Source organism: Lissotriton vulgaris, chromosome 10 (assembly GCF_964263255.1).
Source record: "Lissotriton vulgaris chromosome 10, aLisVul1.2, whole genome shotgun sequence".
Taxonomy (NCBI): Eukaryota; Metazoa; Chordata; class Amphibia; order Caudata; family Salamandridae; genus Lissotriton; species Lissotriton vulgaris.
In genome coordinates, this window is record NC_141698.1 from 741,497,869 (window position 1) to 741,569,957 (window position 72,089).

The following is a 72,089-nucleotide window of genomic DNA, read 5'->3' on the forward strand; positions in this document are numbered from 1 at the left end:
AACTGGGTGTAAGTGAAGTGTTCGAATCGTCTTCTTCCTCCTCGTCATCATCAGATGAAAAATCAACGTTTTCATTGCGTGCAATTCGGGCTTCCTTGATCGAGTGTAGGTGCGCAAACCATTGGACATCGTGCGTTCTCCTAAGATGACCTCTCTGGCCTCCGGTACCATAGTTGGAACCCAACTTACCACGACTAACTCGAAGCTTACAAATGCTACAAATGGCTACGTTTTCCTTTTTTGGGCAAACACTAAAGAAGTCCCAAACTGGAGACTTGAAATGTCTTCGGGGGCCGGAGGAGGCGGCGATACTGGTGGTGGTGGTCCTGCTGCTAATGCCAGATGAAGTGGAGGATGTGGATTGCCGAACTTCAGTACGTTTTGCACTTTCACCACCACGAATTGAGGTCGAGGACGAGGTGGGTACCTTCTTGCGAGGAAGATATATGGAAGCGGTAGGTTTTGGTGTACTACTTAACTCCAAATCTAATGATTCCATTTCCATTGCCTCCTCGCCGACATCATCATCACGCTCAGCAGCTTCTCGAGATAGGGTCAAAATGTCTCTTTGCTGCATGCCCGGTGGGGCTGCAGTGACCTTTGTGATGACTGGCTCGTAGTCATCGTGAGAGGCTTCATCACCAGCAGTATCTGTCACTTCTTGTTGAGCCTCATCACACTCCATAGGTTTGAGTTTTTGGACGACCTTCCTTTTACGCTTAGGTACCGGCATCAGATCATGGTGTGCCTCACTGTCAGACCGCAGTTGTGGTTCCCAAGCTGGATCTGTATCATCAGAAGGAGGTGGGCTTGAAGAAGATGTAGACACCCCCCTTGATCTTTTACTTGCTAGGGATGTGGAAGACAATGAATGATCATCAGGAGGAGTGGCTTCCAATGATACCTCGGCTTCATTGTCGATTTCCTGATGTGCCCCTATTTCGGGAGGAACAACTATTGTGGGCACTTGTGAACCTCCATGCACCTTTGCTTGCGCATCTCCTTTTGCTGCCTCTCCTTCCACATGTACTTGGGCGTGTACTTGCACATGGTGTTGTTGTTGCGGCTGTGGTTGTTCAACACTTGTCAGATGAGTTACAACAACCTGTGTTGATTCAGGGACATTGCTGCTACTTTCTTGCGATGAGCCAACATCACTGGTCGATGGTGATTGGAGAAGTACACTGACTGCCTCTGAAGCACTCAAGGGCTTTGACTTAAGTTGGCGTGGTGGTGGAGGCACTGAACCCAATGGAGCAGGGGTGCTGCTCCCAGCTTGGTCCCCAGCAGATCCTGCTGCTGCAGGCGTACTTTTTTTTTTCTCCCAAAAAACGTGGCGGGTGGCACACCAGCCTCCTTGGTAACTTGCTTCTTCTGCTCCTTACTAGCAACTTTCTTGCTAGAGGAGCTACGGAGAACTTTCTTTGGGGCCATCTTCTTCAGAGCAGGTCAGACAGCAGGCCGCAGTTGCACGAATTGTAGAGTTGTCTGAGGCCAGACGTGACGTCGCGTGACGTTATGCTGCACACACACACCGCTGCAGGACTTCTTCCTGGCACTGGTGGTTCTCTTGAGTCTTGTGCACCTAAAAAAAATGGAAGACAGAGGAACATCAGTTCAGTTATAGAGCACAAAAAAATCGAAAAACACTGCAAAATCAGCACAATCCCAATCCATCCATGCCCTCCATAATGTTTAAATTCAAGACAACCCACAGAAAGACTAGGCCCATGCAAGACTCACTACCCCTGGGCATAAATAAAGGTTGAAAAGTAGGCAAAATGGTTGGAGGCCTAACAACAAAGCCTGCATTCAAAATGGCCACTTGCCTCCTAGCACATGGCCAGGGCCTGCCTGTACCAGCACTCAAAATGGCCCCACCCACATGGCCTGTCCCCATGAACACCCCCAAAAATCGAAAAACACTGCAAAATCAGCACAATCCCATTCCATCCATGCCCTCCATGATGTTTAAATTCAAGACACCCCACAGAAAGACTAGGCCCATGCACCACTCACTACCCCTGGTCAAGGCCCCAACAACAGGTCAAAAATCGAAAAACACTGCAAAATCAGCACAATCCCATTCCATCCATGCCCTCCATGATGTTTAAATTCAAGACACCCCACAGAAAGACTAGGCCCATGCACCACTCACTACCCCTGGTCAAGGCCCCAACAACAGGTCAAAAATCGAAAAACACAGAAAAATCAGCACAATCCCATTCCATCCATGCCCTCCATGATGTTTAAGTTCAAGACAGCCCACAGAAAGACTAGGCCCATGCTAGACTCAAATACCCCTGGTGAAAAGGCCACAAGTACAGGCCCAAAAAACGAAAATCACTGAAAAATCTGCACAATCCCATTCCATCCATGGCCTCCATGATGTTTAAATTCAAGACAACCCACAGAAAGACTAGGCCCATGCAAGACTCACTACCCCTGGGCATAAATAAAGGTTGAAAAGTAGGCAAAATTGTTGGAGGCCTAACAACAAAGCCTGCATTCAAAATGGCCACTTGCCTGCCAGCACATGGCCAGTGCCTGTAGCTGCACTCAAAATGGCCACCAGCCACATGGCATGTCCCTCCCCATGAACACCCCCAAAAATCGAAAAACACTGCAAAATCAGCACAATCCCATTCCATCCATGGCCTCCATGATGTTTAAATTCAAGACAACCCACAGAAAGACTAGGCCCATGCAAGACTCACTACCCCTGGGCATAAATAAAGGTTGAAAAGTAGGCAAAATGGTTGGAGGCCTAACAACAAAGCCTGCATTCAAAATGGCCACTTGCCTCCTAGCACATGGCCAGGGCCTGCCTGTACCAGCACTCAAAATGGCCCCCACCCACATGGCCTGTCCCCATGAACACCCCCAAAAATCGAAAAACACTGCAAAATCAGCACAATCCCATTCCATCCATGCCCTCAATGATGTTTAAATTCAAGACACCCCACAGAAAGACTAGGCCCATGCACCACTCACTACCCCTGGTCAAGGCCCCAACAACAGGTCAAAAATCGAAAAACACTGCAAAATCAGCACAATCCCATTCCATCCATGCCCTCCATGATGTTTAAATTCAAGACACCCCACAGAAAGACTAGGCCCATGCACCACTCACTACCCCTGGTCAAGGCCCCAACAACAGGTCAAAAATCGAAAAACACAGAAAAATCAGCACAATCCCATTCCATCCATGCCCTCCATGATGTTTAAGTTCAAGACAGCCCACAGAAAGACTAGGCCCATGCTAGACTCAAATACCCCTGGTGAAAAGGCCACAAGTACAGGCCCAAAAAACGAAAATCACTGAAAAATCTGCACAATCCCATTCCATCCATGGCCTCCATGATGTTTAAATTCAAGACAACCCACAGAAAGACTAGGCCCATGCAAGACTCACTACCCCTGGGCATAAATAAAGGTTGAAAAGTAGGCAAAATGGTTGGAGGCCTAACAACAAAGCCTGCATTCAAAATGGCCACTTGCCTGCCAGCACATGGCCAGTGCCTGTAGCTGCACTCAAAATGGCCACCAGCCACATGGCATGTCCCTCCCCATGAACACCCCCAAAAATCGAAAAACACTGCAAAATCAGCACAATCCCATTCCATCCATGGCCTCCATGATGTTTAAATTCAAGACAACCCACAGAAAGACTAGGCCCATGCAAGACTCACTACCCCTGGGCATAAATAAAGGTTGAAAAGTAGGCAAAATGGTTGGAGGCCTAACAACAAAGCCTGCATTCAAAATGGCCACTTGCCTCCTAGCACATGGCCAGGGCCTGCCTGTACCAGCACTCAAAATGGCCCCCACCCACATGGCCTGTCCCCATGAGCAATCCAAAAATTCGAAAAACACAGAAAAATCAGCACAATCCCCATGGCATCCATGCCCTCCATGATGTTTAAATTCAAGACACCCCACAGAAAGACTAGGCCCATGCACCACTCACTACCCCTGGTCAAGGCCCCAACAACAGGTCAAAAATCGAAAAACACAGAAAAATCAGCACAATCCCATTCCATCCATGCCCTCCATGATGTTTAAGTTCAAGACAGCCCACAGAAAGACTAGGCCCATGCACCACTCACTACCCCTGGTCAAGGCCCCAACAACAGGTCAAAAATCGAAAAACACAGAAAAATCAGCACAATCCCAATTCATCCATGGCCTCCATGATGTTTAAGTTCAAGACAACCCACAGAAAGACTCAGTCCACCCACCACTGAGTACCCCTGGGCAAAAGGCCCCAAAACAGCCCAAAAATCGAAAATTCCACAATTTTAATTGCAGCAACTGTAATGCCCCAAACAAACTTACTTGTAAAATTTCTAATCCAACAGTGATCCAAAGAAAGTCAAAAAGGCCTCAAATCCAAATATCCAGCAGCATCCACAAAAAGTAATCCTTCCAGCTCCAGACCCAAATGAAAAGTGACCAGGAGATGGACAAAGCACTGAGAGGAGCCTGCTGAACAGGAACAGGAAGTTGAAGACTGTGGGGCACTTCCTTCCTCCCACCCCCCTGCCCCCCTCCCCAAAATGGACTCCTCGCTAAAAAAGTGCAGGCAAATGTCAAACTAAGGAGTTATTCAGATAAAAATCATCATTTCTAGAAGGTTTATGCTGCTTGCTGGCGGATTTCTTGTGCAGAATTGCAAATTTATATTTTCGCTCGCCGCATCTCAAATCTCGCAATTGCGAAGTACCGCGAGACGTGATCTCGCCTTACTCGCGTTGACAAACTCTCGCTGTGCAAGTTGGCAAGCCGCGATGACGTAATCGCGCTCGCCAAATTCCCGCGGGATCACACAGCAAGATCCAAAATGGCGCAGCACTCGCAAAATATCGAGAAAAACAACTCGGCAAACGATGATAAATGCCGCGCGCCGCAAAAATTGTATCACCAACGCCGCGCGCCGGCCAAAAAATCCGCTGCGTGCGAATTTGCGGATTTTGCGGGAAATTCGCAAATCTCGCGGATTGCGAATTTCCCAAAAATCCGCAAAATCCGCGAGCGTAACGGATTTTCCGCCCATGCTTAGTGTGTGGCGCTTCAAATGTTTGAGCAACCCAGTGTTGAATGTCTAGTGGCCCGCTCTAGGTCACGAAGTGCCCGGCTACAGATTGTGCAGATCCGGGTGCTTGAAGGCAAGAGCACCGTGAGGAACGACGTCACCAATTCAGTGAGGCACGAGTAAAGGCAGCATAACCAGCGCTTCTGTGCACAGGCAACCCGAAGGTAATGGAAATTTGGAACATTGGGGAATAGCTGATACCACGAAGGCGCAACTTACCGCTAAAACTACACGAACCAAAATGCAACATGTGCACACGCCCACAGGGGCGGGACCATGAATTTAAATGCAGGTGAAAAACGAAAATCAGCTGTTCCTCTCCCCATAAGCCCGCCAGTGAACAAGGGAGGACTACTCCAGAAACGCGTATGGCTAACAGGCTTTGAAGGACTTTTGCTGTGCCAAATGTGTTTGGTTCTGCTGCTGCCGCCTGAATAAAGATGGTTAAAGAGAACGTCGTGTGTGGCACTTCAAATGTTTGAGCAACCCAGTGTTGAATGTCTAGTGGCCCGCTCTAGGTCACGAAGTGCCCCGCTACAGATTGTGCAGATCCGGGTGCTTGAAGGCAAGAGCACTGTGAGGAACGACGTCACCAATTCAGTGAGGCACGAGTAAAGGCAGCATAACCAGCGCTTCTGTGCACAGGCAACCCGAAGGTAATGGAAAGTTGGAACATTGGGGAATAGCTGATACCACGAAGGTGCAACTTACCGCTAAAACTACACAAACCAAAATGCAACATGTGCACACGCCCACAGGGGCGGGACCATGAATTTAAATGCAGGTGAAAAACGAAAATCAGCTGTTCCTCTCCCCATAAGCCCGCCAGTGAACAAGGGAGGACTACTCCAGAAACGCGTATGGCTAACAGGCTTTGAAGGACTTTTGCTGTGCCAAATGTGTTTGGTTCTGCTGCTGCCGCCTGAATAAAGATGGTTAAAGAGAACGTCGTGTGTGGCGCTTCAAATGTTTGAGCCACCCAGTGTTGAATATATATATGTATATATATATGTATATATATATATGTATATGTATATATATGTATATATATATATATATATATATATATATATATATATATATATATATATATACATACATACATATATTTATATATGTATATATATATATATATATATATTTTATATATATATATATATATATATATATATATATATATATATATATATATATATATATATATATATATATATATATATATATATATACATATATGTAGGGATTATTTCACATTATTTATTATGAGGTGTTAGCTTATTTCTCTGCCTCCACTGTTTTCCATGTGAGTATGTTATATGAATTTGTGAGTGGCCTTGCGTGCTTGACTTACTCCAAGGCTGGACTGGAGAACATTTGAGCCTGTTTTGTTACACCTTAAGGTCTGTATTTTCTTTAGAAGTGTAGTTTGTGAATAGCAATGGTCTTACTCTTTTGTGGATGCATATAAGTAATAATTATTTCTTATTTTCCAGCCACCCCCTTGGTACCTCCCACATTTACTATAATAATGTATACTTATGTGTGGAGATGTTTGCAATTGGGGCGGAGACTTCCACAAAGGAAAGATGGAAGGTATACACACAAATGTCTATGGCTGTAGGTTTCTGATTAGCATTTCTTTAGTATTCGATTAGTATTATTATAGCCCCACTTTATGTTCTACCTAATGCCGTCTATAAAAAAAGCCTTAAGGATCTACAAGGCTTTGGTCAGATTAATAAAACTATACTAAAGGTATTAGCAACTTAATTATTTATTCATCCTACTTTAACTCTGCCCCTACTTTGTTGGGTCTGCATGACACCTAAGAATCCTGCAACCGACTCAAATTAGAGCTGCCAAATGCTGTGCATTTTGATTAAGCAGACCCAAAGTTATTAGCAGATGAAAACCCCGACCTTTTAACTTTGCGCCCATCATAGATCTACATTAAACTTGACATCTACAGAAGAACAAACAAACTAAATCTTTGCCAAACATCATATGTTGGGGTAGTAGGGAATCATGATTTCTCATCCTATATCCAAAATTGTAGTGTTTTTAATCATATCCCTGGTACCCACAATAAGCGATAAGACTCTTAGGTATACCTCCAAGTCATTTTTATTTGCAATTGGACTCCTGCATCTATCCAATAATCATTTATTTAAGAACTCCCGGCAATGGTTGAGTCCGCGATGGTGGAATTTAGCTACCATGGCATGGAAAATTGGCACGAGAAGTTGTGAGTAAAGCGATTTCTCCAAAAATCTTTTGTGTATTCAGGTAGAACACTCCCCAGACCATTTTTAGTGATATGGCCATTATTAGTGTTTTTATGATCTCTTTTCTAGCCAGGCCATGATTTAAGATGAGATGCAGTACCCTGATACATGTGGCACATTTTGGTCTTTTCCTCAGGCCGAGGTCAGCGCTCTCAATACTGCATTATATGCTGGAAATTGCCCTCCCACATACAATGCAACTCTCTAATGTTATTGAACGAGCTTAGAAGCCCATTCTTAAAAACAACTGCTGAGGTCAGTACATCTGCCTTAGTCCATGCACGATTTCAATGCAGCTAAATCTGAAAGTGTGCACCATGGTGTGTCCTTGATCACGGGGCGCCCGGGACTTCTCTTGAACATATTTTTCCAACAGTGTTTTGCTACCCGTATGACCTTGTTCACCATCCCATGCCAAGGGTTCCTGCTCAATAACCAGTCCAAGGTTGTGTCCTCCCGTTATTTTGTCAGGACATCCTCCCTCTCCAGGTCAGGTGCAACATATCGCCATCTTTTTGGTACTGTAATTGGATGGCCACACAATACAATGTGTAGTTCAAGTCCCATACCAATTTCCATCAAGGGTCTAAATGCCCTCTCTAGAGTTATCATTCTCCTTCTAGTGCCCCATATCAACGATAACAGAATGCTTTGTAGTTCCCACAAAAATGCCTTATTTAATAACACTGATAGTGCTGTGAAAAAGTATATTAGTCTAGGCAAGAATGATATCTTAGGTATCACCACTAGACCCATGGCCAAAAAAGATAAAGTAATCCAGAATGCAAATGACTGATGTGTTATAGCGAATACTCTATCAAGGTTTCCCTTGTCAGTGTGATAGACATTCACCCCTAGATATTTTAAAGTATCGTATTCCCTCATCAACCTAGTTTCCGCCACCATCCTGCAATGGCTATCAGTGATACGCACTAAAGAAAATAAGTATGATTTAGCCCAACTTATTTTAAGCCTAAAAAGTGTTGCTTGAACATAAAATGCCTTGAAAAAGCAAGAGACAAGAGGGGTTTGGCAAAACAGGAACAGTTTGTTTAATTAAACAGTGCTGCCGGGAGAACAGTTATAGGCATAGGGTCCGAAGACTGTCTCAACTTACAATTGATCTGCACTGGGTTTTATACAATTCAGTGAATGCCATAAAACCTTTTTGGTAAGGAATGTGAACCTTTGTCTTTGGAGCCAAAAATGAATTAATTCAGTGAGGAATGCAGGTGGGCCTCGACCTTGCGTGCACACAATGTGGCCAGCTGGTAACGTGTCCAGATGTCTGGCATCAAGATTACTGCTTGTACTTTGTGTGCTGTGTCCAGGTTCCTAACTTTATGAGGCATCTGACTTTATGGTGTTTTGGGAATCCGCTTACCCCTCTGGCCATGTGTGCTTTATTGGGACAAATCTCCCTGGACCTTTGTGGTGTCACTGCGGACTTGGTCTGGGTATTCGTGTTCGTACATTTGTTTGCCGGCTACGTGTCACCCCAACTGTACCCTGTCAATCAGTAACCGCTGTGGCCTGGGTCTCAACGTCTGCCTGACTACATCTTTCTGAGTCCGGGTTGATATGGAGTTCACACTGGGTGAATAAAGATGAGTGAATAAAGATGCAATTTGTTTCTTTACATGAATGTATCTTTATTCACTCGCTAGTGACATTTCGGCTGATATGGAAGTAAAACCCTTACACAGATAGGTAATCACATAAACAATATTTTATTAAACAATGTGCCAGCTACCTCTGTCTTTTACTCTTCAGTCCGGTCCTCCCAGCCTGAGAAGACATGCCAATGGTTTCATTGCCATCTTCGGCCTCGTGCCTCTCCCTATATTCAATTGAACAGAAATGACCCAGCTCTTGCCTACCCTGGCTGTAGGATCAGTGTAGACTAGCTGTACTCATTTAAAAAAAGTGAACTCAGGCCAAACTTGTGAAGTACTATCATAATGTGTGGCCAACTTTGAGAGTCAAAGGCCTTTTTAATATCCAACAAGAGTACCATGTGTCTCAAGCCCTCCCAGTTACCCTGTTGATTACTCGATATAACCATCTTAGATTAAGCAAAGTGTCCCTTCCTTGCTACGAACCCATTCTAGGTGCATTATCATAACAGTAACTTCTGTTCTAAGTAAATATGGCTATACTCTAACTGAATATAGCCCCATCGCACAATCTTCGTGTAGGGATTTATAGTTGCATTCTGCCCCATGTCATTGTCGTTTAAAGGGGATCATGATCATACATTGTCCTCCCCAGGATTTCAGCATTGACTCTCTTCCTCCCAGACTTGACATTACACAAAAACATATCCAGACTATAGTATAGCTGGCGAACCACATAATAAAGGAAGTACTCCCTTCCTTTCAGGTGCTTCAGCCTCCACATGCCCTGCAGTTTCCTGTCCCCTAACCACTGATTGAAATGCAGTGCCACTTTGAGGCACTTCTCTCCTGGTACGGATGGAGCTGACCAATGGAAATAGAGACTGCTCATGCTGTTAAATCTCTCCCAAAGAATACATGGTGCTTGCATACTACATATTGGGGTCAGTGTAAATGCATACATGAATGAAGTTAGAATGACATTTATAATGTACAGAACCACTAATGACAATGATTCCCCATCAGGTGCACCCTCCATTGCATCATACCAATTCTCTGGCTGTACGACACAACTGGAGCAATCCATTTAAGCACCTCCCTGGCAAATGCAGAATAGTCTGTGCCCACTATTTGTCCCCTCTATTTCTTGGCCACTTTAGTTAGTTAAAGGGTGATCAAATGTGCCTCCTGCATGAACATTATGTGTGTGTCTGTAATTTATGTATGTATGAATTCTGTATCTTTTCATGGTTGTGGCCATACACCATTTGTTCCATCTCAATACGTTGTATTTAGCAGTGGTACCTCTATGCATATTATTCATATGGCCAAGGTGTTTAATTTACCCATGTGTGTATTTGATCAATCCTAGCACCGCCTTCTAACATGCTTTGTTGCTCAATATTTGTGAAATCGCGGCTTGGACCTTCAACCAATACAATCTCAACACGCTTCCCCAAGCTGGACTAACAACATTTGCCTTGCCAATAAAAGACAAGAACTAACCTATAAATAGTAAACGCTCTTTTGGATACTAGAGGTCATGTATGAGAACAGAGCACATAACGTTGTATGGTGGTTGGGTCCACCCCTTGCCCTTTCAGGTCCTACCCCATCCCAGACACCCATCCTATTGCTGGATCTACACTAAATCCGCACCTGCACCACAATCTACACACCGATCCAGTAACATGCCTGTGTGGCACGTGTGAGTCAGTGTAGTGCCAAATCTGACAGCAGAACCAGAGTCCCTAGATCCAGTGTTCGAAAATATGTCAAACATGTTGTTCCATCGTTGGTGTGCCTTCCCTGTAGTGATTCTGTAGAAGAACTATATCATACTTTCAGAATTGTAAAGGGCATGGCAAACCGCAGGCATCCCAGCACACATGTATACACAGACCTGAAAAAAGGTTATACAAATTATTAACGAATCCTCGAAATCCTGTCACTTTGATATTGACCTAATGTTATTCATTCTCTAGAATAAAGGAGATACTGAAAAGAAATAGATCTAAAAACCAAAGAGAATCTGAAAGTGATGATAAGGAGGACCATGCAATATCATCATTGAGTCCTAGCGTAGACTCCTTAGTCTAAAAACCAAATGGTGTTCTCTCTGAAATAGAAGGTGCTCTAGACTACCCATATGTGATGTATAAAGGCATTTGTCGATGACTGTCCACCTAATGTCTTCGTCACTATGCCATAGCTGGAGACAGGGTGGGTCAATTTGGTACTAGACTGTTTACATCTAATCGATCTTCGATGTTCTACTATCCTTGCCCTCACTTTACGGGCAGTCATTCCTACATACTTTAGGTTGCATGGGCAGTGGAGCAAATAAATCACTCCACTCGTATAACAATCAGTGTGGTTGTTTACGAACCAAAGTGATTTCAGTTCCAAATCAATCTTGATTTGTTGCTGCCTTAGGTGACAAACTGTACATGAGCCGCAAGGGAAATTACCTTTGATGCAAGGCAAGGCAGGGCCTTACTGTCTCCGGGCTGTGCGCGAGATCTCGTATGTATCACCATATCTCCCAAGCTCTTACTCCATTTAAACACAAACATTATTTTTTCTAAATTCATCTCACCTGCTTCGAGGATGTGCCAGTTCTTAGTGACAACTTTCTTGAAGGTGTTAGTTAGGTGGCTGAAGGTGCTAACACATACCGATCTACTTGAGGGCAGTTTAGATTGTTTTTCAAGAGTGCATCCCGATGGTTATTCCTAGCTCTCCTAGCTTTCCTGCAAACTAGGGGTGCGTTGCGTAATATCTCTGTATTAGAGAATTAGGCAATTTATTTGCATTTTTTAAATGTTCAATTTCAGAGCAGTTCGTGCGTATTCTCAAACTAAAAAGACAATGAGTAAGCTAGATATGCTTATTTGCTGCAAGTTCATCAGCAGCTCTATAGTTACAGGTTAATCAAAAAAGCACGTTTTCAACTGACGAGATATACCTACAGTTTATCCCTTTGAAGCCCACTTGACACCTTTTGCAAATTCTAATATCCACAAAGACTACTGAATGGATTTACGCTAAAACAAGCAAAGGTACTCCAATGAGTAAAGTTCTAGTTTCATGCGAAATTTAGTGTAATGCTGATTAGAGGTCTTCTTCTGTAGGAGAGAGCTAACTATTGCAGTTAGAAAAAGGCTGCTTTTGAGCCCCCCCCCCCCCCTTCATTCCTCCAGATCTGTACAAAACCTGCCATGCCAAATCTAAACTGGAGATAATTTTAGGGAAAGTTTGGTGCACACTCATTTACCAGCTCAAAAGTTTTTAGCAAAACAAAAAAGTGCTTTTGAAAATAAACTCCTTAACCAAATATGCAGAATCGCTATTGCTGACTGTAAAAACTGTATGTGTTTTCACCTTATGTCATTGTTTTATTGGTATTTGTACAGCACTTACATCTACTGGTCTGGCATTGCGGTGCTTTGTCAATGGATGTGATTCTGCTAGGAAAGCTCCCTAGACCACCAGAGACATTTTACCAAGTTAGTGGACATCCAGCTGCTGGGGAGTCATCTTAGGCCATGCATGTCAGAAACACCAAACTATAGTTTCATTCTACCAAGACATGACCTACCATGCAGGGAACTTCATACTCAGTGCTTTAAGTGGGAATATAGAAAGTGAAGGCCCTCACTGTTTAGAGTACCTGTTTGTTCCTGATAAATACAGACTCTCTCTCACTAAATATATTGCGGCACTGCTGAGAGGCGCAGGTAATCTCCCTGTCAAATTAAAGAAGTCCATGTACTCAGTACCAGTCAGTACCTGCCCATTCAAGCTATATGCATACTAATATGCAAATGCTTCCATGGCCTTCTAGACATGGCATGTTTCTACCCTGACACAAGTGTACATTGCCCATGCATTGCACCCTGCCATCTAACGTCATACGTTATTGAGGATGTACTCTTAGATACTCGCAGTACATACAGCTGCCACAAGTCCTCATAGTCAGAGGTGCCTCGTACTTTTCTAGGTATGCATCAGGCGTGATCTGAAACGTGCCCGCTGTTGATTTATGTAAGAAACTTGAAAATATTCCTTTGTCCATCTAAATGTCAAAATGCCCTTGTGGTTTGAGAGTGTGTGCACATATGCAGAGGTGGTGCTGCCGGCTTGTTGTGTCACACTGTGAGTGCACCACGCAATGGCCACACCTATTAGCTTTACCAATGCTTGTTAATTGTGACCTCAGGCTAGCACTCCAGCTGCCTGTTAAAAAAAGCACAAGTCAGCTTCGTTATTTTCATGAACAAAGGTGCCTGGATATAGCTTGGCATTCGTCCAATGCTACAAGCCACATAAAGTGCATTGTTAATTGCGCATGTCATCGTTATCAGAGATGAGCTCTCACATATCTTCATGTTTATGACTCTTCAAAAAGTCATTGCGCTTCCAAAGAAAACTAAAAGCCGCACAGTTAGTTACAGTAAGTCCTAAGGTCGGTGGATTATGTCACAAACAGGAAGATCTTTCCAGAGTAAGCTGCTTCTGTTTTGTTACTCTGGAAGCCATGTTGAAGATAAAGTCAAACGTGTTCCTATGTTGGCATTCGGCACAGAGGCATTTCCAGGAAGATTCGGTGCCTTCTTGAACAAAGCACAGAGCTTATCTATAGGTCCTTGATGGAGCTCAAACTGAATGACTAACACCCCCTCCAGAAAGCTAGCCTCTTGAAGTATATGCATTAAATCTGGTGGAAAGTAATGTCTCCAAACAGCCCACAGACCCATAACCCTTGGTCAAATGCTCTCACCGAAGCCCTGGAACTGAAAGGCACTCCCACTCTGCCTCACCAGCTGTTTAAAGCAGTTCTAAACAAAGAGGTCCACAGAGCCTCTTTCATGGCGGATCGCCAGAATTTCACGAGAAGAAAGCATGCTCACCTTGTTATCAACAGCTATGCTGAAAGAGGGATTCAAAAGTACATCACTGAACCATGTTTTGCCTATCACAAAACAAGGTGTTGCCAGCAACGCATGGATGTTTTTCATCAGTAGATCTCCTGCCACCCTGGGCGCCTCAACCATCTACCAACATGTGTAATTTATGTGGCATGACACAAAACATGATGCTGTCACACCTTCTTTGCACCTATCCTTACTTAACTAATAGAGAAGGTTTCTTAGTCCTCCCTTGATTAATCAAGGAGTAAGGTCCGTTCAGAAGGCCGTTAATATCCTCCTGAACGAAGCCCATGGCAAGTAATAGCCAGCCTCATAAAATATCTGAACCGAGTGGGCAAAGCATTAAGGAACTCAGCCTCATTGATCACTCTCCCGGGTACCTCGCCTTCCTCAGTGTGGGTGTTACTTCCAGAACAAAGGACCACGCATGAACAAAGTGGTCAGACTGCTAGTGGAAGAGGGGTATGTCCATTCTGACTTTATTTGAAATCATCATCAGGCGATTACTTTCATGTGACAACCTTACCTATCCAGTCGCCATCAAGGATACAATGACCAGTAACTGTTTACTGTTATATGCTTAGTTTGCCAGATTTAGACTAGAGTGGCAGAGTTCCGTGGTCCTGTGCTTGCTTGTTTGCACCGTCAGCTCTCAAGGCTCAGGTGTGCTTGTAGAATTTTTTAAAGAGCAAATTATATAAAACTACTCTGAATATAGCGGCCAGTTTGCTATTGGAAGATTTCCACATCTATTATTTATTTATTGTTGTGTGGCTCTACCATCCCACAGTCACAGTGAATACACTAATTCACATCTGTTAATTGTAGTGCATTTAATGTATATATTTATCTATTGAGTATGTTTGTTTAAGAGTAGCAGGATTCTAGGGCCCTAGTGTTAGTTTTGACATTTCACAGCCTCCCTAGCTTTGTTGTGATTGCAGAATATTTTTAAGTGTAAATCACTTAACAATTGGCTAAAGGCATACTCTTTATTGTCAGGTCTGTATCAGATTCAGCACTTTATTCCTTTAGAGCACAGCACTTTATACATTATTATGTTGGTTTAAATTCTAGGTCTCGACTGCTCTGGTTTTTCCGCACTGGAGACGCTTCAAAATGCGACCAAATATTTCTCTATGCAGCCTCAGAAATCTAGGCCTTAAACAGTTGAACTGTTTTTAGAAAAAAATATCTTATGTTGACGATTGACTCACAATATTTATGACCATGGCAATAGTCACTTGCATTTTATCTTGGTATGCACATTAAGGCTCTTTTGCTTGGTGAAATATACGTTTTTTATTACAAGCTCCGCATCAGATTCAACACTTTATTCTCTCAGAGTACAGCACTTTATATTCGACTGCACAAGTTTAAAATCTGGAGATACTGCTAAATGTATTTAAATGCTTCTCTTTAGCCCCAGAAACCTCGGGCCAATAAGGTTGAACTGGTAAAAAAAAAAAATCTTATGCTGACTAGCTAACAAAGCTACGCTCTCGCAACTACATGTGTGGTAACAAAACAGGGTACAATGACCAAAATTGAAAAAGAAGCGCAGAAGCAGGTTCTTTGGTGTATATCTCCTTGTCACAGCAAGATGTTGATTTTATTTTCTCCAGACTTGAGAAATGTTACATTCGCCGACACGTGTTTCGTCGTGTACGGTTGAGTCAACACGACTCTTCAGGGCTTAAACTCCAGTTCCAAATGTAAGGTTTGGAGTAAGTCTGGGTCTTGTAATCTATGTTCACTATATACTTAGTATGACTAAGAAATAGTCGATACAATTGAAAGATTAAACCAGTAGGGACATAAGGGTGGTGAGTCTCTCGTCTATTTGTGATCACTTCCCACTGGTTGGTGATGGATCTCGAGTTAGGCGCTGGGTACGCTTGAGTATCAAGCGGAAAGCCGGGAGGGGATTCTTCAATTATGCCCACGACGGAAACGGGTGCGTCTCCTCTACGGCGGTATGCCGATGAAGGCAATCCCTCCTCTGTTAGTTCCCGGCGGTCGTCTCTCGTGTACGCATAATTGAAGAATCCCCTCCCGGCTTTCCGCTTGATACTCAAGCGTACCCAGCGCCTAACTCGAGATCCATCACCAACCAGTGGGAAGTGATCACAAATAGACGGGAGACTCACCACCCTTATGTCCCTACTGGTTTAATCTTTCAATTGTATCGACTATTTTTTAGTCATACTAAGTATATAGTGAACATAGATTACAAGACCCAGACTTACTCCAAACCTTACATTTGGAACTGGAGTTTAAGCCCTGAAGAGTCGTGTTGACTCAACCGTACACGACGAAACACGTGTCGGCGAATGTAACATTTCTCAAGTCTGGAGAAAATAAAATCAACATCTTGCTGTGACAAGGAGATATACACCAAAGAACCTGCTTCTGCGCTTCTTTTTCAATTTTGGTCATTGTACCCTGTTTTGTTACCACACATGTAGTTGCGAGAGCGTAGCTTTGTTAATTTGCTTTGTCTTTTGACTTGTTGGACGGTTAAGGGTGTTTGCCGTCTGCTCTATACGCACTACACAACGATATTCCGTGTATCTTTCACACACTGTAACGTTCTAACCTAGGCAGTGCGCCCCCGGGGTCCGAATATTCTAAAAACCCCTTTGTATAGTACACTTATGCTGACTAGCGTTTCACGACATTTATGATCATACCAATAGTTTATTTGTTCTTTAAATTGGTATGTATATTGAGCCTCATCTGTTTTTTAACTCTTTTTTAACGATGAAATGATTAGGAATGTTCAAAGAGACACAAGGGCATATTTACAAGGAGTTAACGTAGCCATAGAATACATTTTTTGACCGGGCTGAAGACGGCTGGAATGCCAGAAACCGGTCCTCAGAAGCTTGTTTCCGGTCCAGGGAAGGCATGGCTTGGCAGTTCGGGCTGGACTGTTCCCATGAGGCACAGGGTCAGACTGATTTGCATATGGCCATGTCTGAACTGGGGTGGTGTGGAGTGCAAAAAAACGATGGATTTAGGCCCAGATCTTTGTACTGGGGTGAATGTATGACATTGTTCTGCATTCTGTCCATCAACTGTGGTTTTTGCACTTTTCACCCCGAGTGGGATGGGTATGCTCAGACGTGAGTCTCATGCTCTCCACACCACTGGATTTAAGCAAGCCGGGCTGAAGACAGCTGGAATGCCAGAAACCGGTCCTCTGAAGCTTGTTTCCGGTCCAGGGATGGCATGGCATGGCTTGGCAGTTCGGGCTGGACTGTTCCCATGAGGCACAGGGTCAGACTGATTTGCATATGGCCATGTCTGAACTGGGGTGGTGTGGAGTGCAAAAAAACCGATGGATTTAGGCCCAGATCTCTGTACTGGGGTGAATGTATGAAATTATTCTGCATTCTGTCCATCTACTGTGGTTTTTGCATTTGTCACCCCGAGTGGGATGGGTATGCTAAGACGTGCCGGGCTGAAGACGGCTGGAATGCCATGGGTATGCTCAGACATGCCGGGCTGGAATGCCATGGGTATGCTCAGACATGCCGGGCTGAAGACGGCTGGAATGCCAGAAACCGGTCCTCAGAAGCTTGTTTCCGGTCCAGGGAAGGCATTTGGCAGTTCGGGCTGGACTGTTCCCATGAGGCACAGGGTCAGACTGATTTGCATATGGTCATGTCTGAACTGGGGTGGTGTGGAGTGCAAAAAAACGATGGATTTAGGTCCAGATCTCTGTACTGGGGTGAATGTATAACATTGTTCTGCATTCTGTCCATCAACTGTGGTTTTTACATTTTTTGACCATACTGACGTTTTTTATCGCCAAATTTACAAGTTGCTACAAACTCCAGTAAGTGGCATCTTTTCAGCGTTAACGTGAATTTTTCCCAGCGCTAATTCGTTTAGCGTGACTTACCAAAAATTAGATGCATGGTAGGCATTCCCCCCAAAAAACTCCTCCAAAACAAACAACAGGATATTTACAAGTATTTCCTTGTATGTTGCTAAAAAAGAAAAACTGCTGCTAATCACATTTGCCGCAGTTTCTTACCGCTCCAAATTATCTGGTCTTAAAAATTATGCTAACACACTTGTATAAGGTTTTGGTACAGGGCAGCGCTGCAAGGAATCTTGCTGCTCTGCCCTTAGTCAAAAGAAAAAGAAAAGGGCAGAAACGCACCGTATCTATAAGATACAGTGCACTCCTGCCCTTTTCCCCAGTGCTGCCACTTTATGGTCTGCCATGCGTCAACGCAGACACCCTTGTACTGAAGGTGCCTTCATTGCAGGGCTGATTGATTTTGTGCAGAAATCAATTAAAGAATCATAGATTTATATAGTGTGGCTACTCACCCCTGAGGGTCTGAAGGCGCAGGGGTGGTTTTAGTCGAAGAGCCAGGTCTTAAGGTAGTTCCTGAATTGGATCGAAGACAAGAATTGCCTGAGATGGATGGGCATGGTGTTCCAGGTCTTGGCAGTGAGGTGGGAGAAGGATCTTCCTTCGGTTCTGATCTTGTGGATCTGTGGGACAGAGGCCAGGGTGAGTTGGGTGGAGCAGAGTTGTCTTGCGGGTGTGTCTAAGGACAGCGGGTCTATAGAAAGAATGAGGTTGCATGCTTGGTCCATAGGGGTGGGAGGGGTTCCAATTGCGGCAGGCCACCAGGAGTCATCCAGGAAAGAGTTGATCAAGTCGACAGATGCCGACATCGTGGTGTCTCATGATTAGGGAGCGGTAGGAGAAGGTGCCGGAGGTGGCAAAGAGGTCCAGTAGGATGAGGGCTTTGGTTTCACCCTAGTCGAGGAGAGAACAGATGTCGTCAGTGGCAGGCAAGGAGTGCGGTCTTGGTGCTGTGGTAGCTTTGGAAGTCTGATTGGGATGTGTCCAGGACGTTGTTCTCTTCAATTAACTTGGAGAGTTGGGTGCTGATTGCCTTCTCAATGATTTTGGCTGGGAAGGAAAGGAGGGAGATGGGTCTGACGTTCTTGAGGTCTGTTGGGTCAGTTGGATGGTTTCTTCAGCACGGCGTTGATCTCATCATGCTTACAGTTGTTGGGGATGGTGGCGGTTTTAATGGAGCAGTTAAAGGTGCGGCGAGACTTTGGGGCAATGGAGGTGGCTGCTCTATGGTGGTTGGGCAGAGATACAATGGGGCTCCTAAGTAGATGCTCTTCATAGTCTTGAGTGTGTCCTCTGTGGTGAACGGAGTCCAGTTGAGCACTATCTGTTGGAGTGCGGAGTGGTTGCTTGTGGTGGGCGTAGTGGCAGGGTATTTTGTGTCAAAGCTGTTGCAGACCTGCCTGATCTTGTGGTGGAAGAAGGTGCTGAGTTTGTGGCAGAGATCTTGGAAGGGTGGGACGTCTGTGGTCTCACTGTTGGGCCTGGGGAGCTCCTTGATGATGGTGAAGAGTTCTTTGATGTTGTGTGTGGGGGTGTTGTTTCTGCCTTGGAAGGCTTGTTGTTTTGAAGAGAAGGTGCTGTGCATGGACAGCGGATTTGAAATTTGCATGAGTTTCCGGAGTTATGTTGTTCCTCCGTCACCAGCTGGCTTTTTTGGAGTGTTGCTTGCCTGGTGTCTTCTTGAGAGGCTCAGTTGGAGATCCATTGGTGAAGGTTGTGCTGCGGTGTTGGCGTCTTTTTGTGTTGGTGGAGTGATTGATGAGACATTCTTTGGTGGCCTAGTTCCAGCTCCAACAGGAAGGGGAGGTTGGTGGGGTGCGGTGGGCATGGCAAAGGTGAGATGTACTCAGTGGTGGTCGGTCCAGAGGAGTTCGGTGGTATGACTGTAGGTGAAGTTCCCACTGGCAGAGAAAACAGAGTCAAATGTGTGTCCGGCAGTGTTGGTCAGTGTGGTGACTATCTGCTTGAGTCTGATGTTGTTGAGGTTCTCCAGTACGGGTTGTGATGTTCTGATTACTGGGGTTGCCCAGGTAAAATTTGAAGTCTCTGAGTAGGATGTAATTGGTGGTTGTGAGAGCCTGTGGTGCGATAAGGTCTAAAATGGTGTTGGTGAAGGGTGAGCAGTGGCAGGGTGGCCTGTAGATGAGGAAGGGACACCTTCCTACACATAAACAATCATTCCCCACAACACAAGCACCCTTGCACTATGGTGCAAGGGTACCTGCGTTGGCGATAGGCGGATGAAATTAGCGAAGCGCTTGGGGAATCGCAGGGCTACACCGTAATATTATAAGTACGGCGCTTCGATGGGGTTGCAAGGATGGCACAATGAAAAGTGACACATCGCTGTTTTTCCCTAGCGATGTGCCAATTTTCATAAATGAGGCCCTAAATCTGCATTTCTTCTTCCCCTGGGAACGTGTCTTGTCATTCTGGTTGTTGGGGGGAGGGGGGTTGGAGGTGTTGTTGATCTGTGCTGAACTTTGTCCAGGCTGCTCTGCTCTGCATTCCAGTGTTTGTTTTGTTTTTCCCTTAGAGGTGTATTTGTAAACTCTTTTTTGCCGTTGCATACTGAAAAGTGAAGTTGGGCTGAATAGTGTGAACATTTTTATCGTTATTTGGCAGACTGTCACTTTTTTCACGCTAACGTGAATTTCTTTATCGCCTCTAAGTTAGAGTTAGTGTTATTTTTTGCAGCAGCTAACTGATCCTAGCCCCACAGAGCGACATATTGTTAATACATTGCAAACATAGGGTTTGGCGATCTGAAGTGATAATAAAAATGCTGCTAAACAGCGTGAAAAGTGCTTAGTGACAATTCTTGGAAATATACCCCACTGTTTCTCTGTGTAGCAAACTTTAATGTCTCATATCTGTGCATTCTTTTTAATTATTTTTTTCAGCATCAATGGACTTGATTGCCTAAATAAAGTATTTTCATATCATCACCCTGGACAGTGCACATTTAAAAAAAATTGTGGTTTCACCATTGAGGCATAACCACACCCAATATGATTCACTACAGTTCTAAACAACAATCCAGTCCTCTGCTACATTTTAGGGCAGGCTGCTAATACTCTGTTCAGTGGCAACAACATCTCATCCGAGTGATTACTTACCCATTATAATCTGAGGGGGAACAAGGCAGTGGGCCAACTGCATGAATGTCCAAGTAAGCACTCCTATATTATGTAGGCGATTCCGTCCCGAGCTCCCTATTTCGTGGGCAACCTCTTGGTAGTTCTGCCACCTTAAGAGGGCCTCCAATACCATCCACTAATTCCATTCTGACTTTATCGATTAAAATGGGAAACAACCTTTACAACACAACCATTACATCGCACTACACTTACAACGCAGGCATTACATCGCAACATCCTTTAAAACGCATGACACTACAACGCAGGCATTACAACGCATACTATTACAACGCATGACACTACATCACATGTCACTACAAAGCAGGCATTACAACGCATACCATTACAACGCATACCATTGGAGTTAGAATAGTAATTTTTACCCCTATACTCTCCAATACGTACTCTACTGTTGCAACCCCTGGAGTTAAAATCGTAATTTTTACCCCTATACTATCAAATACTTACCTTAAAAGCAATGTAATGGTATGCGTTGTAATGGTATGCGTTATAAATGTAGTATGCGATGTAATAGAATGCGTTGGAAAAGTAGTTTCTTAAAATGCGATGTAGTGTCTTGCGATGTAATGGAATGAGTTGTAGTGGATGTTGCGATGTTAAAACTGTGTTGTAAGTGCATGTTTTGTAAATGTATGCGTTGTATTGTCATACATTCATTAAAAGCAGAGTCTCTGCTGATATCCCAGACTTGTAATCATTGGATGCTTTTCGTCATCCTAATCTTCATCCAAGATACTTGTTGGGCCTCTGCAGATTCACCCCTGTCTTTGGGGTGAGGGACGGCCAATCCCTGTCCTGGGCCCGACCTCATTACTCAGCGAAGCATGCGAAGGCTGACCCCATGCACGCACACCTCAACCCCAAGCATCACAGTCAGGCTACAGCGCCTCCGCCTGCTGGTGCTGACATCTGCAAACATCCACATCTCCTGCAGCACTGGCTAATGCTCCCAGGCCCCTCCCCACCATCCACTATCTTGGGTCACCATGCAGTTCAATTTGCTGGGAGCGCCATCTTGTTTCTGTCTCCTGGTTCTATGTGAGGGCCTGCAAACCTCCACCTTTTAACACCTGCAGACTGGGAGAGTGTCCCAGCTCACGCTCAGCCCGTGACGGCAGAAATGTATTATTGTGTTGACAGGATGCTTATGAATGGGGCGTTTGTCTAACCTATGCAGTAGCCATATTGGACATGCCCACCCGGTCTAACGATAGTACAGTTATTAATAAATGAATACTTTATGACCGCCCTTAAAAAAGTGCTCACCCATGACGGCATATATATATAACATGTTCCATTTGTAAGCTAAATATACTAGGAGTCTAACAGATTCGATGCAAGTTCATGAACTGCGCTACAGTAGCAGGCTAATAAAAAAACACATTTGAACTGTCGAGATATACTAACAATGTAACCCTTTCAAGACCATCTGACACATTTTTTAAATTCTAATATGCACAAAAACTACTGAATGGATTACAGTAAAACAAGCAAAGGCACTCCAATGAATAAAGGTCTGATTTCATGAGAAATGTGGTGTAATGCCGTTTATCAGATTTGCTTTTGGCAGGACAGAGCAAAGTTTTGCAGCTAGAATTAAACAGGCTGCTCTTTAGTCACCCCCTCCCTTATCAATCAATCAATCAGGAGTTTGTTAAAGCGCAACTACTCACCCGTAAGGGTCTCAAGGCGCTAGGGGTGGGGGGGGTGCAGCTTCCATTCCATCAAGGAGGGGGTCTGTCGAAGAGCCAGGTTTTGAGATTTCTTGCGAAGATGGGGAGCGATGTTGTCTGTCTGAGGTGGAGCGGAAGAGCGTTCCATGCTTTGGCTGCGAGGAAGGAGAAGGAGCGGCCTCCCGATCTGTTTTTTCTGGTGCGGGGGACTTCGGCGTAGGAGAGCTGGGCTGATTGTAGGGTCCTTTGGGGTGCGTGGAATTTGAGTCGGCTGTTCAGGTATGCTGGTCCGGTGCCGTGGAGGGCCTTGTGTGCGTGGGTGAGCATCTTAAAGGTGATTCTCGCCTCGACGGGGAGCCAGTGGAGTGTGCGCAGGTGCTGGGAGATGTGGCAGTGTTTTGGCAGGTTGAGGACCAGTCTTGCGGCGGCGTTCTGGATGTTCTGTAGCTTGCGGATGAGGTTTTTGTTTATTCCGGCGTAGAGTGCGTTGCCGTAGTCGAGTCTGCTGGTGACCAGGGCGTGAGTGACTGTCTTTCGTGTTCGAGGGGGATCCATTTGAAGGTCTTACGAAGGAGGGTGTGGAAGCAGGAAGATGAGACAGAGTTGATCTGGCGGTCCATTTTGAGCTCGGAGTCCAGGATGATTCCCAGTCTTCCCCCCCTGGACAGATCTGCACAAAACGTGTCATGCCAACACTAAACATGAAGTCATTTTGTTGGAACGTTTTGTGAAGACTCCTTCAATAGTGCCAACGTTTTTATCAAAGCAAAAAAGGGCTTTTAAAAATAAACTCCTTAACCATAACTTCAGAATCGCTATTGCTGACTGTAAAAACTGTATGTGTTTTCACCTTATGTCATTGCTTTATTGGTCTTTGTACAGCACTTACATCTATTGCTCTGGTGTTGTTGTGCTTTGTCAATGGATGTGATTCTGCTAGGAAAGCTCCCTAGACCACCAGAGACATTTTACCAAGTTAGTGGACATCCAGCTGCTGGGGAGTCATTTTAGCCCATGCATGTCAGAACCACCAAACTATAGTTTCATTCTACCAAGACATGACCTACCATGCCAGGAACTTCATACTTAGTGCTTTACAAGGAAATATGGAAGTGTAGGTACTCACTGTTTAAAGTACTTGTATGTTATAGAAAAATGCCGAAATTCTCTCATTAAATATATTGCGGCACTGCTGAGAGGTGCAGGTAATCTCCCTGTCAAAGTAAAGCAGACCATGTACTCAGTACCAGTCAGTACCTGCCCATTCAAGCAATGTTCATACTGATATGCAAATGCTTCCATAGCCTTCTGGACAAGGCTTGTTTCTACCCGGACACAAGTGTACATTGACGCATGCATTGCACCTTGCCATCTAACGTCACACGTTATTGAGGATGTACTCTTAGATACTCGCAGTACATACAGCTGTCACAGCTCCTCATAGTAAGAGGTGTCTCCTCCTTTTCTAGATATGCATCAGGTGTGCTCTGAAACGTGCCCGCTGTTGATTCGTGTAGTTATGGTATGAAACGTGTAACAATTCCTCTGTGCATCTAAATATCAAAATGGCCTTGTGGTTAGTGTGCACATACGCACGGGTGCAGCTGTGGTCTTGTTGTGTCGCTCTGTGAGTACACCACGCAAGGGCCAGACCTATTAGCTTTGACAATGCTTGTTATTTGTGGTATAAAGCGGATACTTCAGCTGCCTGTTAAAGAAAACGTAAATGAGCTTCTTTTTTATGAACAAATGTGACCTTACTGAACCTGTCATGTGCACTGTGCTATACAATTGGGGAAATCGATGTTTAATTACCCACGTCATCCTTATCATTGCTTCATGTCAATGGCTCTCTAAAAATAACAATCAGCTTCCAAAGAAAACTGGGCGCCGCCCACTTCACCACAGCAGGTCTTAAGGTCGCTGCGTGTGTTTACTTTATGTCGCCACCGGGAAGACCTGCTGCTTTATTAACTTCCACTTTCCACAATGAGCGGCTTCTGTTCTGTTACTCTGCCTAGTCCATATCACCCTGACTAGCGGCCACTGAAGCGAGATTTTCAGATCTAATTTTTGCATCCGAGTCCCGCTGTTTTGTCTGTTTTCCTATTTTTTCATACATATATATATTTTTTAATTTGTGTTCTTATTTATTTGGCGTGCTGTCTCGGCTGTCTGCATCATTCTGGTGCTCGGTGCTGAGGGTCACCGCCTGGGTGTTCAACCCTTCACCCCGCCATGCCCACCTGTCACACGGACTGCCTGGAGCGGCCCCTCTCCCGGGCCTTCGGCCGGCTGGGCGCCCTGATCGCCAGGCATCCCTGGTGGTTCCTGCTGGTGCCCGTGGTGCTGGCTGCAGGGCTGGGAGCCGGGTTCTACTTCTTGCCCCAGAGGCTGTCCAATGACATCGAGGAGCAGTTCACCCCCGTCGGGGGGGCCGCCAAGAGCGAGAGGGCTATCATCATAGAGCACTTCCCCACCAACGACTCCGGGCTCTTCTCGGCACAGAGGTTGTACACCGAGGGCACTTACGCCTCCCTCATTGCGGTGACCAGAGACAACAATAACATCCTGACCCCTGCCGCCTTCCAGGAGCTGCTGACGCTGGACCAGATGGTGAGAGCTCTGCGTGCGTCCAGCATGAACCTGACCTTCGAGCAGCTCTGCGCCCGCAGCGGGGGCTCCTGCGTGCCCCCCAACCCGCTGCTGCACGAGGTGCAGGGCAACCCCGCTGCCATCCAGAGCCTCAACATCACCTTCCCCATGTTCCAAGGTGCATCAAGTCCCGTGCCGCAGTTCCTGGGCGCGGCGCTAGGCGGCGTGGAGCTGAAGCCCGAGTCTGACCTGGTGGAGCGGGCCAAGGCCGTCCGGCTGGTGTACAGCCTGCGGGAGGACGCGCCCGGGGACCGGGAGCAGAGCCGCGAGTGGCTGCAGAGCTTTCTCCGCGCCGTCCCGGGCGAGCTGAAGGCCTTCCAGTTCAAACACATCGAGGTGAGGAGCGTACATTTAATCCTGTATCCCAAACGCGTGCTTGTTATTCATAGAGTGCAGAATAATGATGCTTTTTTGTCGCCGCTTATCTGATTGTACAAGTATCGATCCCATTGTCTGATTCATGAATGTTTGCAAGTCAATTATGAGTTGTAGGCCTGTCGCAAAGTCTATGAAGTAAAATAACAAACTTCTTGAAAAGCACACACGGTTTAAAAGACTGTTCGAGTCAAGTTGGGTGATGTTCAAATCACCTGTCATTCACCCATGCTCACTCGAGTGAGGAAGGGACGAGATATCTGTAAGTTAAGCGGCGACAGTCCAGTAAGAGCGCTCACTTTACAGTACACATTGCTGCATATAACTAACACCATTACTCCTTAACGGCTAACCAACTTTACTACAAAGTGTGTCACAACACAAGCACTCGCAGGTACGATATTTCATATTCTCATACTGTTACAGTACAGTATTAAATCAGATTTCCTAAATCCTGGCTGAGTTGTTAAGGAGACGTTTGTTCACATCACTGTCGCTCAGAACGACAATGAGAAAGGCTGTTTTCGTGCAGCGCTTCAAACCACACATCTGCAATTTCAAGGCGTTGTAAATCACAGGCGACACAATTAACTAATCTAACAGTACTGCGCCCAAATGGAAGATTGGCCTAGATGTCTGTGAAGAAAGCATCGCATTTCTGAACGCAACTGAAAACGATGATCTTAAAATGGGTCACTATACATTTACTATAATAAAAGCTTTAAATCTCGAGTGCCTTATTTTCTTTTTCGAACCACAGTTAAGAACACCGATCCGCAAATCATTGTGGAGTGGTGAAGTGTTCTGTTGGATAATATATAGCGCTTCTTTCGCGCTATACATAAAAAAAATGTCAGGGCAGTTTTATATAGCGCGAACTCTACCCGAAGGTATTGGAGCGCTTTACATGAGCACCAGTTTTTTTTACACAAGGACGCCTTCATTTTTTTAGGCACAGGGAGGCCAGAATCACAGGATGTTGAGCCTTAGGCCGAGACTCGAACATGGGTCCCCAGCTCCACAGTCGGCAACTCTAGCCGTTAGGCCAGACACTCCCAACCGAACCGTCCTATAAACCTTCACTTCCTTAATAGACCTGCATCTCGAGAATAGAGCCCATTGTACCAAAGATCCTGCAAATAGTTCATTTATTTATGTTAGAAATTGAACTGCGAAATAGGGGCTCTGCAGACTGCACATTTGGGAAGAATCCATCGTGCGGTCTATATGATTCTAAGACTTGCACTTGTTATATGAGCTACTCACCAAGGTCATTTACAATCTCTTCGGATAAAAATCAAATATCACCAAAACTTCAAAAATGCCTTGCACTATATGCTTGTTTATCTTTCCATTTTCATAGAACAAAGGGCCTGATATATCAACCGGGTTCATCAGGTTTGTGTCTAAGGGAAATACGTAGAAACAGAAGGGCCAAAATATTCGGCATGGATTTAGATGTTTTTTAAAGTCTCCGCGCATGAGTTAAATGTTGCAGATTGAAAGACACCTGCGTACCAATACTATAGGTGTGTCACAGCGTTACTTAACGTCACGTTCCAGTATTGACGAGAAGGCCTCATTGGACCAACAGTAACCCGATCGTAAATGTACAGCAAGCAGGGGCACATATCACATTTAATTTCAAACTCCTTTACTTTTGTCTGCAGTGCACATTGCAAGCAACCCTTTCTTAAGGGTCTTACCAACACGTCATCTGAAGGTTTGCCACTTCAATCACTAACTCATCAGACATATTTTGGAACGATTACTGGCTAGCCACTAGCCTTCACCGACCTGGCCAGTATTTATTAATATTTTAGCCTCTTCCCATTTTTTCCATGTGTATAATGTGCTCATGAGCATGACATAAGTATTTTATATGTTTAAACCTTTCTTCATCCCCGTTTTTCCATTTCCTGCATAACATAAAATCATAAAAAATCGAGGTGCATTGGCAGAGCAGCAGTGGGGCTTACAGACCCAGGTCTCAAGCAATGCTCCACCTATGTGGCTAGATCCTCGCTTATATAAATATCTTAAATTAATTGAAAAAAATAATGAATAAATATCCCTTGAAACAGTAGCGTTTTTTGTGGTACTTTGTCAATTCGTCAACACTCACAGTTAAAAACTCATCGATTTGAATTAGTAGACAGGTATATTTGAACTGAGTAGCATCTTAATAACACATAGCTCATCAACGTGCACCAAAAAAAAATTAGATATTACATTGAGCTTAAAGCTGTATTTAATGCAATGAAAATTCCTATTCATGTTATGAATCATTTAAACATATACAAAAAACTGGGAACATTTTACTCAAGTTTCACAACCCTTGTACAACATTTTTTAAACATTCGGACGATTTAATACATTTATATTTTTTGTCTACCTGGTAAGGGGATTTAGAGTGTTAACCACTCCCTGCTAACATCTGCCCGTGAGGCTTGGGTTAAATGTATGAATTCTGACGTGACAATCTGAAAAGTTCATCTTCGAAGGTTTGTAAACTGAGTAGTATTAAATAAGGCAAAAGTAACATTTGTTCGGTATAGTTCATAGAAATGTAAAAAAAAAATCAGCTAATAAGTGCTATATTAAAACAAACAATGATCATGTTTGTATTGATCCATCATACGGACAATGCAGGGTGTACACCCCCATTTTGTTAATATGTCAACAAAAAAGGGAACTCTGCTTGCACCCAATGAAATTATTTTAAGAACGTGTTGAACTGTAACATAGTATCATAAAAAGAAACCAGCAGAAAACATGTATTTAAATGTATGTCGGGAACAGTAAAGATCCCTTATTGCTTAATTGATAACAACCATTGGAATGTAATGCTCGATAAAACACATACATGTAGGGAGGAGTTTTTATAATTATAAATTCCGAACGTCAAAATGTTTTCCAATTTTATTTTCAAAGTAATACACTAAAATAATTGAAAATGTAGTTCCAATTCATTTTACTCTGACCTTTATTCAATGAAAATGGAATTCTCATGTTAGATGTTCCAGTTGATAAATTAGCAATTGATCACATTGACCCCATGGGTTGTAACTCAATGACTTATAGTCCAAGCAAAAACACAGACCAGTTTATTTGTTAAATGTATTTCTAACCAACAGTGGCATACGAATTCTACGAGTTCAGTTCAGTTTAAATCTTTATCCGACTATGTTTATGTTTATTTATTTCTTTGATTAATTAAAATCTTACAAAATGGATATAAAATGTTTTTTTACAATACTTAAATATTGATGCATCGCTTATATTCAAATACTCATAAAACAATAAAAAGTACTCTGACCCATTAAAACTATTCCATTAATCATCTTGAGAGTAGTTACACAAAATTCAAACACAAGCGTCCAACTTATTCTTGGCCAATATAAGAAATTTCACAAATGCTGAATTAATTGCTAGGTCTTCGGGATCTTAGCTTGCCATGAGAGCCTGTCTACAGGTCCTTATACCACGTTCATTAAATAGTTTCTTAAGTACAGCTTTTCTTTCGACTTCCAGGTTCGGGCAAAGGCACATTAGGTGTATGATGTTTTCTTGATCCGATTTACAAAGCGTACACGCCCCGAATTCTTGAGGTCTTTTCCATGGTGCCAAATGACATGAGCCTGGAAAGATACCAACTTTATCCGACTATCAAAAGAGGTAGCTATAAAAGTACAATCATATTAGATTTAAAAAACAGGTTTAAAAAATGCAGGTACAATCACAAATATTACAATCATTTCCTTTTTAAAACTATATCAAGACACATTCTCATGTTAATAGGCTTCATAAATAGGCATGAAATTATTATTGCTTAAAGGAAAATCAACGACGGAATTAATACAATCAATTTAATTGTTTTATTCTATAGTCGGATAATTTTTCGCGCATTAATTGATTTCAAAATGAACAGGGCAATGTTGTAACATATCAGGGGGTCACCAAGTGTCACCAGAAATTTCATTGCTACTTTATGTGACCTAATGTTATGGGTGACAAACAATGGTTTGAGATAAAAACGCCTAAAATTCTGATAAAAGTTACAAAACAACAAAAAGTTCAATGTGCTCTGTTTACTTTTGTTATCACACGGAGATGGTACCTCATCAGATGGATGGGTCCTCATTTTTGGAAATACAACAAGGGAATGAATAATCCCACATCTCAATCTTAGTAGCACACAACTGTGCCAGGCATAGGTCACATATGCCAACTATTTATTGACTATGAGTTAAAACCTGAAATACATTTGCTAGCTGGACAACTTTTAGGCATTTCGTTTAATAGTTTTTCAGATTTCGCATAAACTTGCGAGTGCCAACTCTCCCCATTCCGAAGTGCAATTCCTTCTTTTGGACCAAAACTCTATTTATTCAAGAGTTTTAATTTTTCCACCGCCTTTACCCTAAAATTGACCTGGCAAGAATAGAAGACATAACAAGCATGAAAAAACACCTTATGTTTAGCACCATATCTCCTGTTTTGAATGTTTCGCATTATAAGCTGGTCGGTGAGAACACTAATTGGTTCTGTAGGGTATATGATTCCAATCAGTTTAGTTCCTTATTTAATTCAGGCTTGCCTCCTCTTTGGCTAGTTTTTTACAAATATCAATTTATACAAATTGATGTATATAACAAATCATTGACACCCGAGACGGTTAGAGAATCAGGAGGTATATTAACATTTATATACCATCAGTGCTTACACCAGCCCGAAGAGCCATTGGTTTCATATATACAATGAGTGAACAAGCAACAATGAGTACAAAAAACAGAATAGGTGCAGAGTGTCACAAATATAAAATTTCAATAAAAATTCAATGGTGGTGTCCGGAAGTTTGTTCAAAGAGATTCAGGCCTATGTCCTTATTGCTAGGATGTGGGGAATGCTTGATCACAATACAGAAGTGGCAGGACATCCAGGAAATCTCTTAGCGCTCCTCACATCCTCCTGCCACTGGTACTTTTCTAGATTGTGTTGTGGACAGTGTTTCAACAAGGAACAAGGAGTCGGAATAAGCTGTTGAGGGTCACCTGGTAAGATACAACCACCACCACTAAAGCACGCTCCAGCCACTGAGGATAGGAATCTTTCCCATCCCCACCTGTTTCCAACATTTTGAACTGGAACTGGACGCGCTTGGAGATCCTACCATCCGCACTCCACCAGTACTTTGTCGATCTTCTCTTCACGGTGGCACAAAGCAGTGCGTTGTGCACACTTACCATGCAAAGCTCACCAAGTGCATTGCACTTGGGCCTTTTTGATGGATTTCCCTGACCACTCTTCCTACTCAAAGTAGCACTTGCACCAGAACTGTGTGCCTTTTTTCCTCAAAGTAACCAGAGATAACCAGTGCTCCAGCAATCCTTGTCCCACTTTATGCACTCCGTGGCCTGTAAGTCACCTGTATGTCTGGTGCATTTTCATGCCTGCCAACTCAGACCGTGCCACCCTGTGACCCACGATATCGCCTCTCATAACACGGGTCTCCTGATGAGGAGCCGATATCACACAGTGGCAGCGAACACCAGCTGAAAACCATTGTAAATAGTGTTTTTCCAGCTCGTTTTCTGAGGCTTTGAACTGCCGACATCCATTAAGAGGTGGGGCAGCACCCAAGGGCATGGGCACCAGCCTCAACACGCTTTTTTCTCTTTTTTGGTTGGGATGAGGGGTTTTGGGGCAGTGAGAGGCTCAAAAGTGCCTCGCAGGTACTTCTCAGCATGAGGCTCTGCCCCCTTCAAGGCCCACCCCCTTCCTCACTAAGTGAGATTGTTCTTCAAGTTAGCAGGTATGCATTTTAGTGTTCTTAAAACTATTCCCTGTGAGATTGGTGCCTGGGGAATGTGCATGTGTGATCCTTGACACTATGTTCTAAGCAAAGGCTACCCTTCTGCACCCAGAGTACAGTGTTATGTAAAATAGTTCTGGAGCATGGTGGGTGTAAGAAGCTCTCGACAAAGTTTTCAAGCTCTCCATTTTGCTCAACTTCTAACTGCCATTCTGAAAGGAATTAGTCTAGTTTCTCAATATGTCAGCAGTGATGTTGAAGTGCGGATACCCAGGTATTGAGTACCTGCACTTCTTAAACTGGAAAGGGGGAGTACCAGAACTTCTCAAAACTAGTACAAAGCATTTAGCAGGAGAGTGCCGGCACTCCTCAGTCACAAAAAGGTACTCTGGACACTGACGGGCATATATACAACGAGTTAACGCCGCGTCAGCGTCACTTTTCTGCTGCTAATGCGGCAACATTTTTATCACCCTATTAACAAGCTGTCGCTAACAGCAGTTAGCGACACCTTTCTGGCGATACCTGCCGCTTTTAGCATTGCCACCCATGTTAGCGATAACTATCGCTAATGACATGCAAGGTAGGCGTTCCCTTGCAAAAACACACGCTAACCCCACTTTGCGATATTTACAATGTTTTCCCTGCCCCGCGATATGTTAAAAAAACAGCCGCTAAAGGCCGTTAGCGGCTGGGACTTAAGACCAGAAAAAAGCTGGTCTTAAAAATGGAGATATCCCTTGGGGTTTCATTTCAGCAGGTTTTGTTGCTTGACTGTGCTGCAAGCTATGTTGCTGCGCTGCCCTGCGACAAAACTACAGGGCAAAACTACAGGGCAGGACAGCGCACCATCAATAAGTGCGCATTCCTGGGCCTCACTCATGAAAAGTGTGCAGCGCTGCGACAAGACTGCGTTGCAACACTTTTCACTACCCCCTTCTTGCAACACCATGGATGAGCTGTATTTACTGGACAGCGCTCCCTGACGCAAGTAATGACAGATACATCTGGAATCCTGACGTATCTGTCTGCGCTAAAGTCACCCATTGCTGCAGTCGCGTCACAGCCATGATGCAACTCCAGCAGTGCATGGGGCCAGCCTATCCCTATGGCACTGTGTCAGCCTTACTCGTGCCATCATGCAGGCATAAGGTACACATGCCTGTGTGTTGGCGCAGTTGGAGATCCATCGGTGGCGTTTGCTTGCTGCGGTGTCATCGTCTGTAAGCGTTGGCGGAGTGGTGGTGCCTAGGGAGTTGAAGAGACATACTTTGGTGGCCTTGATCCAGCTGGGAGGGGGGCGATGTTGGCGGTTGTGTACGGTGGGCATGGTGAAGCCCTGTTGTATGCAATAATGGTCGGTCCAGGAGAGTCCGGTGGTGTGGCTGTCGTTGAAGGTCCCGATGGTGGAGGAGACATGCTTGACAATGTGTCCTGATTTGTGGCTTGCTGCGGTGACGACTAGCTGCTTGAGTCTGATGTTGGGGAGCAACCCCATGAGGGGGTAGTGTTCTGGTCACTGGGGTTGTCTAGGTGGAACTTTGTTGCACCGAGTAGGATGTCGTCGGTGGATGGGAGAGCCTGCCTGGTGTACAATGAGGTCTGCAATGGATTCGGGGAATAGGTGTCCATAGCCCGGGGGGCAGCAGATGAGGGTGCTGCAGAGGATGGGGTTGGCCCGGATCAGTAAGTCGAGGTGTTCCATGGTCACCGTTGGGTCATTAAAGTGCGTGGTAAGTCAGATTGTCCTTCTGTAGGTGATGGCAATTCCTCCTCCTGGACGGTCGGGTTGGTCCTTGTGGGTGATTTAGTAGCCGTCAGTGATGGCGATGTCCGGTCTGGAGCAGATGTTGGTCCTGGCAGGTGATGTGGCTTTCAGGGTTGATGGCGAGGTGGGTGCTGGCACCGTAGGGGTGGAGTGTCCGAGAGGAATGGTCCTTGGTGCTGAGCGCGGTCCAGGGGCAGACGGACACAGATGGGCTTGCCTATGGCTTGCCTTTGGAATGGGAGATGTCCATTACAATGCAGGCATTACATCGTAATGCCTTTACAACGCAAATCCTACAATGCAGGTGACTTTACAGTGCATTCCATTACAACGCATTATGAGGTCAGTAATGGGGTATTTTTATTGCGTGGTCAGTCGGAGTGTAATAGAATGCGAGGGTACAGCAGTCACCCCCAAGTCCGCTGGTGATCCTCCCGATGCAGTTGATGCAACAGGGCCCCTTTAGGTGTGATCTTGCAGCACTCCTGCTGCACAAGTTTGGCGCAGCTCAGGGGCCTCACCCTCCACAGCGTCCAGCCAGCGCAACCTCATCCGGCCTGTGATGCAGAGAGGTGCCGCACACCATTGGCAATCCTCTCTGTGCACCCCGGTGTAATGGTGGACCAGAGTATGTGATGCAGACCTACCTACGTTGGTGTGCAGGAGCTCCTCTACCATTCACAACTCCGAGGAGTGCAAGGCGGTCTTCTCACACAGGTCAGCAACGTGTCTCCATGTGACCGGCCAGACTTCACCGCCAGGTACAGGCGATTGCCCCACCTCAATGTCTACCACCACAGCTCGTTGTCTCCACAGCTCCTACGATACCCACTCCAGGCTCCAGACGCAGGTCCAGCGAGGCATCCAAGCTCCAGACGCAGGTCCAGCGAGGCATCCAGGCTCCAGATGCAGGTCCAGTGAGTCATTCCAGCTCCAGACACAGGTCCAGCAATGCGTCAAGGCTCCAGACGCAGGTCCAGCGAGGCATTCAGGCTGCAGATGCAGCTCCAGTGAGTTATTCCAGCTCCAGACACAGGTCCAGCAATGCGTCAAGGCTCCAGACGCAGGTCCAGCGAGGCATTCAGGCTGCAGATGCAGCTCCAGTGAGTTATTCACGCTACAGATGCAGGTCCAGCAAGGAATCCAGGCTTCAGATACAGGTCCAGCAATGCATCCAGGCTCCAGATGCAGGTCCAGCGACGCATCCAGGCTCCAGACGCAGGTCCAGCGACGCATCCAGGCTCCAGACGCAGATCCAGCTACGCATCCAGGCCTCAGGCGCAGGTGCAGCGAGGCATCCAGGCTCTCATCCTGGGCATCCTGGATGTTGTATGGCTTGAGGGGGTTGTTGATGTGTGCTGCACTTGGCCCTGGCTGCTCCATACTGCATTTCATTGTTTTTTTTGCCTATTTTCTATTGGAGGTCGATTGATAGACTATTTTCTCCATTAGAGGCAAAAAAACCTCACTTTAGGCTGACTAATGTGCGTTTTTTTGTTGCTAATGGGCCTTTCATTGGTTTTCGCCCACTATCGCCGGAATTCCTATTGCCATCACGCTAATGTTAGCAGCAGTTTTTACAGCTGATCCCTGAAGCTATCGCCATGTAGTGACATCTTGTACATACGTCACTAACAAGGCGATAGTTTCCAGCGGCCCACAGCGGTAAGAAAACTGCCGCTAACTAGCGTTAGCTGTAGTTTTCACCAGTCCTTATACATATGCCCCTGAGAATCTGTACTTCTGTATTTTCATTTACAGCACAGTGGGCCAGATTTATCAACGGTTGGTGCAACGCACCAAGACAACTTTTTTCTCTGCATCAAATGGAGAGAGCAGGAATGCACCATAATTACTAACATATGGCGCATTCCTGTTTTCTCTCTCTATGCTGGCACATTTGTGGCTTCCAAGCTCCAACGCAGGCAACCTTGCGCCATGTTGCAAGAGCGCTTGCTTTACAGGCAGGATTGTTTTTGTGCAGGAACAAGTGTCAGAGAAAGAGGGAGTAACAAAGAGAAATAAATATAATTCTCCTTGTTATGTCTTTGTTGGAAAGTTGTACCATTTTAATGCATTTATAGGTTTACTATTTTAGTAAATCTGGGAATGCAGCAAAAACTATGAGTTGATAGGTGGGAACTCCCATCCTCCATCCATGAATCTCCTTACCAATGTAGAGAAATGCAAGGCAGCGACTTGCCCTACATTGCGTTACTACAGATTTACTATGCCATGCCGAGCCATGTAAAGTGACTCGGCGTGGCATAGTAAATCTGACTTAAGGGCTTGTGTTGTCTTGAGTTGCCTTGAGTGATGCAATGGCGAAGCAAGCCCTTGATAAAACTGGGCCTGTGTATCAGGACCACAGGAGTATTTAAACAAGTGGTGCTCACATCGGCGCAGTTGGCACACCACTGGCGCACTTGAGGCACACCTAAGAGAAGGAGCACCTAAGGGAAGCACATCTGCACCTGGATGGGCCCAAAGGTCAGCCACCCTCCATGACAAAATCATCACCTTTTCGTCCCAACAGCATAAGACCTTTAGACAAGTAAATCATCCTATATGTAGGCCAGCTGAAAATAAAGTAGTACAACATGGTGTTAAATACTCAAAACAATTTGACTGGATATTGCTTAAGCACTACCCAGGGAGCAGAACTCATGAGAAGAGGCTTGGCATAGTAGTTTTTAATGCCCAATCTTTAGTGAAACATGCATTTGAAAATTTTAACTGCTTAATAATGGAAATTTAGAAGTGCTCCATTTGACCAAAACCTGGTGAATGGATTGCTCTGTGCCTGATTTGCTGAAAGTGATTCTGCAGTGATACAAAATTATTATTTGTTATAGAGCAGCAGCAAAAAGCGGCGGAGTGGGACTTCCTATGTCCTTATTTTGTGTAGATCCCATGAAAGATATTGACGTCCAGACTGGAGCCTCGTAATAGCTCCAGAACCATTCTCCTGGCTTACCAGCTCCTCAAATGTATGCTGGAATTTCATAGGCAATTTATGAGCTGACCTGGTACCTGTTGGTAAACCATTGCTAATTAGTTATAATTGGAGATTCCAACTACTGGACAGAAGAACGTGAGTTTGGGATTAAGAATATAGAATGTTTGGGCTTGATGACTTTGCTCTGTGATTGACTATTCCACACAAGATCTCGCAAACTCTGAGAATTAGCACTTTAGGCGATCCTCGTCCTAGCAAGTGATGTTGGGTCGATAGGTGACAAGAGCAATACCCCAAGAAACCTACAGGGCTGAACGCTGAGTGATAGGTACTCTTGTGTGCTCTGTGAGTATGACCCTTTGGATTGAGGGCCCTCAGGGCCCCTTGTGTGCCTGGAACCTAGACATCTCCATCCATAATGGCAGTTTGCCCTTTCACACACAACATATTGCACTAAGAAACTGCTACCTATGTGAGCAACATTTATGCTGTAAATAGTGATTACACACCCAGCAATTCGTATTTTCCTAGTTATATATCTGCAGTTTCACAGAACACTTATCACAAGCATTTCCAATAACTCTCAACTAAGGGTGTAGCTCTCACAAGCTTACCCTATGCTTCCTCTAATAACCGTAGTTTTTTACCTATACCTCTCTTGGTCACACTTCACCACACCACTATTAAACACCAACCTCCACACACCCCTGCTAACCCTCAACAAACACTATAACAGGTTTTCTTCCAACAATTTGCATCACAGCACATACCTTTTCTACCATGCTACCTTTGAAACTCTCAATCCATACACAATACAGTGATTTACACAACAGATTTGACTCCTATTTCCCTACTCTTCGTTTTATTGCTATCACCAAAACATTGATTTCCCAGAAAGGGGCTGTTTTCCTAATTTCTCTTTATGTCTATCTTGGGCAACCTCCCATTCCATGCCTGTAAATGGTTAAATACAAGTCTGTCCTAACAATCTCCCATTCTTTTTCGCCCACCTCGGGCAAAAGATAACTAGATCCTCCAATCAGCTCCGCTCTTGCCTTCTATTCAGTGCTCTGTACCTTCAATCATGACGCAAAACACCCTTTTATTCCATTCTCTTCAATCAACATCTGTCTGACCAATCCCTTTGTAAGATGCACATGCTGTCACTAGAGAGCAAAGCAATGGACTTTATTCTTGTCTCCACTTCATTCACACAATCAAGCCATTTACCACTGACTACTCGTTCCGATCAAGATGCTTTCCTTAATTTCTCAACTCTAAAGGTAGGAGTTGTGACCCAGGGACTAGAGATTCTGACCTTGGAATAAGTGGAAAAGGATCAAATCCCAGCCCAGTCTCAGCTCAACATCTTGTGATTCTGGACTGGTCTCCTAATCTCCATGTGCAGAAAATAAAGGGAAAATGGGTAACATAGTCTGAGTCAGTTATAATGCTCTGTAATGCCCATGGGCCAGGTTTGTACTATAAAAACTGCCTAAAAGATGACAATTTACAGGCAGAAACATTCCCTAAACAATTCCTGAATATTTGAAACACATACAGAAAGACCCGACTGACTTTCGGAAAGCCTCTCTTTTGACATGTTCAATAACACCCTCCTGGCAACACATACCTTATATTATCTATGCCATGTACTGGGCACCTCTTTCCACTGCTCCCTATGATGAACCCCGCCAACCACCCAGGGCCTCAGGACATACATTTGCATTGATTTGCAGAGACAGATGGAATCTCTTTCCCGACAGTGCACACAAAGAGCATGCAGCACTCTAACCAAATCAAAATACTAAATGGGACGCATCTACTCTCTGAGCCTCATCCAAGAAACCTTCTCACACTATAAAAAGTTTCCTTACCACAACCCTTCATTACATTTAGTCTACCCTCACTACTATTGAATTTGAACCCTATATTTCTTCTATGATCTTCCTCAAAACAACACACTCAATACTCCTCTCCCGCACTCCCATCAACCTTTATAGACTCAGGGGCATATTACCAAGGGGGACGATAGGTAATTATCGCCGGTTTAGCAGCCGTTTTCGGCCGCTAAGCGGCGATAATTCTATGGCTATATTAGCAAGCTGTCGGTAACTGATGTTAGCGACAGCTTTTAGGCAATAGCGAGCGGTTTGGGGCCCGCTTTGCATGTTAGCGATATTTATCACTAATGACATGCAAAGTGGGCATACCCAACCTGTTAGCGACCGAAAGCAGTCGCTAACGTCGCTGTCGCCTATTGGCAAGGTGGGCGTAGCGATGGAAATATTCCCGCTATCGCCAAAAACTAACGCCTGCTCAGACCAGTTCTTAGCCATGTTATCCAATGGGAGGTGGATAACATGGCTAAGAGCATTTCATCGCTAATGCGAGAATATCGCTGTATTCTCAGCGATATTCACGCTATCGCTGGAAAAATTATTGCTTTGGAGATAAACGTTGCTAATAGCACGTTATCTCAGCGATAATTTCCGGCAATGCTTAGCGATAAAAAAATCATTGCTAAGCCTAGTTAGCGATAAATATCGCTACTCCTTGGTAATATGCCCCTATGTTCCTTCCTGTCAAATGGTTTACCCAACCTAAAATGTCGGCTTCAACCTCTGCTGAAGCTCTAATACCAGTTTCTCAGTTGCTCCCCATCTGATCCCTTAAAACAGAGATGGTAAAACTTAGATTTAGCCTTTGGATTTTTTTCTTGCCTCTCCTTTAACAACCCCCTCAACTTACACTCAGACTCTGATTGCTTTCAAATTGTGGCTGTCCTGTTTTTGCTAATAGTTAGAACCTATAGCCAATGAATCCTATCCAAATAAGTACAGTGTGTCAATTTCCCTTTTATTCAAAAGCCCTTGAGAGCCTAGGGTTTCATTGGCTGACACACTAGCTTTTCCTTTTTTTCTAACTAATTTAACCCTCTATGATCAGGCTTTCTCATTAACTGTATTCTGTGGCAACGGCCATCCCACAACATTTACAGCTCTGCCGGTCACTTTTCATCCACTCTCATATTACTTGACAGCTCAGTAATATTCGACATAGAGGGTAATCTTGCTGTTCTTACTACTCTTTGCTCCTTGGGGAGCCTGGAAGGATTTAAAAGTATTCTCTGCCTACCTCTCAAACTGGTTCTCTGAATATTTATTTATTTATTTTATTCGATTTATATAGCGCGTTATAACCCAGGGGTCTCTAAGCGCTTGTCCGGTATTGTTCATGCCACCTTTCCCATGACAGTCAGTGTACCTAAGTATTCAGTACTAGGATCTCTTCACTTTTCCCTAACCAAAACCTTTTTTGGAAAAATAATTTTCTGTTTTGATTTCTCATATCTCATGTGTGTTGGTGACACTCAGATATGTTTCTCCTTTCCCACCCTCACTTCTCTCTTCCCATCAAGAATTTCTAACGGACGCACTGTCAAAAGATACTGGATGGCTCTGCATTCCTTGAAGTTGGCCTGAATTAATTTACAGTCATTGAAAAAATTGGTGCATACAGTTTAACATAGCCTCCTATTATATTCCTGGATTAGAACCATATAGCGAAGCAGCTTATTTCTTTCGTTGTACTCACAATAACTTTTCAGCTGTGGACTTTTGCACAAATTTGCATGCATGGCAATGTTGGATTAGTTTCTCCTAAACTACTTTGTTTACAAATCTAGCTTCGCACAACATTATCACGATGCCTCGAACATCATGTACTAGACCCCTTTACACACTATGTACAAATGTCATCCTATTGTCATCCACGGGGCGACAGGGCTATCTACATATCCATAACTTCACAAATCTACACGAACATCACAAGGCTGCCTTCTATTATAAATAATGAGCATCCCGAAGGATTAGTTGAGGAGGTACTTCAGCTGACACTGAGGGTCCCTGCATGCTGAGACTTCACCACGCAGCGGTCTGACATCTTCATGAGAGGGTGTCCACTTTGTGACCAAGACGGGCTCCTACATTCTCTCACACCCATCTTAAATACACTCTAGGTAAAATCAGAGTAGAGTTCTGCATAGTAGGGGTATGCCAGTTAACTGCCTTGATATATGCCTGCATATATACACTGTTTCAGCACCATGATAGAACACTAACTATTATTTACACTGTTGGTGAATGTGATCACGTTCATCTGTTTCTGTCTATGATATTGCAGCACATGTATTCTATACAAGAATAACATTGGTTCAATGAGTATACTGAAAACGTCCCACTGTGTATTCTGTATATTTCTCTGAGAACCAATGATCATGAGTGGCTGAGCAAAAGGCTCTGATCTGTTTCCACGATCTCTTAGGCGTCAGGGTTGTCATGTTCAGTGGTTGCCAGAAACCATTTGATACCCAATAAGGTTAGGGGGATTTACTGTGGCACTATGAGTTAGCTGGTCTATAGGCCAACATATCCTGCGGGGGTGTCCAAAATCATTCTAGGCACCAAGCCGCTAATTTATGTAGAACAACAAACGTGTAGATCCTATGGATTAGTAGGAACTACACAACACCATCTCTTAAACATGTGTAAAGCATTTGCCTTTATTTCTGCTAATTTATTATTTAATTCTTACACCCAGCTGCCTCCAATTAGAATATCATTTATGTAGATTATCAACCGCAGTATATAAGTGATAATCTACTTGGAGTGGAGCAGAATGTACAACAGTACTAATAACATGCCCAATATAATATGATTTATCATTCACACATCATCTTTAAATATATTTTGCATTTATTTTCAAATTCAATTTTTTATTTCTGGAAAGTGAACAAATATTTCTTCAGTTTTATTTATTTCATTTTGTTTCATTGCACTTTTTATTGTATTTTATAAATTTATTTAGTTGCAAGAACAGTTTTAAATGAAGTATAATACCTAATAACAATGGCAATAAACAGGTGAATGTAGGGTGATTGACATATTTATCCCTTTTAGCACAATGAATGTTATGCTCCCATCTTCTGCCCTACCTTTACAGCTAAGAGGATGTGAACATCACATCCTCTCACTAAAAGGAATAAATCCTTCAGTTGCTCGCACAAGAGGGCCTTCCTTTTGGAGCGGTTCATCTCCTTTTATTTTCACTGTGTTCAGTGTTCCGCTGAACAGTTCTGCCTCTGAGCACTGATCACAACAAGATAGTTATTATTGGATAGGGGATAGTATTCCCTTTCCACTGATACCTCTCCGTAGTCACACAGGGTTCTCCAACGAGTAGCTCAAGAGCTACTGGTAGCTCACCAGCCACATGTAAGTAGCTCTTCTATGTGCAGCCCAGCATACTAAATTAGAAGCTTTGGCTTTGTTGAATTAATATATGTATTAAAAAATTGAAAAGTGTTTATTAGAGATAACAATGTGTGCATTTTCAGAACTTATAAGCTGAAGTTTGGAGCACAATGCTTGAATTTACAAAATACATTTAAAGCTAGAATTTGGATGACATGAAATGAATAAAAAATCATCAGGTCTTGGGCAGACCTATAACTAATTGTGTTAACTTGGTGGCAGGAGCATTGTCAATATGGCTGTTATGTGTTACCCTTGTAGTGGCATCCCACAATGACAACGTATTTTTTACATTACTGCTGGAAACCGCCCCTGATGTACTGACGTGAACACTGCTGGTAATTGTGCATACAGTGGCCACTATTGTAATGTTGGCTGATGTTGTCACTATTACAACTCTCATAATATTTGTAGCTCAGGGTGATTTTCAGTGAACATAAGTAGCTCTCATTCCAGAAAAGGTTGGAGACCCTAGTGCATCCCATCTCAGGGATCATTGTAGGGCAGCAGGCCACCCAGGTAGTGCCCCGGGAACACACCAGGCATTTGCACTCATTCATTGTCCCTTCAGGCATTTTTTTTTTATTTTAGACGGGACCAGAGATGTAATATGTGAGGGCATAAGCAGTGCATGACTCAGGTTCACATTATAGTTACCTCTGATAACTATAGCTGGCAAATTTCTGTGTTTTATTTTTAGGTCAAAATGTTATGTTGGCACTGACATATTCACCTAATTATAACGTCACTTTAAACGTTGTTCTTTTCCGTGTATTTCTAAAATTTTTCATTTAACACTTTCAGATCTATTTATCACACCTAACTACAATGTCGCATCAAACTTTATTTTTTTCAGTTAATTTTTAGGGTTTAAAAAAAAAAATATATATATATATATATTTTTACCATACATAAAGCCAAGACAGTGTGAAGTGAAAATTGGTTACACACATGGTCTGCTGTCAGATCCTGCAGCCAATCCCTCACAGTCAAGCAATCTAATGCCGCACACAGCTTTGGGGTAAGCTGCACTGGGTAGTCACCAAAACTCTTATGATCAAGGGCTACGACCACTACAAGCTCCACAATGTAGCTCCCAATGAACATTTTCTTTCTTTTAATTTCTCACACCAATGTTTTCTCTACTGAGCCATCAGTATATGGCCCAAAATAAACTCACTTTATAATGTGCTAATAGCTTGTGATCCACTTCCCACACTTCCTTCTCTAGGCAATGAGGACCTGAAACAGGGTTACAGATGACGATTGAATTAAAGCAGAGAATATATAGGTTACTCTACACGTATCCTGCCTAGCCCATAATTAGGCAGCTATTAAGTTAAAAGCAAGTTCTTAACGACGGAAGCCGAAAATCATAGCCATTTGAAACACTAAGGGGCAGATTTACAATAAGTGGCGCATCCCTGCATATCAGCAGGGATGTGCCACTTATTGTGCGCCATGACTCCGCCACCATTGATGCGCCGCATTTACAATGCAAAAACAACGGTTTACAATGCGGCGCACCAATGGGCAAAAATGACACAGATACGTGACGCATCTATGCCGTTAAGGCGGCGCATTGTTATAGTTGCGTCGCAAGCACGACGCAGCTCCAGCAAGGCTCTGGGGGGGCCCTATCTTGTTAATGCTACGTCAATACTTACGCCTGCTTCAAGCAGGCGCAGGGTTTTGACGCAGCATGGGCCCCAAAGTGACTGAGTGAAATCTTGTAGATTTCACTCAGGCACTTTTAGGAGACGTTCCTGCGCCGGAACGCCGCCCCCCCTGCGCACGAACACCTCCTTCTGGCGCAAGGCTTTACAATGTGATGCATCTCCCAGAAGCGTCACGTTGTAAGTACCCCGCACCATGTCGCATCTTCTGGGGTGCAAGGGGCTTGTAAATCTGCCCCTTAGTCAAGAAATACTCTTGAGAGGCAGCACTTTTCGCCCAGCTAACTGCAGGATCTCTTTATCCAGATCTTATCACACCCATCCTCACTCCTCAAATATGAGAGGGCATTTTCCAAATTGTGGAAAGGCATTTAAGAATCTTCTGGACGATTTCAGACTTTAGAAACACTTAGGGATATTTTTAAGGTGTGTGTAAATAAAAAAAATACATTTTAAATGTCCCAGGTATGTCCCAGGATTCATCCTTACTGCAAGCAAATTACTGTAAAGATGATGGAATTAAAGAAGGTACTTGAGATTTAGTGCTAAAAGTAAGCAGTATCCTGCATGTGACCACTGTGTCTTGGATGGGCCTCATGGGTAGGAAGAATGCTCTTCAGAAGATCTTCCACAGGTAGGAAAGGCTTTCTGACATACGGACCCTCTAGTCCTGTCCTTGACCTCTAAATGATCTTGTGGATTTGGTTTAGCGGCCTCGAAGCCCATCTGTTTGTGGCTGGTGTTCTACTCCGCTAAACTGTAAAGTATCTCCATGGCCTTTCCTTCGGTCTTTTCCTCTCATTTCTCTCTGTATCAGCACCACTCTGGCTGCCACTTTCTTTATCTCCTTTACTCCTCCTATCTGTTTGTTCCTTCCTAAATGAAGATACAGCTTATCCACCCTCTCACCCCTTAACATGACTCTTGCCTAAAGAGAATCTCCAGGCTTTACACCACAAAATATATTCACCAGATGAATACATGGCCAGACCTATTGGTGTTGTCAATGACATCTCTAACTGTTGTAATATAAATGTGCCCAGAAAAAAGGATCCTCGCTGTCACCAATAAACAACGAAAAGAACAAGGAAAAAAACAGCAGTATAAAAAAGTCTTTTCTGTTTTATATTTCCTGGAAGAAGCGAGTTCCAATCCAACTATTTCTTCTCCTCATTACAGGTGACCTATTTTACATCAATATCCCGACAAGTAGAGTTCGAAGGAAATACGAAGACTGTGATCCCCTTATTTTCCATTACATATTTTCTAACCATAGCATTTTCCATTGTATCATGCCTAAGGTAAGCTTTCTCTTCTGTGAACGAAAGAGTTTATAATTCGCATGGGGCCGAGTTTTGTGAGAGGATGTAACGTGAGCTGTTAGACCTGCTCAATGGCAAACAACATATTTTATGTCAGAGCAGAAAAATGCATGTTTGTAGATAAACTGTAAATACGATCTAAAGCTAGCTGGCAAGTAAAACATTTTCATCAAAATAGTTCTTCAAGCGCACAAATATGGTGTTATGTTATGTTGCACTGCTAACGGTGAGAGGTTTTATCCATCACGCCACTCAAATACATTTGGCATGGTTAGTCGATCGGAAATAATAACTATTTAACAAAACAAATATTTGTATTGATACATTTTCTGAGAATACAAAACTTTGCATCATAAACAAGCACTGGCGTTGCCAATAGGTCTCGCAGTAGGAAAGTTTGAGCTATTGGTTTTCTAAATTACATTTTATTTTTTTGTTTTGTGATTTACAATGCCCATACTTTTAACTTTTCGTATTAGGAAAGTTTGAGCGATTGGTATTGTAAATGACACTTTTTTAATTTATGTGTTGGTTTTGAAAATAGCACATCTACTGTTACTTACTGTGACCATGATGTCAAATGCTGATTTCTAGAATGGATCTTTTAGTCAACAGAGCAACCAGACATGACTTATTTCACTGTGTTGCCCTCCGGTCACATTGTGCTTTTCCCATAAAGCATATTTGTTATCTGGCATGGTTTCAACATCAAAATTAACTCGAGATGCCTGAAGAAGTGTGAGCCACAGTTAGGACTGCCCTAGTTCCTGACAGGGTGTGGAGAAATCCAGGCCTAAATTGGCCCCTGAGCACACCAGATCTTGAGTTATAGACTGCGCTCTTTGCCTGTTTCCACTCAGGGTCAACCCAGTGACTCGAAATCAGTATCCATATCCGTCCTGATCACCAACGATTAGCTCCAAACCCTTTCTTGTAAACAATAACCCTGCATGCAAGACCTCATGCAGGGCTCCAAGCTCTGTATTGTAAACGATACCCCTTGCAAGCCATGGTTCATGAAGCACATGTGCTGTCACAGGTGAGGCCTAAAAAATTACCATTCTTATAAATACATTTTAAAAAACATGGATTAAAACAGACATGAAAGCAGCCGTGGCACTGATGTGGACTACTTTTTGGCAGTCGTGCACTAGTGCACAAGCAAAATGCTGTCACTCGTCATGCAAGAAAGTAAGTGACTGAAGTTGGGTGACTGGTTGCTTTATGCTATATGTGGTAATGAGGGAAGCAAAATGTGCGTGACACTTGAGCAGACCAGTGGATGAAGAGGGCTGATCGAAAGCCCTGTTATGTATATATAGATGCATGTATTTTTATTAGGAATATGTTGGAAAACATGAGCGTAGTGAGATTGTCCAGGCCACACCCAAAAATGTCAGGGTGGGACAGCTGGTACCATCAGCCCCTGAGTTTCACCACTGCCCTCCCATTTGCTTGACCTGGATTGAGGTGGGGTACAAACCTGTGATTTGCACCTGACAGATAAAACTGAAGAGAGATACCCATCCTGTGGATCTTCCAAAAGCACCGGCAGCAGAGAAAAAAATGTAAAAGACAAACAGCTCTTTCTAGAGTAGTGGAAAACTGTGAGAGAAGAAGCACTATTGGCCATAGCCAAGAAAGGTAATGTTTTTGGATATTGGTAAGTGTGATCAATTTGTTTGAGCAGCGTGTGTAACGTCACATCACACCTGAGGAGGAAAGGCTTTATTTGCTGAGTTGGAATTTTCACCTGTTAACTGAATCTTGTATGTGCACAGCCAGGCTTGCACCTCCACGGGTCTGTCTTACTATGGCTCAGCTCTGCTAAAAACCATGCCTCATTCACGTTTGTAGAGCTTCTTGGTTTTCTATTTGAAGACTGTGCGGAAGTTAAGAGAGGCCGCGCAGATGAACCTCCCGATCCAGCACCACTCGTGATGTGCTCAAGGACATCGTGCCCTGCGCTCGCCTATCTGGAATACCTACCTCTGTGTGACTCAGCAGACATCCCCCTGCACGCAGCACAGGCTTTCATCTCTCTAGCGATCAAACAGCTGTCGGCAGAGAGTTGATTAAAAACCGGCGTGATCAGCACGGCCCGGCAGCATGGAGCCCTGCATGGCTCGCAACGAGGTGCTGCGTAACTCAGCTATGTGCCGCGTGTCACGGCTTCCTCCCAGGGCTGCTTTGCTAGTGTGAACCCTGGGTCGCCTTGATTGCTGGAAGCCCCTTAAATTTGTAAACCACGACTGAGGCAGACGAATCCTAGTCGTACTCATTGACAAAGCACACGGAAAACGAGCTATGCTGATGTCAGCTATTTCATGTGAGGTCGCGTTGTTGCAATCCCCGACAACTTGACAAGTGCCTGATGAAGCCTCGTGGTGGACTTCTAAAAGAGACGTGGTGTGCGCTGGCCATGTCATCGCTTGTTTGTTACTTTAATCCATGCTGTATAGCATGGCTAAAAACTTGACAAATCCAGTATTTGGCTTTGGCAGTGCTTGCTAAGTTGTTGTAACAGTTTCACCACTGGCCTCATTACCCCGGGTACAAAAGTACTTTAGTTGAGCACAAGATGGAGGGACTGTGGCTGGGAGTGGTCAAAGCCAAGACTGGCAGTGGGAGGGGGATGAGGCAGGGATAAATGGATGGAAACGTATGCATTCCAATGAAGTGCTTACACAACAAGCGATGCGCGCTCTGTGCTGGGGGAGGGGGAGGGCCATTAGCCTGTAAGAACTCGCAGCAAGATCAAAGGAAGGGTGGGAGGGACATTGGCGAGCTGGGGAACAGATGGCCGTGAAAGTTTATGGCCCAAAAGCGCGTGCCTGTGGCCACGTGAATTCGAAGAAAACCGCACGAAAAAACCTGTGGTTTCATGAGTATTTTGAGCACTTGAATTCTCGCCATTTCCCATTTCCTTCGGAATGGAAAAGGCGAGACCTAAAAAAGAACATCCTGGTACAACAGGTACATAGAATTAGATCATAAATCGGGAAGAGCTAGAGTAGTCAAAGCTGGGAAACCGGGTTCGAGTCTGGGCAATGACGCTCAACATCCTGTGATTCTGGGAAAATAATTTAATCTCCCCGCGCCTAACAAAAACAAGTATTGGCATATAGCCAATAGGGCTCGCCTTTTGGACCTTATACATTTTTAGCTATTCGGCAACCTTTCCTGGGACAAATACAAAACAACGTAAATGATGTAATAAAAAAATATATAAATGCACGCATCTAAGTTCCTTCATGCCACCTGTATGAAGTACAATCCATCGGATTCCCAGTTCCATCCTCGTCATTAATATTAGCAATCCAAAATGCCCTTCGGTGTGCCTCCGTACCAACCATTATCCGCGTAGCTCTCCACCATAGCCTTGCCTTCTTCTCAGCACTGCGACATCACTGTTCCCCCACTCCACGAAGATCGGAGCTACCTGGGGGAGTGGCACTTTTATGCCCCGTGTCCTTCCCGCCTAGCTGGCAGACTCCCCCATTGGAGGGTTTGTACCCCGCTCGCCTCCCCATTGGCAGACGGGGGTTTGGCACCTTCCTGGCGGCTGACGCAGGGGGCACGCGCTCCTCCCCCGCTTCAGGGCTCCTTGGTGCACCAAAAACCGGTTCTTCCTGGGCTGCACGGCGTTTGGTTGTGGCGCCGGCCCTCTAGCCCTCGTTGGGGGCGGCCCCTGATATTCAGACGTGTGCTTTGACTCGACGACCTCCGTGACAGCATATGATTAGATTAGGGAACTTGGTGAAGGCCTGCAGCAGAGGCACTGTGGTGACATGAAAACAGCTTTTCACACGGCCTCAGGTTTAGGAAGACTATTAAAAAAAATATATCAGACGGGAGGGAGAGAAGAAAGGCCATCACACGCCGTACAGTGTGATGGCCAAATAGAACGATTGTTTAGTGAAATCACCATCGAGGGAGCAAAGCCCACAACAGAAGTGGCCCGTGGTGGGAGTGCTGCCGGGCGCTGACAAGGTGCAGGGGAGGGACAGGGTGAGGGGGGGGTAGTAAATCTCGGGATGCAGTCGCACAGAGGTAAGTACACAAACAAATAAATAAAACGAATTTGTTATGCGCTGCATCGCATTTTGCAATGCAGCACTTGCAATGAAATGTGTTTTATTTATTTGTTTACTTACCTTTGTTCGGCCATATTCCGTAGTTTACTACCCCCACCCTGCTCCTCCCCTTCCACACCGCTCCGCAGCACTCCCTCCACGGGCCGCTACTGGCCCACAAGTGAGGGACATTTAAGCAAATGCACCAATAACAAGTCTGCATTTGTAAATGACCCAGAAAACAGCCAATGGCAATTGGTGTCTGTGCCAAACCCCACAGTAGAGATATAACAGGTCGATCAGCTCGACCTAATGATTGTGTCTGTCTGTAATGAAACTGATGCTTATTTAAAGCGCTCTGATACCTGTATGTTTGGGTTAAGTGTGCGCTATATAAAACTAAAACAAAAAAAGTAATACAGTTACAAATTGGTGCTGGCATTATCCACATCAGACAGCTTTACTAGTTTAGTGGAAATCTCCACTTTATATCCCAACACATGGTGGCTCACCTTCCCTCTCTCTTGATCTGCAGTTAGAGGTTGTGATTCGCTAGATCGGAAGTAATTATGGCCCTCTGTTCAGTGATCTTATTCCCAGTGCCCAGGTAATCTCAATGATGCTGGTAAATGGAGTCAGCGGGTCTATCTGGTTTACGAGATCTGTGGAAATAGGCGGATAGGGAGCATTTCGCCCATAGATCAGCTGAAATGTCTAGGCGAAATGTTGTCCGAAACATGGACGAATCTATGTGGGAGCACAGATTGCAGCATGTTATTCCCTGTGCTTGAAATGGGCAGGTACTGTCTGGTACTGAGTACCTCACTTTTATTTGAAGGTGAGAGTACATGCACTTCTCAACAAAACCCTGTTTCAATTCATGTAATAGGAGAGTACTGCCACTTCTCAGGTTCTGTAAATAGTGATAACCTGACCTATATTTTTATTTGAAGCAATGGTTATTCCCCAGTATGCTGTAGCTATGAGTATTTATGCTCACGAGCCCTGCCAGCCTCCCCCATACTGTGACCCCGGCCCAGCCAGACACAAGAGTGAGTTACCGGACAAACACTTAGCAAATTAAGCAAAAGTGCAAGGAGACTTTTACAAATTAATCTCCTAATACAAAGGAAGGTTAGCTGATGTTAACACTCCGTGTAAATTAACCAATGCACTTTACTTCCTGCATGTTCATTGATGTACCAGGAGACAGAGATGCAGAGGGAGTGGAGGGAAAACTGCATAACATGTAGATATGATTGTGTGTTGTCCCTCACTCTGACCATGAGGAATGCCTGTCAATGGGGCTGCACACCCATCAGGCCTTGACTCTTGGTTGATATGTACAAGTGTGTCTCACTACTTCCCACCACAAGGCTTTCATTGTAGACGTTGTGCTCTATACAATAAACCCATAACTTAGCTCACACCCTTTGCATGTTCTCCAAAGCCACCCATCATTAGCACACTGTGGACGTCCTCCTCTAGACTTACACCAGCCACACAAGCCATGTGTCTGACAGCACTATGCAAGCTATGCACCTGTACCACAATTTTGGTTTTACACATGGCTTAGCCTATTTCTGTAGATTGTCATGGCTATCTCCTGCCTTCAATACCCATGTTGACATTAGTGGCAGGCTCTACCCTGACAGCCCTCTCAGCCTTGTACTTCCAGCTAAACCTTTGCAGTTTCATCTCACTACTCTTCCTATCATTATCATATCTAGTTTGTAGGAGGGCCACAATGAAATGACATGAAATCTCCCTGGTCTACATCCTCACCTATGCCATTTAAATGATCATGTACGACTACTAATTCACTGATGCCTCGACTCATACTTTCCCCATATGAAGACATAGTTAGTATGTCACACTATTAGTCTATGCTACGGTGGTGTAACGGGGGCATGAGTTTTTTGGGGTGGCAGACCACCCTGCAGTTACATGCAGCCGCAGCGGACGGCAAACGCAAGGATTGCCAGCACCCCCCCCCCCCGCTCTTACCTGCAAACACAGGGACCACCACAGTCAGAAAAAGGTTTAGCAATGTCACTGTTATTCTAGTATTTCCACCACCCTTCCCCAGAAGAAATGGCAGAATCTTCAGCATTACTTGCAGGTGTTTTCAGGGTGTTTGCTGGGTGAAGTAGTGTGGCACACTGGTTAGAGGCGGCAGACCCGAGAGCAGAGGACGGCCCGGGACCAGGGTTCGATTCCCAGCGCGGCAGGTTTCTGGACCAGGGTCAGCGGACTCGATAATTCTCTCGCCTCGGTGCCCACTCTGATCAGCGGTCACACTCGGCAACTCTGGGCATTAGCTTGCCTCATCTTCACTAACGGCCCCCCAGACTGCCGGGGATGCCTGGTCGCACCCTGGAGATACCCATTAAGGGACCATCTCTCAGGGAAGCCAGGAAGGGTTTCGCAGCGGTCGAAGCGCCAGGACGCCTACGGGTAGCAGTGCGCTATATAAATGCCAACACACATTTACACATTTTCTCTGCTTTGAAATGGCTGACAATGTCACTTGGTGCCACTGTTTTGAAAGATATATGGACATTGTTACCTAGTGACTTCACACAGTGACATTGAGGAGTTGGGACCTAGGCACTTTTAGGATGTGGATACATTTTCATTTAATTCCAAAATTGTGTAAGGCACGTATAACTCCTGTGGTGAAACATTGTGAGCGGTTTAATGGAACAGTCTCACTGGAATTACTCCGGGTCCCATTGTCCTCGTCCCATTCATTCGTCCCTCCACCACACCCGGCGGCCGGCCTTCCTGTTTGGGCTTGGTTGTGCAGGCAGGATGCTGGGTAAGTACTGCTTATGTACTCCCGGTGGGAGGGGCAGTATTAGGGGACCAGCATTCCTCTTGTCTTTTTTTCTATCGAGAGATGGTTATCTCCACTTTGTTATGAATGGGAGGAGGACATTAGGGACCTGGGGTAATGCCCTTGTTCTTGCAATGCTCCTCTGAAAACTGACTGCTGTAAAACAATGTATCCGAGAACCCTCTCCAACATGATTGCCAAACTCCAGATGATTTCAAGTTTTACAGGTCACTTCATTCTGCACCTGAAACACATGAATAACTTCTCCCTTGATTTGTTCTATTAAACTCCTCGTTAAAAAAGGGTCAAATATAACATTCTTTGCCTTGTGTACAAGCTTGGAACACGAGGTGCTCATGGCAAAGCTTTCTGTCCAAAGTGTTTAATTCAGCTTGCCTGTTTAGTGATTATGTTAGGTACTTACCTCTTACGTCATAATAATTGGGTAGCAAACTTTGCAAAAATTGGCAAGAAATTACTTATTATATGTACTCTTTTTGTATTTGGTCCGGATTCCCGGCAAGCATATTAGTGAAGCTTATTTCTGTTTTTTAGCACAGCCATTGTCAAGTTAACATGAACAAGAATATGGATTAGCATTTTTAATAATTGTCAATATGTTAATGTAAAACAGAAAGTTATATACTTTACAGGTTGGACTGCGTGAGGAACAAAATTTGGGTCGCATCATTTGGAGTGATCTCAGCTGGAATGGCTGTACTGGCTAGTTTTGGACTGCTACTGATGTGTGGAGTTCCATTTGTCATAACCGTAGCAAACTCCCCATTCCTAATTTTAGGTAAGTGAATATTTCTAATAGTAACAGAGTAAGAACTGAAGTTTTGTCAAAGTGAATATACATTGTATCAAAGAGCCAGGTTTATAGACAGAAGGGTAACTTATGCCTTTCATGAGTTATATAGTTGTGTGAATTACACATGTTTGGGTTGCTCAAAAACCTTTCATACCCAAATTCACATACCTTTTGACGGTCGAAGACACAGGCATGAGTGCATGTTAGTTATTGGTGAGTTTTCTCACTTTGTCTGCAGCACTAACAACTGCATCTTTGAAGTTTATCTTACATACGCCAAAAATGTGGCAAGTGATATTCTAAATGCTTGTGTAAAACAAAGGAAGTTACACCTCAGTGAATGATCACTACTTTGACACACGATTTTTCCATTCTCTCCTTGGCACTTCCCATGTAAAACTTAAATAACACACAGGAGTAACTACCACCTGCAGATGGGCCGAAGATCTCCAAATGGTAGCAAGGGAAAACTAAAAAAAGGTTTATTAAACTTTGAAAAAGTTAGCAAAATATGGTATTGTTTAATGTTATCGTAAATTGTTTATATTTATTTTAAATGTAGAACAAAAGAAAGAATTGCTACAGCACTATTACCTTAATTTTGGATTACATCTTTAATTCATGTGAATATATTAAATTAAATAAAAATATTTTATTGAAGTTTAAATCACACAATCAAGTCCCACCTAATGTATTTTTTATTATTATACATCTATAATTATTGGAAGTGACTTATCAACTTACTTTAAAGTAATTTAATAAAATGTTATCAAAAATGAATGTAATATTCGTTTATACATTAAAGAAAGTTGTTAAACTATTATGCAATTAAATAATTAAATAAATAAATAATTTTTAACTAATTTAAATAATGTAATTTATTTTAACATTATTTCCTAGGGGGTTCTATTATAAGTCCCTACATCCATTATTGTCTATAGGAGGGTGTTAACTTATCAATGGTTGGACTTACTGCTATTTCTTTGTGACAGAAGTAACTAAAACTTGTACATTTTGCTCCACCCCATTTTTGAAGGAGTAGAGATATGTAAATCTGCACTTTTGAGTAAATAGCCAAAAGTAGTAAAGTTGCTAAAAAGTGTAAGAGTAAACGTAAAAGTGTAAACCACTCCCCTTCTACAGATGCTTCAGAGATCCACATCTCACTTTATCTTTACCTTCCCTGCTTTATCCATTAATCTTCTCTTCCTCATCACATTTTAAGTGGCATATCATTGCAAAACGTATGGGGTCCAATTCACAAAGAAAAGGTGAACACTCATGTTCAGTGTAAGCGCACGTGTTTTGAGAGTTCAGAAACATTCCCGGTAGTATGCCTGGAAATTTGTGCCAATTGCTGTATTCCACTCCTACTACAGGAATGTCATGTGACATCTGCTGAGGAGCTGCAGCCCGATATGGAAATGCAATAGTTTTTTTTCTCCAGAGGAAATACATATTTATTTATGGCGAACCAATTCTCACACACAGCAAAAACATTGGGAGTTTTTTTTTTCTCACACCCTGGAAATGGAGTTTATTCAGCTCTTTGCTGTGGAACATCTTCAGTCATTTAAAGAATGCAAAAGTATCAGAGAGAGGTTTATGAAGGTAGCACAGGTGTATATGTAGAACTGAAGTTTTGTGAATCAGCCACTATGTGTCTCTACTTCTTCTTTCACTAAATCTCTTGTGGCACGTACACACATCTTGTTAATCCTGGATTCAATTTGGCACTATACACTATTTTTCAATGTACTTCAGGTCCGTATCAGAGTATGGTTAGTGTTTCCAAAAGTGCTGCAAGTGTTATTCCAACTATTCTAAATTCGTTTCCAGTCTGGTATATTGCCAGCAAACACAAAGTTGGATTAATTGTTCTCCATTACACTGACACTTCTTTTTCATGTTTAGCCCCTCGAAATCTCCTTCCCTTCATGCTCACTCATGAATAGTTCAGATTAAATGACACAATACTTTTGTGCTTTATGTGTGTATGTGCAACTAAAATGCTTTGTATCCCATTTGCACAACTTAATTGATTTAAGTTTTATGAATCAGGTGTAGATTATTCACGATTGTATCATGATATTTCATATAAATTGAGGTCATTATTCTTGACTTATAAGACATGTTCCACCCCATGCGAGATTTGGACTTGAAAAAATGCTGTGAACCATTTCATTTTGATGTATGTTCATCATAATATATTGATAATTTAAAATAGTGATTATGAACAAAAACATTTTCTCATAGGAAACGACCTGCAATGTATGCAGCATGTATTAAGTGTGATTCCAAATAATGCATAATATATATAATGCCCATGCAAGAGAGGATCTTCTTTCATGTACTATGTGCAACATTTGGATACATTGGAACTGATTCACAAAGGTACACTTACACGTTTTGTGTACGTTTACTCTTTTTCGGTATTCACAAAGCTTCAATTTAATAGTAGTAAGTTTACATCTGTTGAGACTCTTCAGTCGGGGCGAAGAACTGCCTACCTAAAAGACATGCCTATCCTATATTTTAATGTGCAGAATACTCCTTCCTGACCGAGGAGTCTCTGCAGTTGTAAAGTTACTATTAAATGGAGTTTTGTGAAAACTGAAAAAGAGTAAACTTGCACAAACGTCTAAGTTTATCTTTGTGGATCAGTTCATTGTGCACACCTAAATGTGGACTTACATATGAAAAGTGGCTTTACCCATATGAGTGTTAGGGGAATAGGTAGCCAAGTGCAATGCAAACTATGTAAACATTTGCAAAGTGGAAGCTTTCGGGATTGTCTTAAAAAGTGTGATAATGCCCTGACTCACGTATCTGTGCCAAATAGATCAGAGAACATTTGCACAGAAAGTATGGGAACGTGCATTACCCCCAGATCCCTCCTGTCCTCATCCCCTTCATACATAGCAAGTGAGATAATCCATCTCACGACAGAAAAAAGAAAAGAAGGAAGGCTGGTACACCCCCCCCCCCCTTACTGGGAGTACATAACCGTACTCTACCCAGCATTCCTCCTGTTCTTTTTTCTGTATTCCGACAGTATGATGTGGACCAGGAGCCGGGGGGCTCCTGGGGGGCTGATGTGTTACTGGGCTTTGGGTTAATGCTGGATTCCTGGTCTCCCGCTCTGCCGGACTTGGGGGGAGTCCTGCTGACGCCTCCCGATCAGGGTAAATTTGCACAGAAAGTATGGGAACGTGCATTAACTTATACATGTGCATAAGATGTGTGAGCAATGGGAGCCATCGTTACTTGAAGTGTTTCTAATAAGGGATATAATGTGCAGTAAGAATTTCTGATATTTCCCTATCCGTTGCATGTGTAACATATACTTTCTGTACAGTCCATATATGTAGAGTTAAAATAGGTGTGTGTGTCAGGTACATACATAGCATATGGCCTGTAACATACATTATGACATAAATATTTGCACATATTTATCAGTGGAATATAAGTGAATACCCAAACATCTGTGAGCTGAGTCCTTGCCTAGGCGTACTGATTGCTCAGGTGTAGTTCACATATGAGCATATTGAAATCTGTGCCCATTGTGAATCAGCCCATTGTGTTTATTTCTTTTAAAAATATAATAGTTACGCATGACTTTACTTAGAAAAAAGGTTTGTGTTTTGCATACCCATAGCCTTAAAATGTCTCATGATACATTAATATTGTAAATATTCTTTCTACTTTCTTTAGGAGTTGGTGTTGATGACATGTTCATTATGATTGCTTGTTGGCAACAGACTAAAGTTAAAGACTCTGTTGAAGACCGGATGGCTCACACTTACGCAGATGCCGCTGTGTCCATCACAATCACAACCCTTACCACATCCTTGGCATTCTACATTGGAATAATGACCTCTTTTCAGTCGGTTCAATCATTTTGTATCTATACTGGCACTGCCATTTTGTTCTGCTACTTGTTCAGCATCACATGTTTCGGGGCTGCTTTGGCACTAAATGGTAAGCGAGAAAAATCCAACAGGCACTGGATGAGCTGCAAAAAAGTGGAAGAAGTACCTCAAGCTGGCCGTTCCTCTATATACAGTGCATGCTGCGTAGGGGGCTCCTATGACGCAACAACTGGTACAGAACAAGAACACCCTATTCCCAGATTCTTTAAAGATTTTTACGGACCTTTTCTTACCAATGTATGGACTAAGGTATTTGTGGTGATCTTCTATTTTGGATATTTGGCCTGTGGCATCTATGGGTGCCTGCAAACACAAGAAGGTATAGATCTTCGAAATCTGGCAAGTGATGATTCCTATGTTAGACCTTTTTATGATGATGAAGATTTGTATTTTTCCAGTTACGGCCCAAGAGTTATGGTCTCTATAACCGAAGATATAGCCTACTGGGACCCATCTGTTCGTGAAGAAATTGGGAAATGCATGGCCTCATTTGAAAATAGCTCTTACATTGACAAAAGTCTTTCTGAATCATGGCTACTTACATATGAGCGTATATCTGGTCGATTTAACATAGATTTAGACAACCAAAATACTTTTATTGGCAATTTAACAACATTATATGCTTTTTTCCCCAACTTAAGGCAAGACGTTGACCTAAAAAATGGGAACATTTTAGCTTCACGTTTCTTCATTCAGACGGTAAATGTGATAACTGCAGTTGATGAAAAAACAATGTTAACCCAAATTAGGGATCTGGCAAAGGGCTGCAGTGTCCCAGTAAAGGTGTATCACCCTGCATTTATATATTTTGATCAATATGTTGTAATAGTGGATAACACTATTCAAAATGTTCTAGTCGCTACAGCAGTTATGCTAGTGATCTCATTATTACTGATACCGAACCCCCTTTGTTCATTGTGGGTGACATTTGCAATTGCCTCCATTATCGTGGGTGTGACAGGTTTCATGGCTTTTTGGAATGTTAATCTTGATTCCATATCCATGATCAATCTGGTAATCTGTATAGGATTTTCGGTAGACTTTTCGGCACATATCTCATATGCATTTGTCTCCAGTAAGGGATCCACACCCAATCAAAAGGCGGTAGATGCTTTGCATATTCTTGGATACCCAATAGTCCAGGGAGCTGTTTCGACTATTTTGGGAGTTATTGCATTGTCTGCTGCAGGAAGCTACATCTTCAGAACCTTTTTTAAGATCATGTTCCTTGTTATTGCGTTTGGTCTTCTGCATGGCATCGTTTTTATTCCTGTCTTTTTAACTTTCTTTGGAATATGCAACAAATGTAACAAAACATCTAACGGGGAAGCAAAAGTCAATGAATCTAAAAAAGCACGGGATATGACTGACAACTGCAAAGACAAATCTCACAATAACTATGAGGTTGACAATTACAATAAAAAACATGATGTGGTTATTTACAATAAACACGTTCAAGATCCGGATTGCCCGTGACCTGTCAGTGAAATGTGAAACATTATTATTTTGGAAACTATCTGAAAGTTGTTAAATGCACTGTCTGTAAACTGGAATTATCATGGCATCAGATTATGTCATTCAGGCGCAATGTATATTTCTCTTTTGTCCTTTGATACATTTTATCAGATGCTATTTATGATGTCATTATAGAGCTTTTACAACTACTGTTATATTGTTTTAATTATCTTGGCACAGAACTCTTTGCCTGACTGTGTGCGTACAAAGTTTTAAGAACACAAGCATTTTTATATTTTCATTTAGACACACAAGTGTTTAATAAAAATTGTTTTATTCAGAAAACGATCCCCCATTTTGAGTGGAAATATTCGGAACTAAATTTCATAGGCTGACAAAGAAAACTTAAATTGTGCTTGTCAACCATGGGCCTTCCTATCTCACATCTCTGCCTGCACAGAGCCCCAAGAACACAGAGACAAATATTGCCAAGGAAAGAGTTGGTGCAAAAGAAGAGCCCAGACCATCTATTTTAAGTGTTTGCCGTCCCTGAGATTATTACCTCAATTTGTTTAGCCCTGGATTTAGTGCAACCACACCAAGATAACTATGGCATGCTGTTGCTGCTGACAATTCCAGTACCAATTCCCTAAAGGAGAACTTCAATAAACTTCAATAAACAAGGGTCAAGCAGACATGATAACCTCTCTGGAAAAAAGTTTTAAAAAAAGAGTGAACAGAAATAAATTATAGATGATATTCAGAAAAATTGAAATGCTAAAAAAAGATTGGCTCCTCTTGGACACATGCTGGAAAACATCTCAGAATAAGACTGATCCCATGGCGTTGAAAGTTAATTTATGCGGTTTTAGGAAGTTAGGCTTCTAAACCAAGAAGAAATATTTCGCTGAAAGGATAGGACAGGTTGAAAGTCATTCCTCTGAAGTGGGTAACATATTTAGGAATCTAATGTGGAAGGAAGAGTCAGGCATCAGACAGCAACCGTCCTAAGTATGCAATTCACTAAACAACTTGTTCCAGAAAAAAATCTAAGATATTTGTGATAAACATGAGAAAGTGGCCACACCTTTGCAGCTCCTGAAGTTCAGTTGGGCAGGGATGGTTGACTATCATCCTTTAACTTCAGAATCAAATAAAAGCCTCTTCCTTGTCACAGATAACTTCTCAAGTAAAGCCATTGTGAATTGATGTGCACCTTGGTTCTTTACTGGAAGAGGCCCTCACAGCTTTTATATCAGACAGTGACCCAGCAGCAGAGAACCAGCTACATGTACCCTACACTTAAAATTACCTTTGTTGGCTTGAAGGATCTGCTCATCCACTGGCCGGTTTCAAACTCACCTTTACCTTTTGTGACTAAATGCTAGACTGTAAAGAAACAAAAACCACAACAGCATTCAATAGAAACCTATTAAAGTTTAGAATGCTTATTATTTGAGGTTTCTACTCACTAAAGGGATGCAGACTTTTTAAAATGATAATTTAAATCAAAATTTTGCGTTATGTGATTGTGGGCACCCAGCAGCAGTGATACCATCGAACCATGTGACCATGTTAGTCATCGAGGACGATAGTGTACTGATAAGCCAACTGGTAACCTCCATGGAGGGCACAGAGTCAATATTGATTTGACTTAAATGTACATTTTTGCAGATGATCATGACCTCATGGCATCAGTTGATTTAGGATGTGATCTATAGTTTGACAGCTGGAATACTCCATCACAAGGATGATGGTTATCACGTCCTACATACCATAAGGACCTTATATCTTACAGTATTTGCAGAATGGCAGATGGGATTTCTGTAATATTTGTGATGTAGTATCCTATCCACCAAACTCTAAAACAGGCCCTTAGGCTTTCCAAGATGACCATCATGTAGGGTCAGAGTTATATTCTGAGAAGTTTAAATAACGTCTAGAGTACCGTGGGATCAGAGCTGTTGCACCTATAGTATACCTCCTGTTTGTTTTCATTGCCAAATGATCATGTACCAGTGAACTATATCAACCTTATACTAATGACAGACATTCTGCTAATGCAATAAGACGATTCAAATGGCAGTCAAAATATTATTTTGTGTCAAATATAAGTATGGTTACAAAATACGCAGACTGTCTGTTTGAATAGTTGAGCATTAAACATGTTGTTGCTTACTTTTCCTATCGACGTGTATATTAGCAGAGGGAAAGATGGTACTGTTTGTGAATTTTAGAGTCAGGAAATATGACCATATGACACCAACAGGGAAGCAACAGAGCTGGGTGATGATTGAACAAGGATGTTTAGCATTTAACACACCGCATAATCTTGGAATTGATTAGACTCTGATATTTGGTGGTGAAAAGTGAAACATATACCAAGCAAGATTGAGTTTTTTTGCCTTGCCAGTTTAGCATAGCATACACTAGAAACAACCTGAAAGCAGCACTTTGATGTTGGGAAATTATATTCCAGGAATACAGGCTTTGTAATATTCTCCACTCTGAAATGCACCTGGTTACAACACTGTCAATGTTTGAAAAGAGACTAAAACTGTATTTACTGTTATGCAAACAATGCTGAGGCCTGTGGATGGATTTTTGTGTTATTTAATGCGTTATTGGTTCATTGTTTATTTTTGTTTTAGTTAAATAACCTGGATAGTAAATCATGTGGGAAGCTTCAGTGTGTACGTAAAGTTCCTATGCTTGATGTGCCTTTGTTGCACTTCAAAAATAAATAAACTAAAACTAAACAAAACGTTTCTGCTTCGATTGCTGCTGCTTATGAAAGCTTGTGGTGCAGTTTCACTGTCTCTGGCCGTCATTCGCCTGGGAGTTATGGTATGCCGTGGCGATGAAGCGTGTCAGGGCTCTCCATAAGCTAATACAGTCAGGAGGCACTCACAGCTTCTGGCAGCACAGAGATGACCTGTGGAAGGTTCCTGTCCCTCTGTAAATTTCAAACTTTAATCTGAGTTCAGAAAGATAACAGAGCTCCAAACAGCAAAAGAGAGAGATAGCTTGGGAAGGGGTGCCATGGCATAAGAATTATACACAAATAAAGAAGCATTAAGGAGTTGATTGTTGTCTGTGTGACTAAGGACCTGATTTTGAGTTTGGTGGTTGGCAGTAAGTTCGACAGGATGGCTGAGGACTTTACCTCCGCAATCCAGAGGGACTTGAGCTGGCCTAGCAGACCGCTACAAACTAACAGGAACCGCTATCATGGGGGTTCCCGTCTATGTAGGAAAACTTTGATGCCCAGCACCATCAAACCTGAGGAATTCCTGCAAACTTTTTCTACGTTTTATTGTCTCCCACAGGGGAGATCTTGTACACAGTCACCCCAAAGTATGACCTGTACGCACAATGTATGGTGACTAGTATTTTATACTGAAACATGTACAAATGTAATATTGCCATGTCTCTATAGTGATAAGCCCCGGAAAGCTATTTTTATGGTGGAAGGCACTGGCTGTTCTATGAGAAAAACTAGAGTGCAGATTAATCTTTTCATTTTGCTATTGAGACAAGCAAGACACGTGGTTCGACCACCATTTCTCAAATTTATTTAAATCCAGTTCAATGGTTTTTCATAAACATTTAGGAAATTAACCATCAGAAAGTTATCTATTCTCTGCCCAAAGCTCATGGAATCTTTGCATTAGCCTACCCTCAGCTGTCCCTGCCAGTGCTTGACCTTAATGAGGTGTGAAAACTGGTCCCAGAGCAGACACAATGGCATAGATCTTTTGACAGGAGGTGCATCCATCTTTCTGATTTGTTCCCTCCTTCCACCGCTCCGTGCTGCCAAAGCATAAGAGCATCCCTGTGTGCCCCCTACTACTCTAACCACCATTCGGTATTGCCTCGTCACATGTGCATCCCCGTTATATTTATAGGGACCCATTCACTGTCACTCTACCTTCTTTCTTATAGATTTGCCCAACATTATGACCAGTACATTTTCATTTTTGGCCCTGCACGTCCCCCAGGTTTTCAGCCTTCTCAGTTCATGTTATTTGCCATGCAAGAGAAATCTTATGAACTCCTGTGGGATTTCAACTGCGTCACATCATCAGCGGCCATCATAACTGGGGTGGACATAAATAATATGCAAAAAAATAGATATTGGACAGCTAAAGACTAGCTCATCACGAAGCAAGTAAGTTCCTGAAGGAAAGTGCCCTTTCTTTGCATAGTTACCCCCCATTTTTGCCTGACATCCAATGCAACCCGACTTGATGTGCCCTGGGTCTCTGTCAATCAGGATCCCATGGCCTGCGTTCTTTCCCTAAATTGTACCTTTGTATACACAATTGGCACATCTCTGGCTACAGGCAAACCTCTCGTAAAAGGTACCTTTTGTACCAAGGACACTGTGACCAAGGGAGGCTTAAGAGGGCTGCAGCACCTATCGTGCCACCCTTAGAGGCCCTGCACTTTGACCCACAGACTCTGCCACATCAGGCTGTGTATTTTGATGCAGAGAAAAGTGAAGAGTCAACATGGCACACACTTCTGCGTACCATGTCTGCAATCCACTGCATAAGGCCTAGGTAGGTCACCCCTCTAGCAGAGTACACAAGTCCTAAGGTGAAGGTTCTGAGGAATGAGCCCTCTACCCCTATATTGTTTAAGTCCATTCATAGACATTGTAAATGTAGTAAAGACATAAAGAATATATGGTCTGGGTGTTGGTCACTACGACCTCCACAGCTCCATAATGGCTTTACTAAAAACTGTGAAGTTTGGCAGCAAACTTCTCAGCACATTAAACTCACACTGATGCCAGTGTGGGATTTAATGTAAAACACACCCAGAGGGCATCTTAGAGATGCCCCAAATAATTGACTAGCCCCGATGTGGTTCCTGAATGGCTGCCCACCACGTCCTCCACCAGACAGGTTTCTAGACCCCTGGGTAGAGGGCCTTCACTCTCTGGGTCCAGTAACAAAGCCCATCCTGGGCAGAGGTGTCATGCCTCCTCCCCCAGGCTGGGCTGCGCACATGAGAGGGGAGGCTTCAAAGGCCTGCCAACTTCGGCCACTGTCACTGCCTTTTGCTGCCCCCAACAATTGTCTCCCACCGGTTTTGGCCCCCACTTGGGTGGGAGAATCAGCAGAAAATCCAAGCTAGGAAGAAAGGTGGGCCCAACCTTGCCAACCCCACCCCTCAGGCGAGGAAAGTGAGGTGAAGCCCACATCTCAGTCCCCTCGATCTTGAAGAGGAGAGGACTTAGCCAATTAGGAAGAGGCTCATGCCTCCTCCTACAGTAGGGGAACTTAATAGGGGATGTACTCAATCAAAGGAAGTGACCCATTGGTCCAAACCACACACCCCTTTAAGGCCCCTAAATTGAATATTTAGTGGTGGACCTGAACTTGTCTCCTCAGATTCAAGGAAGAAAGAAGAAGGACAGAAGAGCCATGCTGACCCAGGGAGAAACCAAGGACACCAACTGACTTGGCCCCAGCCCTACCTGCCTATTCCAGCCAAGATCTGGCTACAGCAAAGAAAATGGCGAGTCCAGCAGCAGCAGACCACCATAGCCCATAGGACCTGCCCTGCACTCAACTAACGGAATCTGTTTTCTGTGAGCACCAGATTTGCACAAAGCAAAGACTAACCTTCAGAGTCCAAACTCTGCGATTCTGAACAGCTCTGCACCTGGCTGAGACTGAGTGACCCTATACTCCAAAGTTCCCCCCGGCGATCTTTGGTTGGGCTCTGGTGACCCCTGACCCTCCACAAGTTTCGAACCTAAATCTGCAGCCTTCATTTGAATGGTCCCCCTGACCGCGACCGAAGACCATAAGACAACTATTCCCTTACCCGAAGTGGTCCAGGAAGTCCGACCGTGTTTGTCCGACTGACGCTGACCAATCGTAGCCTAAGGAAAACCAACACCTATGACACCCTAGCCCTCAATGCCTTCCCGGCCTTCGGTGGCCCAGCCGACGGTGTCCAAGCATCCTCCCAGATCCCCAGTCGCGCTCCCAGTCATGGGTCACCTCCAAGAATTCCCCCCCACCCATCCTGCAGTAATCAAAGAGTATTTACTGTGCAATTCCAAGTATTATGAAAAGCAACATCAATCTGTAACTGTTGCAGTTACAAGAACAACTGCATTTCTTTGAACAGTTGTGCATTTGCAAGTATTTATCACCTACCTCTATCAAGTCCTGGTTGGTTCAGTAAATAAACCATAAGTATACCCTTTATTATACTTACCTAATTGGTCTTGATTCTGTCCGAGTGGGTGATATCAGCCTTGATTGAGGGAATACAATAAATGCTTAACACCCCCTCCTGATAAGCCTAGCTACTTGACCACACTACCACAAATAGAGCTGTTCGTGATTATCTAATTCAACCCCTACTAAACCTATGGGCACCCACTTGACTCTGTGCACACTATACCTTACTTTGGTATAGTATATGCAGCTTCCTACAGTTCCAAAATATTGCCTTCAATCTGTTGCCCACCTCTTCTGTGTTAGCTGCCCGACATCCCAATACTGTGAGAAATATAATAAAACAAAGAGGCATGGTCTTACAATCAATTACATAAGAGGTACATAAGAGGTGCTTCCATAGGCCAAAACAATAAAGCTCCAGGCATCTTGAACTGGTGTTCTAAAAAAAATCTGCTATTTTTTGCTCCTTCAATTCTCTTCATAAGATACAGCCAACATGTTTCACTCATACACCATGAGATTCATCAGGGTTTATAATTTATGTAAATCTTCAATCAAAGATCCATAATCCTCCATATGTTTAATCCGGATAGCGAAATCTGGACACACTCTTAATTATAAATGCTGTTTCCAGATCTGTGTAAAATTTAGTGTGGGGCATGTTTCTCTCTCTACCCTAACCCTGTCCCCTTGTGAGACAACTGCCAGTGCTTGTTTAATACAAGTGCACTGAGAGTTGTGCTTAAAGGGACTGGGAGGACTTTTCTCACTCCTGTAGAGATCATGGGAATTGCAGGTGAGTGGTGAATCATAACAGGACCTAAGGGTGAGGAATGTGACTCCTCCCAGTCCAGTAGAGACAGCTAGGCAGGGTCTGGGAACTTCATTAACTTGAAAGGGACCAGGGAGATGCCTGTCTATTCACAGTAAATTGAAAAAGGAGACATTTGAGAAGAGAAGCCTGTGTCCCAAAGGAATACTTTTCACAGTTAGTCTCCAGCCAGTCACAGAGGAAGTTGCCCCAAGAACCATTCTAGTGTAGTGAGGAGAAGGAGCTGCTCGTTTTCCAAAACACACACTTGGCTGGCACAGAAGCCACCTCCAAAAGCAATAGGTTTTTGCTATCTAACATTTTACTTAGAACAGTAAACTGTATGAAAGTTTATAGTAAGGCAAACCGAATGTAATCTAAAAGTGGAAAGGTTTACCATAGGAAACTTTTTCCTTATTGATTGGGGAGCGTCCAGAAGTAACCCCCATTACTGGCTACTTAAACCTACAAAAGTAGCACCTTGTCCGTAGCTCATGGGCCTGTGAAACAACAGAAGAAATATAGCATTTGCTGTTTGAGATCTGTGAGATGACCGTAAGGGCTAGACCTGCTCCAACTTGTACTCTATACAAAGAAGTGGACTCTGTAGTAAATTACCATCTTTTGCATGGTGTATGCCCAGATTTTTTTCTTGATTGTGTTTGCTGGTTGTAGAACTCTGTGTACTGGGCTCCCGCTAACCAGTGATAGAGTGCCTGTGATCCCTCTTTTAACATGATGAAATTGGTAAACCCTGAATTGGTATATTTAACCTATCTATATGTCTGTAGCATATGATACAAAGTGTAACTAGAGCTCATTAGTTAAATGTGATGAGTAGACTGTAGCACCCATTGTGTCACCCTCTACAGTGACAATGCAAACATGACTGCAGAGCTACCAGTTTCATACTGCAAATTTAACCTCTCATATTAACCCCTCTAGACAGGTCTAAACCTTCATTTTAAATATTAGTAAGTCACCCATAAGTAGGACTAGCTCCATAAGGCAGGATGCATGGTATGTATGACATGCAGAAGATTACATTTTCGTGTCCTTACAGTGAACAAGCCCCAAAAGCTATTTCACAGTGGTAAGGCTGACTGTAACATAGGAACACACTGGGTGTACTTCAAGTGTCACTTGGCAGATCAAGTCAATAGCTCCCTTTATGAGGTGTGTAAATTACTCCTGTAGCAGGACAAAGACCTTGGGTGTGGGGAGATTTTTCTCTCCCTCTGACAGGATGGCAATCTGGGCAGTGTCCAGGTTCAACAAGGCCTACCCTGTCACAGGCAAATGATAGCTGACACCTGGGCAGGGCCTTATTTTAGAGTGGCCACAGAGGAGGGTTTCTTCATTTCCCTGGTCATTGTTTGGGGTCTGGGTCACATAAATAAATAAAACAAGACAACTCTGGTTCACCTGGATTTCAATGAGATTTACTTGTATTTACTACAATCCATTCCCTACACATATTTTGAAGGTTGACTTGATTCATGCAACTACTCCTTGTAGGGGGTTGCAAACATTTTGCCCCTTTAGTAGGGGTTTGCAAACATTTTGCCCCTTTAAAAGACATGATTGCAAGTGGCAAAGTCTAACATTATCCAGGGGTTGCAGACCAGAATATTGAGAAAGGAAATATCAACCTATCTGAATATCATGGGCAAACTACTGGGAAGGTAAGTGCATTTAGGTAAGTATAGATTTACTGTTCTTAACTCCACAAATACCACCTGGATTATAAAAATTATGTTAAGGTGGAGTTAAGTTTAGTAAACCGATACTTACCAAAATATACTTACCAGTTCTTATTTTGGCTATGATGGGCTGATAAGTTGTTATTCTATTCTCAATATTTCATACCTCCACCTACCCAGGAGTTGAACACTCATGACCGTTACAAGGTTAAACATTGACTAAGAGCTGCCATGAAAAAATATCAGAAAACCACACTCCTGGAATGAAAGGCGTCAGTAGACTCCTTGCACAGTTCATACTGAGAAAACACTGAGTCTGCTAAGAAATTTACTACAGCAACGGAGCTATAGAGGGGGATAATTACAGAACTCTTTAAAATTCTCATTGAGGTGATCCCCTTTAAATTAGTGAACACCCAAGAACTTCTAGAGGGATGATATTAACTCAGATGGTCCAAGAGTCTTTTATTCAAAAAGTATCCTCTATTAGAGGACGATTGCTGCTGGAAGGCAAGAGACTAGGCTGCCTCGAATTGTTGATCTGTCTGAGTGACTAGAATTCTCTACTGTACTCAAATTTTCATTTTCTCTGGTGTCCCATGTAGATATAGGAGAATACATGGTAAATGTGAATGTTACTCAGTGCCCAGGTGTCCCTTGTATTTAGGCCCAGGTTAAAGAGCTCTGTCCTTTCTTTCTTGCCAAAATAGATGAGCTTGATAAAAGCTCCTCATTGGAAAAAGGTCACTACATGTTTCAAGCATGCCAGGTTACTCCACTACTAAAAAACCTCTATGTTTCCAATTGATACATCATGTTATAGACTTATTTCTGGGACACAGTCCCTCATGTAAATCCTCAAAAATGGGGTCCCAAAACATTTGAATGCTCACCTGAATAAGAATAAGCTCTTGAGGGAATGGCCATCTGTTTTTCATCCTTGTTGCAGCTCAAACCCCATCTTCCCTTCCAAACATTCATTTACGTGCATTCAATTACAAATGGGCATAAAGGACTTTAAAACAGGCTACTGGAAGTCAGAGGTTTAGGGGGAGCAGCACTTCTGGCACTGCTCAATCTCTAAGCCATGCTCAATTGTCGTGTAGTTCCTATAAAACCTATATAGGATCTGCACGTTTAGACAACACATACTGTAGGATTTGTGTCAGACTGATTCTAGACACCCCCACCGGGTATGTTTGCCGGTGTACCATCTAGCTCACAGTGCCACTAGAAACTCATCTTAACAAGGAGAGAATAGTTTTTGGCAACTATCGAACATGACGACTCTGCTCCCTCAGTGCTGTGGAAACAGTGTACTACTTTGCGTTCAGTCACTTGTGCTACCTTAGTCTCAGAGTGATACACAGGATAAATGGTATTGACATTTTTCAGTAAGCATTCCTTTCGGCTGCACGGAGTCCCTCACCAGATCACTGCTGCTGCTGCCCGGGGCGTTGCCTCGCCACCGCCGATCTCCTTTGCCGGTGCTGCCGCCTGCCTGCCCAGAATGCTGCCTTGCCATCGCCGGTCTCCTCCCCCCGCCGCAGCCTCTGACCACCTGTGCTGCCGCCGAGCGGGGGAGTTAGAGACTACAACCCCCAGAAGCCTCCGCGACCTGACCGGAAGTCGCGTCGAGGCTGAGCGCGCCAGGAGGCGCTCAAAAAGGGGCAAAGGGCGGGCCCTCTGAGGCCCTCAGAGGTCAACAGTGGTCGGGCAGGCCACCCATCTAACTCTCATCCAAAGGTGAGCCAGTTGTCTCTATCATGGGGAAACGTAACACTACCATTACTTCTACCAATACAGACACACAGGCTACTGCAGATCCTGCATCTTTCCAACTCTCCTTTGAGAGTCTATTGGACAATGCCTTTAATGAGATTGCAGAGACTGAGAGGAGGCTGTCATTGGGTTCCCTTAACATCAGCCAACCTACTATCATAGTCAGTCCCAAACACACCATGCCTCTACTCCCAGAAGTTATTGTGGTGAAATCTATCCCTGCGGTCAGCTCATTTGAATCACCACAAGAGGGAAACACCCCTGATATAGTCACTGATGTTGATCTTGATCCCGCGTCGCAACCAGCGCCACCCCCCAAAACTACAAATACCGAGACCACCGGAGCAAAACGTAAAAGGGGTCCAGCTAAGACAACTATAAATAAGAGGAAGCAGCCGCCTAGGAGTAACGACCAGCCAACTCCACAGAGTATGTGGACTAGGGGGAAGAAACAACAAACAGGGGTCCCAACAGTTTGTTCTGACTCAGGGGAACATTGTGGTATTGCTATAACAAATGAGGATACAAACTCCATCTGTACACAGACTGACTTCCCTAATGAAAGCACCCACCAATCTAAACCAAAGGGAAATCTCATAGAGACCATTGCCGATACAATTTTTAAACAACTAGAAGGTCAAATGATCAAACAATTTAATATTATTTTTAAGAGACTTGATAGACTGGAAACCCTCGTGAAAAACGATGAAGCTAAGAGGAAAGGTATGGTTTGCCTAGACCAAATTAGAGGCGAACGCCTGTTAAAAGACTTAGAGATTATTACTAGCGCCCTATCTAGCGGAGGTCCCACCATAAACTGTAATCCAGCGAGTGCTAAAGGGGCCAAAGGGGCACCAAAAGCTAGTACCCTCTCTATACCTACATTACCACCGGTGGAAGCAAATACAAGGCAAAACCATTCTGCCTCAACGTCGCCATCCATTCCTTTACCACCCTCCAGTCTACCTAGCACCACAAATAACACTCAGAAGAGTAACCCCCCCAGAGGTATAGCCAAGCAGAAGGTATCTCCTAACCCTGGCCAGCACAGGGGACAACCGGAGGACAACAGGCTGATAAAACATCAAGGTCCTGCCCTACATCTTCCACCTGAGGCTTGCCCCTATGTTTTGGTTTTGGCTGGTATACCACCGCTTAGGGAGGGTCAAGGAGAATCCTGGGTCCAGTTACATAACAAATGCATTGACTGGTTAACTAAACATAAGGGGGTCGGTTATGACATATCTCATGAAATTCATTCTACACGCCGGGTGACCTGGGTTGGACCTCTGTTCAAAAACATCAACGGAGATTGTATCACAATCAACTTTAGGAACCCGGGCACTGTAAAATTCTTATTAAATAGGAATTACACCCAGCACGGCCCAACTACTGTGGTGACCCCCTTACCTCTGAGTTACTTTTACAGACCCCCACACAGAATGCGGCAACCACCCCCCTTGTTTCCGTTACATAATAGATTCTTGGCACTTTCTGACCAGGGCACTTTGGACTGACTGCCAGCCATCCAGGAAGATCCAGCTGCAGCGGTGCCCGATGCTGAACTTTCACAGAAAGTAGAGCCTGAGGTGTTTTTGATACCATCCGACTTTCCCCTGCCTTCCAACTCACAATGCGATCCATTGGCTAACCCAACAGCTATTGCCCAGGTGTCTGTCCAGGATGTTTGTCCACGGCTTGACGAGAACTTGTCAATTATAAGCTGGAACATTGCTGGGCTGAAGGCAAAAATGGAAATTAAAGCCTGGAAAGATTGTGTAAACCGCTATGATGTCTTAATGTTTCAAGAAACTTGGTGTACAACCCATTTGTTATTTGAAGAGTATAGCTGTCATAATAGGATTGTACCGGCCCCCCCTTCAGGCCGTCCTAGTGGGGGTTTATCGATTTGGGTAAAGATAACCGCAGAGGTAAAAACAGAAGTAATACAAATTAATAACCCAAGTTTTATGGCACTGATATACACAAGAAGGGTAATACTATGTCTGATTAATTTCTACAACAATGATTTTACATCCCACCCCAATTGTAATTTTTTAGATTTGTTTAATTTTATTGATGAAATAGTGGAGGGACGGAAATACGAGAAGTTCGATGGCATTTGTTTAGGAGGGGATTTCAATGCACACATTCATTCAAGAAATCCCCCTTGTAAGAGAGGTGTAGAACTATCTGATCTCGTTGCAACCAGAGAACTCGTAAACTCTATGGAGTTTGCCGGTACTGGTATAAGCACTGCCCCGGTCCCCACTTACATCGGTCATGGGAGCGCAACAACAATCGACTATATATTTGTTTTGCCCTCCCTTGTTGATGTTTTATTAAAAGCTGAGGTAGTGTGTAACGTATACAGTGATCACAATCCAATTGTGATTTACCTGAAATCATTAGGGGGAAAAATATCACATAGTGAAATCGGGGCAACAAACCTGGAAGTCTCGACGGATAGATTAAGGGTTGTTTGGAGGGGGGTGGATAACAGGGGTGTTTTGGCCAGTGTGATTAAGAAACATCCTGTATTAATCTCGGACTGTCTTGCCACTGATAGCTGCGGGGGCAACATGATTAAATCATTCTGTGAACTTTGCTCCGCAATAAAAAGCGAGATCTCTAAACCAGCATCTAGTAAAACTGAGGAAGCCCCAAGATGGTTTGATGCCTCTTGCTCAAAGACAAACCGGGATTTAAGGGCTGCACTCTTGGCCAAACCGCGGGATATTGCCCAGGTAAGGTTCCTGAGAGCAAGGTACAAATCCACCTTACGCACTAGATCCAATGAATTAGTCAAAGATCATTGGAAATCCCTTGTACGTACGGCTGCCCTAAAAGATACCCCAGGGTTTTGGAGGGAGGTAAAGAACCTAAGATCCCTTGGTTCAAATATAACACCAATTAACTGTAACATCATAGGGCCTGTGTGGGTTGACCACTTCTCGAAGATCTATGCTGTATCTGGCAACCCCGCAGTAACCCTTTCGCCTCCAACTCCTCTGAATATTACATTGCTTGAGGTAGAGGATGCCATCGCAGAAAGTGTCGGTAATAAAGCCCTTGGCCCTGACGGCCTTTCTATTGACCAACTAAAATGTGAAATCAATTTTTGGGCCCCGCTGCTGTGTAATGTTTTTAACAACCTAACATATGAATCTATCCCTGAAACATGGTCCAGCAGTACTATTGTACCAATTTTTAAAAAAGGCGACAGGCTGGACCCTGGGTGTTACTGCCCAATATCTTAATTGATAACACCCTGAAAGTCTTGGGTAGGGTAATTTTTAAAAGAATTAGAACTTGGGCGGAGGAAAGTACCATTCTACACCCGAGCCAGCTAGGTTTCCGTAGTAATGTGGGCACAGTAGAAAAATGTCTGAACCTGAATTTAATAATGGCTAAATATACCATCGCTAAAAAATCCCCCTTATATTTTGGTTTCATGGATTTGAGTTCTGCCTTTAATTTTGAAAATCGCTCCCGTTTATGGTCCGTCCTACTTAATTATGGTTTAGATGATTATTTAGTTTACTTTTTATCTTACCTTCATAGCGACCTAAGAGGCCGTGTGCGTATTAACTACACTGGCGAAGTTTCCAGTGACATTTTAATCTGCAGGGGGGTCAGACAGGGTTGTGTTCTGGCCCCTCTGCTTTTTATCTTATACATTATTGAGCTGAGTAGTTCCCTGAGTACCCTAACAAAAGATGTACCATATGTAAATGGCACTCCCATACCCACCCTCCTTTACGCAGACGATGCGGTCCTAATGGGCCGCACCCCAAAGGCACTGCGTATTTTAATTTCAGGCTTTGTTAGTTTTATGGCTGACTTAGGTTTAACCACAAATTTTAAAAAAAACCCTTATTATGACCTGTGGTCCAAAAAAATATACAATTATTGAGATTATGTCAGGGG

General features: G+C 43.6%; 1 protein-coding gene across 1 annotated transcript; it reads left to right on the forward strand.

Moving 5' to 3' along the window:
* The first annotated feature begins 24,531 nt into the window (after window positions 1-24,531).
* On the forward strand, window positions 24,532-60,421 carry LOC147688737 (patched domain-containing protein 3-like). The gene is made up of 4 exons (XM_086941609.1): window positions 24,532-25,647; window positions 44,399-44,520; window positions 52,110-52,255; window positions 55,985-60,421. Exons 1-4 carry the CDS (start codon window positions 24,895-24,897, stop codon window positions 57,676-57,678), a joined length of 2,715 nt encoding a protein of 904 aa, XP_086797735.1. The 5' UTR covers window positions 24,532-24,894; the 3' UTR covers window positions 57,679-60,421.
* Window positions 60,422-72,089: the final 11,668 nt, after the last annotated feature.

Excerpts from the sequence above, each read along its gene's own strand:
- LOC147688737 (XM_086941609.1), top strand. The coding sequence starts at position 24,895 with ATGCCCACCTGTCACACGGACTGCCTGGAGCGGCCCCTCTCCCGGGCC. Across the intron at positions 25,648-44,398 it reads TCCAGTTCAAACACATCGAG|GTGACCTATTTTACATCAAT; the intron begins GTGAGGAGCGTA and ends TCCTCATTACAG. Across the intron at positions 44,521-52,109 it reads TCCATTGTATCATGCCTAAG|GTTGGACTGCGTGAGGAACA; the intron begins GTAAGCTTTCTC and ends TATACTTTACAG.